Source organism: Ambystoma mexicanum, chromosome 8, assembly GCF_040938575.1.
Source record: "Ambystoma mexicanum isolate Mex_15411 chromosome 8, UKY_AmexF1_1, whole genome shotgun sequence".
NCBI classification, from domain to species: Eukaryota; Metazoa; Chordata; class Amphibia; order Caudata; family Ambystomatidae; genus Ambystoma; species Ambystoma mexicanum.
Genome location: NC_090929.1, coordinates 1,046,492,058 through 1,046,564,146, shown reverse-complemented (window position 1 = coordinate 1,046,564,146; position 72,089 = coordinate 1,046,492,058).

Below are 72,089 nucleotides of genomic sequence, written 5' to 3'. Positions count from 1 at the left end.
GAGGGCTACTTGTTTATCCCCAAAGGGAATCCTATAACTAAAGACACAAACACCAGGGTGTATAACTAAAATCCTTTATTTAGGGTTTATATAAGTGTATTATGTGTAGTGCTTGAGTGTATGATCCATCCAGCCCACCATAAGGCAGGATGGACTGTCCGAAGAGAAAATAAAAAGGACATAACTACCCTGCCCAAGAATGGGCTGGGCAGGGGACAAGAGTCCAGGGACGAAGGTTGAAGAAAAGGAGACCATTCGAAAATATAAGGAGGAGTGAATACGAGCCCCCTAGGTGGGCAGAGCCTCTAGCAAACCCCTCCACCCCCCAGGACCTAAAAACAATTGTTTTGTTAGGCGCGAACGGGCGTCTCTATCATAGGCCCGACGGTTGTATACGAATTGTTCGTTTTACAACTGTTCGAATTACAATTGACCTTTTCACAATTGACCGAATTGTGAAGGTCAATTGTAACATATATGTGGGGGGAAACCCCCCACAACCCCCCACCTAATGCCAAACCCCCCCCCAAAACCCCTATATATATAAATAAATATATATTACCAAACAGATATATATATATATATATATTTATATTTATATATATATATATATATACGGTCAATTGTGAAAAGGTCAATTGTGACCCTTTAAATTCGGTCAATTGTTCATTCGAACAATTGTAAACGAACAATTTGGGTAATACCAGGCCCGACTATGTGCCCAGAGCAGCCTGGGCACTCACAGGGTTGTGGGAGCTGTCGGCCTGACTGTGGACCAGACTTGACAAGCCCAATACGTAAACCTCCACCAGGCCATGTGCATGGGCAAATGAAGAGACACGTCTCTGCCCCATATTGCCCCACCTCATGGCTGGTGAGGTGGGTCCTGCAGAGAAGGAGCGTTGAAGCCCATCCGCCCTGCAGGGTGGAGTGGTGAAGCCAGGAAAGTCCTGGGTTGCCCGTTGGGCAGCCAAGGTGAAGCAACCCAGGTGAAGAAAAGTTCCAGGCTGCCTCAGCGGAGCAGCCCAGGTGAAGGTCATTGGCCTGTCCCCTGTGTCCCCCGACACTTGGAAGAGAGGTGGTGGGGACATCATTGTGCCGCACACGTGGCAGTGATACCAGTGTCTTCCCAATGGAAACGGGGACGCTGCCTGAAGAAAAGAGGATGCTGTGGGTGTGGTGGTGATCGTGGGTTTCCCCAAGGGCCACGGGCTGCCCAAGAAAGTGTAAAGTGCAGCGGGGCTGTGGCAGTGACTGCAGGCAGACCGAAAGGGCACAGGCCACACAAAAGAGACTGATGGACCGTGGTGTCATAGGGGTGACTGTGGCGGACACCCTCACAGACACAGGGGCCACCTAAAAAGACACAGTATGTGTGCTTGCCTCCGTTTGGGGGGCTAGGATGGCCCAATGTGGTAGACAGGACCACCCAAGAAGTTATGAATGAGTCAGCAGCCCACATGTCATGCGGGGCATTGCCACAAGAACAGCACAATAAAGGTACTGAAAATGGGTGTTTGACTGCAGGGTCACCACTGGGTAAAATCATGTTTTAGATTTTTTATTTTGTTGCCTAAATGTATATTTACTGGTATAAATCGAGTTGTTTAGATGGTAAGTTTAGGGCATTGAAGTTAGGTGTACATGGGGAATGTTAAGTGGGGGAAGGTTTATAGAGTTAAGTGGAACGGATAGAGGATGTTCGGACCCTGGCGTGAAACAGGTAAGGAATGTGGCGAACTGCCAGAGACTGCTTAGGGAGTGGGACCACTGACAGAGTCACAGAGGCCATCCGCTAGCATTCCTCTAGAGTTGGCGGTACCAGGTCTCGGGCAGGGGTCTGTTCCTTCAGTTCCACGCCATGGGTCTCCTGGAATGCCTCAAAGCACATGTGGGCTGACGGACGAGATACGTTTTGAAAAAACACACTGCCAGTAGACTTAGACAGGGATCTGTAATTAGACGGATAGGATAGTAGTGGTTAATAATAAAAGTTTACGTCTTTATAAATAAACAGGGGTGCCCATTCGGATCCATAAAAATCCATCTTGGTGTCTGTGTCTCAGTCGTGCAAGGTAAGGGGACTCAGTGTGTAGCCCATCTCCTGTTAACAGCAATTGTATTTTGCATGTGCAGCGTCCCACTCTATCCAGCTGGACTGGTGAGTGGAGATCGGTGGAGGTGACTGGTTCCCATGAGACCATTCCCCTTCTGGAGTAAACGATGTGCACACCCTTGCTCGTGGCAGAGCCGAAGACAGGGGCTACACCTGCATGCACACATGACCTGTGTCAAGGTGGCTGGTGGTGGGTTTACAAGCATTTGTTTACAAGGGTGAATGCAGGAGGAAGGTGCTGCACAATCACTGTGGGCACCGTTGGCAATGCTAAGAATGACTTACTGAAATGTATTGTCTCTGCTGAGCAAGCCCAATGCTAAAAGAAGGTAATTGCAAGCAGCTGCCTTCGGTGCCACCAGCAGAGAGGTGCAAAAGGGACGCCTTTTCGACCCACATATGACCTCAGTGTAAGGGAGAGTGGTGCTTGGGGTAGCCTAAATCCTTGCACGCGCCATGCTGAGCAGGCATGGACTGACTTCTTGGCACTGGTGCTGGGGTCTTGAAATGATCACAGCGTACTAACTTACGTTTCTTTTTAAAATAAAAGTATAGAAACGGTCAAACTTAATTTTTAAAATTAGAGGAGTACCGCTCGCAACCACTCGCGCCCACTTCGAGCACGGCTGCACGGGTGAGAAACAACAGTGGGGGTGCGGCAATCATTTACAAATCGGAGCCACTTCTTTCCAAACTAAAACTAACAGAAAGAGCGAACATGTGGCAGCCATTTTAAGATTCCTTGCGCGCGAGGACCACTAGTTGATACCAGATCCGGCAGGCACTGGTTTAAGTGTCTTGCGGCGCCATAAGAGAGGAAATCCCGAGCTTTGCTTAAATTTAGAACAAATGTTGCTGTCGGACTTAAAAAGCAGGTTTCTGCTTAAGTGCTGTTGTTCTCTTGTAGAATTTCTCTTATGGGTCTCCAAGGGGTTACGCTTGGACGGGAAGGTTGAGTTTGGCGACTTCACTTCGGTAATTTTAAAGATTTTTAAGGAGCCTCTGACATCTTTATGATCAGAGTTTACCATCTTGTCACATGTGGAGCTCTCACCTTACATCAGGGCCCAGCGCCCAGGCCTGCTCATATTTCACAGCTCTCCCAGTGGGTGCCCACTCTACAAACTGCTCAGTTCCTAGGAACCATTTCAGACAAACGCTTTTTTGTTTTATATATATATGCGTTTGCTTTTCCCACCTGCCAAGAGGTTTCCTTGATAACTGCAGCCAAGAAAACCATTACGGAAGACGATTCGATTCAAATAAATTGATTTAGGGGCAGCGGGTGGTCTTCCTTATGTGTGCTGAAGATAGAAAATTGGTTTCCTTGGGACCTGGAATTTATCATGTGAATGAAAGAATGTCCGCTAAGTGAGTTAGGAAAGTGGTTTTCTTACTTGGGGGATAAATTGTCTATTTCAGAGAAGAGTATTGCATTTTCAATCGAAAATGCTCCCTCCGGCCTTCCCTCCTCCAGAGTCCATTTTGCTGCACACCCACTAATCATTAGCCCCTCTCCGCTGACTTCTTCCCTACCACCTCTCACGCTCCGTTCTGATACATCTCTCCTCTTCCCTAGCCTTATATGATTCCAGATGTTGCTGCTCCTAAACGTACTGATCAAGGTTGGAAATGAAAGCGTACCCCATGTTTACACCATGGTTGGGAAATTGCATAGAGGTAGACTGGTCTGCTAGGCAATTGGGAGGCTCCCCAGAAACTGGTAAGGCTGGTAGGGCTGGGATAGGACAGAGTCAGTCACACGTGTCTGCATTTGTTTGCATAGTGATGTGGCTCGCCAGATGTTTAAGACTAGACATCCCATGATTCCTCATCATTTGACTATGTTGCCTAGGGCTGATCGGAGTTGTGGTGCAACATGTCTGATTCAAGGTTTGCCGAACCTCGAGCCATAAGGTAAGCACTTTTGGATGTCTCGTTTTCCAGAACAGTTATGTAGGTTTCGTTCGTTTCAGGTTGCATTTCCAGATTTTTTTATTTAGGGTTCTTATGTGGCACTGGACATGTTGCTTTTCAGTCTCCCCAGAGTGCATCAGACCACTTGGATCGCTTAAGTACATTTATGCCTTATGCAGCCATCAGATAGGGTAAGGGCAAGTCCAATCTGTTACACGGTGGCGGGGGACATGGGGTTGGTGGTAATAGGGTGGTGGGATTTAGACCGGGTTGTGACTCTACTTGTCCAGCTACATCCTGGTCGTTAGTGGGGCCTGGTGTGCTTACTCAGTGGAAAAAAAGGTTGGGTCTTGGTGAGCAGTGTTAGATGGTGGTTTCAGGCACTTTCCTGAAACGCTGGTTGCTCTGTCACTCAGAGGGTGGTTGAGCCCAAATATTTCAGAGATGTGAGTCCTATGACTTGAGGGTTCTTCATCCTTGCTTTTTCCTCTCACTTTTAGAAGGGAGTTTGTAACAATATCAGGCGTCCACATGGCGACTGCAGCAATGGGTGAGTTTATTACTTGTAGTAGGATCCAGCCCTCTTCCGGCCGCCCTCTGAACCGTCGCTCCTCCTGGAACCCTTGAGAAGCTATCTCGAGGCTTCTCTGTGTAAGGTGGCTGCGATGGCGCAGACCCAAGAATGGGACGCAATCTCACTCCCCAAAACATTAGACAATGCGGCAGGGTTTTAAGTAGTCATAATGTCAAACAACAAAATGAACACTTTTATTGAAGGAGCCTGAAGGAGTCAGCAACCCAACACATCAAGAATATACAATCATAAAAATATGCAATCATGACATGTCGTAATCACACAACTTAGACAGCAGTTTCTTGTTCCACCTCAGCCTATGCAAATCAAGGCCATCCACCTTCAGGAAATTATGGCCCCCACAGGCACCTCCACTACAGGAACTCCCAGCTCCACTCCCGGTCTCTGCCTCTCTTGACTAATCGAATCACCAAGTGAGGCAAGGAATAACGGAACCACTTGTCACTCATATTCCTGTTTTTCCCTGGCCTCCTTAGGGGATTAATCGGCCTAATCCCCCACCACTCCTACATTTTCCTAACCTGTCCATATTCCATATAGATCTATCCTCCACTTCACAGCATTACTTTCTTTGGATAAGGGAATTTGGTGTCATCCTTTTCCATGACACAACCCTTCATCACTCTAGGGTACTACATGAGTGGACATTCACAATGGTGAGTGGAGACCCCCTTATCATAATATCTCTTGTACCTCTCCTACACCTGTCACAACCATCCTCATACCTCTTGTTTAGTGACCTCAAGGTTTCACAGCAGCATGCTCACCGAACAGGGATTTAGGCGTGAGTTAAAGTCCCTTCCTCGCTTGAGACGGAAAGGTGACACCTGTGAACGCATTGGGAGCCAATCCCACACTCCAGATCAGATGTGTCACTGCTTTACGCACATTAACATTGTTCCACAATGCTTGCTGTATTGTTGCGACTAACACCCTTTTAAATCTCTCAACAAACCTGTTGGATTTGGGATGGTAATTAGATGTGCACTTCCACTTTATTAATTTCACCTTGGCGTACTCCGCTACCTTCACCCTCTTAAACTGTTAAATGCCTAACCACTTCCAAGCTCCATCAGGGGAGTAGTAGGACACAACTCTTATTTCTGTAATCTGATACTCCTGTTTTGGAATTGTTGCATGACCATTGGCCAGCACTCCCTTACTACACGCTCAACAAATATGCCTGCCACAGGACACCAGTGCCGCTCTCAAGATTTTTGTTTAGTTCCTGTTATCCCAGAGGGTCCCTCATATGCCCTTTGAACTAGCCTGTCTCTGAGCAATGTTGGTGCAAGTAGTTGCTGGCCCTATAGCGACGTCCTCTCCACCACTTACAACTAGTCTTTACTTCCCAATAAGGGGATTCCTTCACACTAATTTCTCCTTTGCTTGACCAGCCAATGCGTGTCCACTTCCTAACCTAGTCTAATATCAGTTCAGCCCTAAGCTAATTAAACAACTCTTTTCTAGTAGCCAAGGCATCTGACAAGTGGCCAAGGGTTGTCACTACACTCGGCACATCTTCTTCCTTCTCATTGCCTGAGCTCTCAATCTCAAGAGGTAACCATAACAGGAGGTATGCTACCCTGCTATGTGGCCCTGGGACATATTCCATATTAAAGTCATGTTCCTATAGCTTAAAACTCAGCCTTCTGATCCTCTGAGTCACTCTAGACTACCCTCGACAGTTAGCGCTTCAAGCAGTGGTCTGTGATCTTTCCGAATGCAGAATGGTCTGCCAAATAGGTACTTCTGAAAATACTCTAGTCCCCAAACACATGGTGACAGCTCCCTCTCCATCACTGTGTATCTAGATTCTGCTTCTAACACAGATCTGGATGCGTGGCATAAAACATTTTCTTCATCCTTCTCCTTCTGTAATAATACAGCACCCATACTTTTCAAGCTAGCTTCTACCATGATGGTGGCTGACATCATAACAACCTATATTCAGGGTTCTGCAGGTCCCTTGCTTTATTGTTTTGACAGCCGCTCCACATTGGGCACCCCTAGAGAACTCAGAAATCTTTTTTAGTAGGCTACAACTTGGATGACTCTGCAAAATGTGTAACTCTTTATTAGTGAGACAGGGCACATCCTTGATGACCCTCACGGTATCCTCCTTAGGCCTGTACCCCTTTCTGCTAATAAATTGGCTTAAGGAGTAAGCTGCAGAGGTAGCTGCAGTCTATGGCAGGATTTTTGCATATCTGTTTTCCATGGCTCCTTTTAGGGAAAATGTCACTTACTGCTAATTTACCTACATATTTTTGCATGTCAGGGTGGTCAAAGAGGGTCCCTTCTATTATGAGCAATTCATGTTGCGAGTGTCATATTGATGACTGGGGTGCAGTAAACTGAGAAAACTGAGCACAGTTTACTTTTTGTTCAGAACTGATACAATATTAGCTTGCATGCGAGCAGAAAGATGAAGTATCAAATCTGGCAAATGTACACATTTATATGTACCTTAATATAAATTCATAGGCAATTCATTAATCTCAATATAAATTCCCTTTTACAATGAATCAGAACATAGTGGTTAGGGCTTCTTGCAAAGTACACTTTTGACTTCTGAACAGGTTTTCAGACACAAAAGGCAGGTAAATGAGTAATCCCAACCTTTTGCTGTCGGCATCTGCAGAAATAGCCTTAAGTTTATGGTCTGATAAGTCTTGTAGATAGTAGATATAATCTTCTGTTCTTTGAGCGCATAACCAAAAGAGTTTGTTTATGCTGGTCAGTAGTAAAACACGGGATAAGCTTAATGCCTAAAACTATTTAGGAGTTTCAATTTTTGCAATAAAGTGGGAGCCTTGTAGATTGGAAAAGTTGCAAGGGAACAGATCTTATCTTGCCCTTTGTATTAAAATCTTTAGAGGGGATTAGTCATTTGTATGGTTTAGTATGTGTCCAGGTCATCAGAGGTTGTATCTAACTGCCCAACTTAGAATGTCTTTTTAAAGGTGCCAGAAGTCTATGGAATGGAGATGGCTATCTATAGTTCAAGGGAAATAATGGTTAAGCAGACCTTCCTCTATTTGCTAAAATAGGTCCGCAATACCATGTGCAAACATAATTTAAGAATAAAGGTTTTAGGCCAGTTACTGCTAGCATTGAATTATGTTTGCAACAGTAATGTTTAAACTATGCACCAATGTCAGGACAACCAATACAAAAATGAGGTGTGTTTTAAAATATGGTCTGAAGATAATAATGCAGATATGCCTTACCAATGAAAATGGACGAATTGGGGAAAGATGGGATTTCTTTGAAAAGATTTTGTCCACTCATATTTGGTGGGCGGAGATTAATAACATTTATCTCAGAGTGTTTTTTTTGTTGTTGCAAAAACGTATACAAACTGCCAACTGATGTTGTATTGTGGAGACTTAGGTTAGGCTGGTCTTGCAACACCATATAACCGCTCCCCGGAGCATTTGTACAATAAACTTGCTTTATGTACAACCGTGTACTTCCTTCTTAAGTGTTGGGCCTGTTTTTGGTTAAGGTGATTAAATATCCACTCCCACATGAACCCCTCCAAATGACCCCCACATGGACCCCCACAGCCTTCAGCTGCACTCCACTGGGCTTGCGCTCATCGTTATGGGGAAAATGACACTTCCTTCAGGCTGTCAGTACTGAGAAATTTTGTTTCTGTTAGTCTTATGACTTTGTTACTTCTTTTGGTAACATTTTATAATTGTGCAAAGTAGGTAACTGCACCGCGCAATGGCGTCCTTGTGTTTTCGTGTCCTAGTCATCCACTAGGGAATTTTTGGTGACTTGATAATGTGCTTAGGAGTGAACTGGTGGAAGCAGAAGCTTTTCATACACTTTTATGACTTTTTAGAGCCATACTGTGCTTACCGCGTTTGACGCATGACTGTGGATAGTGTCCGTTATGGCCATGCCACGAGGTCTTTCGTCTAATCCTTTGTCCATTTTGTCCTTAGGCCTTCCCCCTGGTCTCAGTGACCCGTGAATTCCTTATTTGGGCATGCAGCTGCCCGTGAAAGCCACAACCTTCACGGGCTATTGCAGGTCACGTGTGTAGGTAGCCAGTAAGTGGGCTGGGGCTGTCTTGTCCCAATCCACACTACTGATGCCAAGATGCCTAGTGTGCACTAGTGCATGAGAGCCACAGTGGTCCCTGATTGGGCCACTGCTTCATGTATGAGTGGGGCAGATCTCCTCATTAGCCAGCTTGGTGCGAGTACTCACTGGACTTTTGGATATGAGAAGGGGCCCTGAATGCAGATCTGCAGATCAGCAATAGGTCCAAATCGATCTATAGACAGAACCAAGTATCCAGAAGAGCTGAGCAGACCCAAGGACTATCCGGAACTGCGCAGAAGAAGGTTGGCACCCTGAGCCTGCTCTTGTCCCGGTAGAGCACTGCTTTGCGCTCGATCTCTGAAGATCTGCAAAGTTGCTTCAACCCCTTGTAGTGGTGGGACCAATCACTCTCGACGTCTCTGGGCTGCCCTGCAAAGGAGCCTGTTTGGAAGTGTCCTTGGGCCATCCAGTGGACTGTCCAGATCGAAACTTGGCATCCGTGCAGGAGTATTGTCTTATCAAGTTTTCCCTCGAGCTTTGGAGGAATTCTTCCTTGCACTGCAAAACACCTTCTTACCAAATTTGGTTGACCCAGCTGCTTTGGGCCATGAAAGAGACACATACAACAGACCACAAGAGTTATGTGTCCCTGCGTCACTGTGCGACAGTGATGGTCACTGCTGGTGACTTTCCCACCTTTATTCAAGTGCCTTTAGACGGTTCCATGTAATAATGTCACCACAAAAATCTCGCCATGCAAAAATATCACCGAAAAATGGCAGTTTTTTGTGGCGACATTATCGCATGGAACATGCGGGGGACACCCCCGCAACCCCCAAACTTTTTTTTTTTTCCCTTGTCCCCATATATATGGTCACCCAAATAATATCGCCACAACCTTTTCCCGGCGATATTATTTACGGCGACCATATATATGGGGACAATATTACCTGATACCCTTTAGACCAGTGTTTTCTTTGTCCTGCCACAGAGACGAGAGATACAGTTCCTGGTGTAAACCGGACCCTCATCTGCACCCGCAGTGCCTGAACACTTTGATGGCAAACCAAGGTTGGGAAATCGTACTCCAGTCAACCCTCTCCAGACCTGCCAAATTTGGACCCGGAGGGAGCCAAGCGCGGCGAGAAATCAAACCACTTACCGTTGGCCCTTAGTTCATCCATTGCATTTTTGTAAGCAAAAAGGATGCCTTCTTGTCCTTGCCTTGGCTTGGGTATCCTTCACTTCCTAAAGCCCTCCGAAAGTTGAGAATAGCTTTGTTTTCCACAGCAGATCCTCCCCTGACTCTCGGAACCTTTTTTCTAAATTTCAGAATCCTCTACCTAACCTTGCCACACCCTTTTATATTGTACTTTGTGTCTTTACGCACAACCAAGCGCTTTTACACGTACATCTAACATTGAGCACAAAGCTCTAATCTTCATAGAGCTGGACTTATAAAGTTTGGCTTATCCATCTCTGAGGTTTCCCAATGTGATAAAGTTTGCCTGTCCTTTCTCTGTACAGATTCTGGTGAGATTCTGCACTTTACTACATCGACCAATAGTGACTGTACATATATTTTACATAGTGTGTGTGATATTATTGTGTTTTCCATTATTCACTTGTGTTTGTTCTTGGGCCTAATACATTGTATATTTTCATATACTATTGTCTAAGGGTATTCTTTGGTGTCTTACTGTGTGTGCTCATCAAAGACCTCAGATCAACCCCACTCCTCCTGTGACTTATCCTTGACGGCTCTCCTAGCTTCCTTGAATTGGTCTGTCTATCTTCTATACTACGGAAAATGGGTGACTACATAAAATAACCCATCTGGCGCGGAGCACCGTAGAGTGATTTGCTGAGGTAGCTGCAGTCTATGGCAGCGTTTTTGCATGTATATTTTTCCTGGCTACTACTACGGAGAAGTGACTACATAAAAACACCCATCAGGCGCGGAGCACCGCAGAGTTAGCTGCATAGATAGCTGCAGTCTTTGGCAGTCCTTGGGGGATGTGCAACGCTGCCATGAGTTGAACTGTGTCGGTGAGGAAAAACTCTGAAATATACATACACCTTGTTCACGAGGAGAGGAATTCGCTGACGGGCCCATTGGTCAGCACTCACCCTCTAGAACTTGTAAGACTTGATAGCTGCACCATGTGAGGACAGGGGGTGCATGATTCACTTACTCTGACACGACTCAATAACGAGGACTCAGTAGTTTGGCAAAGGGAAGTCTGTTAATGATACATACATCAAACAGAGAAACAAATGGGAATCAGCTGTACTGCGATCACCGGTCTCGCTCCGACTTCCTCGAACTGCAATTGAACAGAGATTCTTATAGGCAATGTTCGTCATCATTGACGTCTAACTTTACAAAACTCGACATGCAATATAATTTGCTCAGGTGCCCCAGTGGTATTTCTTACGTTTTTACTTCAGGTGCCCCCACGATATTCTTTTACGTTTTTACTTCAGGTGCCCCCCTCATATTCTTTGTTTTTACTTCAGGTGCCCGCCTGATATTCTTTATGTTTTATTTCTTATGCTCAAGTCATTACCCCCCATATATATGCACTCTTCTCTACTTCTAACTATTTTATTGTTTCTCCACCACCCTCCATTACCTTTCCCTTACTGGCTCTAATGCCTACACGACATTTGCCAAAGTAAGGAGTTTTATTGCTTTACTCACCGATCGCATCGTTTCCTCTCTGGAACTACGGGGATCACCGCCCCTTCCTCTTCCTGATTTTAAGGTTTTCATCCGATCCGCTGCCATTGGGAAAGAGAAGGGTTATGCTTGCAAAGGCGGGTTCCTTTAGACCCACTGCAGATTTTTTGAAATTTTACTCTATCATTGTCCACGGGAAGCTTCTCAGTCTACTCAGCCGGAATGGCGAAAAGACTTGTGATCTTACCGAAGGCCCAGAGTTACTTCGTGCCTTCGGTCTAGGGGTGTCTTACACTATATCAATCGATAATCTATAATCGATGGCCGAAACCATCCTCACGCTACCAAGTGTTCATGAGGAGAGGCCTACGCTGACGGGCCCATTGGTCAGCACTCACCCTCTAGCACTTGTAAGACAAGATAGCTGCACCATGTGAGGACAGGGGGTGCAGGATTCACTTACTCCGACACGACTCAATAACAAGGACTCAGTAGTTTGGCAAAGGGAAGTCTGTTTAATGATACATACATCAAACAGGGAAACAAATGGGAATCAGCTGTAGTGCGATCACCGGTCTCGCTCCGACTTCCTCGAACTTCAATTGAACAGAGATTCTTATAGGCAATGTTCGTCATCATTGACATCTAACTTTACAAAACTCGACATGCAATATAATTGGTTAGAAAAGGTAACTTAAGTGTAGGTGTTATATCTGTGTATGATAATAGGGCATACGGATTGGATAACGCTTACCGGGTGGGCGTCTACGCCCATCCCTCTACATCACACGTGATAGACGTAACTACAACTAAGACGTCCTGTTGGTTACAATATCTATAGGACTTAAGATAACTTGGTCCATTGTGATTGGGCAGGTTACACCCCTAGACATACATTTCCACTTTTAATTAGCAGCATGCAGAATGGACACCCCTGTGCCGGGTGTGCCAAGTTTCACCCTGCCTCCCTTCTATCAATCAGTGTTCTAGGGCGACGTGTCAATTAGTTGGCTAAGGATGGCCTCGAAACTGTAGTCTCTTATCGGGAAAAGTTATGGCATCCTTGGGTCCTGGATGACATCAGGCGATGGTACTTCTTCGCTCCTGACTGGTCACGTGTTAGTTCACCATGAATCTGCTTCAGTTTCCAGGTTTTAGTGCATTTAATTCTGTGTCGGCCTAGCCACCTGCATGGGCCCCCCTTATCTTGACCTTCATGAGGCAGGCTGGTATGCTCAGAAGTTGGAGTCTTGTGAGCTGACGCTCTCCTCCCCTTCTCCGGTTGACATCGATTTCCTAGGCATGAGCCTCTCTTTGTTGAGTTTCGATTCGGCTCCTTCTCTTGTCTTTGGCTGGGTTTTGAAACTTGACCTGGCAGGCCTCTGGCCGCCTGGATACCTTTCTGATTTTACAAAATGGAGTCACTCTTGTATAATGTGCCTTACTGAGGCAGATAAACGGTTGGCGCTTGCCGCTCTATCTTCTACTAAGCATTGCAAGCAACATCGATTTCATAGCATCTTGCGTTTCAAGCCTATTTACACACGTTTAACAGGGTGGTTGCTTCCATCTTGTCTCGTAACACTGTTTCCTGGTGTTGTAACATTGTCTTCTCTCTGTGCCTATTCCATTTAATTTCGTAGTTACTCGCACTGGCGTGTTATCTTCGATAGCTGCTCTTGTTCATTCTCGAATCTGTACAGGCCCTTGTGTCATTTCCACTGGCCTTCCATTAAGGCTTTCGGGGTCTCTTCGTGGACCGTGTGTAGGTACTCCTCATTTCGTATCAGCGGCTGGTATGGCTGTCTGATAGGGTACCGTGCTGCTCAGGGTTGTCTGGTTATGGGTGCTTCAACCGGTATGGATCTTCTGATGTATACTGGGCAGAGTCCCACTGCAGCTCTTTGTAGGTTCATTTGCTCTTCATATGTCACATACCTTGGCGAGCGTGTTCCCGGTACCTCGAAATGAGGGGAAGGGGTGCAGGCCATGTCTGAGACTTCCTTTACACTCCCCCCTCTGGTCGGTTCATCAACCGCTTCAGCAACCTCCTTTGCATTCATTTCTTTTGCTTATTCAGTGTCATGCTAATCGTCCTCTGCGTTGGTACATGATGGTGTGAACGTGTGAGCCTTTGGAGTCCATATTTTTATCACTCCCTTCAAACTCCCTGCTGTCTTCACATGTTCGTCTTTATTCCCCATCATTAGCTGACATTGTCCATTTTGGCTGCAGTAGATCCATTTTCCTTCATACCTTCTTCGTTTCTTAGGGTATGTGAACTTTGTTCCCTCTGGCGCAAATTCGCTGGCCTTTACAAAGTCTCTTATTTCTTCATCAGTCAGGTCTCTGGGCTTCCATCCTGGTTTGACATCAACCATTATTTTCATCCCTATGGCTTTCTTCGCAGTTTTCTGCCACTGTGTCATGATTATCTTGATAACACAGAATCCTAGCAATACCATTGCTAGTATAGCTCCCAGAAACTTGAATATATCTGCCATCCATTGTGGGACCCACGAGAATAGGTCTCCAAACCAGCTGTCATCGTCTACTTCATCACTTTCATCGATCATCTGGTTTTTCAGGCTTGTCAGCATGCTTATAGCCTCTGTTAGGGTTCCATTTTCTTCATCGTGTGATGGTTCAAATGTGCAACATGATTCTCCGATTTTTGCACAAACACCTCCATCCATTGCTGTGATCATGTCAAGCACATATCTGTTTTGGAGGGTCATTGTTCTGATTGCTCTCAGCTCTTCTTTGATCGCGTTAAATCCTTTTATAGTGGTATTGATGGTCTGCAATAATTCCCATCTGGTTATCTGTAGACATTTAGCATTCACTCCACCTTGGATGTGGGGCAGGAGTAGTGTTGTGAATACTGTTGAGGTGAGGCTGAACAGCCTATGTTCGTACGGGATTGCATGGAATGCCTCTTCTGATTTGGGAGAAAAGTAATTTTCCCTCTTCATCCTGGATATCAGTTCCTCAGATCTTTGTCTTCTTAGATGAGCATCTGCTTTCGGGAAATTGTCCAACTTCAGGTCATTCTTAGGGATCACTAGTGCAGGAACATGGACGTTCACTAGTGTGCATATGCCTCCCCAGTTTTTCAGGAGCCTTATTTATGCCTTCGGTCAACATTCCCAGTAATGGTCCTTAATAACTGCGGTTCCTTGTGTCATTCCCGGAGCTTCAAAGATTCGTCCGCAGTTTTGATTCTCTCCCATCTTCCTTGTGCCATTGTTTCTGAAGCAGTGGCACTATCTGTAGGGGTCCCCCTCTATCTTCGACCCATGTTAGCACCTTTACTAGCTTTGGCCACAGAGGTTTGCATAACCTCTGCAAATTCTCTATTGCTTCCTTGCATGCTCCAAGGACCATCCACGCTCGGCAGATTACTACTCCATCTTCCCATCTATCTGGGGAGACCACTGACCCCCAGATCTGCATTTGGCCTCTGTTCTTCCAGATTTGAGCCTCCTCTGCAGTTTTTCCTTGAATGTTCAGTCTTGGGTTTATTTCCCATTTTATCCCAGATCCTTTGACGCCAGGGTTCTCGTACCCGATCACATGATTTCTGGTGTGTGCTCGGTTTCTTGTTTTAATGTCCTGGACGTAGCCATCTTCATCTGGGTAATTCTTTTTGTTGGCCCATATCAACGAGGCGTCTCTTCCCATAAATTGTCCTCTGGTGTTGCACATTGCTACATGCGACATACAGTGTGCTGTAGGACATCAATTTCTACAGCCACGAAGATCTTGGACTTTCCCAAGCTGTATGGTAGGAGTGCACAGACAAAGCATTCTCCTTCTGACTGCCTTCGTCCCACTTCACTCATGTGTTGCTACCATATGTTGTTTCCGAGATGGGCTGTGCTGTCCAGGTAATCATTAAGTTCATTGTTATCTTCATGAGGGCCTCTCTTGAATCTCAGCGTTCTTCTGTAGTTTGCTATGACTATGTCTCTGAATGCATCTGTGCTGCTTTTCCACTTTGGGTATCTCGATGGAGCAGGCTGCCTCAACTGCATCGCTGTGGTAGGGGGAGGATTTGTGCTTCCTTTCCTTCCCTTTTGCAGTCTGCCATAAACTTCCCGTAACCACCATTGGTTCATCAACCTCCCAACTTGTGGCTGTGTTGTAGGCCTGCGGCTTGTTCCTTGCGTTGGAGCAGGTGTGCTTGCAGTTATGGTTTCTATAGTTCTGTTTTTCAGCTCCTCGTGTAGTTTCTTTGCTTGGTCTATGAATGGGAACACATACTCTATTAGCATGTGGGTCTTCTCTGTGAGTTCCTTTGTGGCCACTTCTGTTCTTTTGAGGGATTTTGCTATTTCCTCCTTCTTTGGCATTTCACTTGGCTTTTCTTGGTTATCTCCACTAATCTCTGGAATTGAAAGTTCGGCAGGCAGTCTCTCCTTCTCTGCTGCCTTTGTTGGAGGCCTTGTAGCCATTGACACTTGCCCTTGTTTGTGTGCATTCTGTGTGTGGGTGCGTGCCGTGGCCAGTGCTACATTATCATTCATTCCGTGCTGACCCTGCCTCCGGCTTTTTCTCTCATTCATCACCTCATGTATACCTATCACTGCTAATTACATTTCCTATCACTGCTAATTACATTTAAATTTAAGTCATTTGCTTCATCAGTAGCTTTTCTTGGAACTGGAATCACTATATAGGGTCTGGGTGCTTTTGTAGGCCCCAGATGTTCATTATCTGGTGGGTGCACTGATAGGGGGACACTTCGTGCACCAATAAAGAAAGCAGTTCTGATTGTTAATAATAGAAAAACTATTATGATCACTGTACATATGCACATAATCGTTCTGAGCGAAAGTTTGCAGCATTTTCTTCCAGGAAAGCGGGGGCGCCCTTCTGTTGGGGGTAAAACCAAGTTACTGTTCTGGGCCCCCATTTCTATTGAGTTCATAGTCAGTTATTTATTCCTTCTTTTGCTCTGGTCTCGTATTTCGAGAGTTCGTTACTTTCAGAGGGACGAGTGCTTCTCCAATGTCCCCCCTCGCGTGAGTGACATGGGTAGTCTCTGGGTCCTCAGTACATTTCCTGTGCTAGACTAAGTAAAAGAGTTAGGCTAGCAGTTCTGATACATCACATTTATTATGCATATCTATAGTAGGTAAGGTCCCAGTGCACTGCTCAAATTTGTTTTGGTCCTGAGGACATGCTGGAGCCTGTTCAATGCGAAGGAATGAACAGATGGAACTGCAAGAAATCACACAAAAATAAAATGTTGTAAAAATAAAAGCAAAAATAAAAACAAAAGTGAACATGAAAATAAATAAATAAATAATAAAAAATAAAATAAAATAAAAATGAACATGTGGCTAAAATAGGGGAATGAGCTAATCGTACAAAAATAAAGTTGTAAAAATAGGAACAAAAAATTAAAATATGGAAAAATAGAAAACAAATCAAAATCGCAAAAATATGATGTTGTACCAACAGGAACAAAAATAAAAGCAGAAGTCAATATATGAAAAAATAGAAAAAAATGAGAAGGATGCAGAAAAGGAAAAATACGATGGCGAAGTTCTTGTGTCTGCTACTTTCGTCTGGTCTCTCGGCAACAGGTTGAGGAACAGTGTCTTTTCTCTATCTGCTCCATGGTGAAACAATGACGACAAAGTTCTATTTTGGATTTTCTCCTTCTAAGGCTCTCCTAAGTAGTGGGTGTCCATAATTGCTTCTTATTTGCGCTATGATAGCCCTCGGAAGCCGTTTAATTACGTGTTTTTTGCTGGATCTCGGAGGAATGCGGGTATATCAACATTGCTGGGTCTACCCACTAGTTCTGGAAAGTTTTCAATGAGGTGGAAGAAAACACGGTATGCATATTGGCTGTCTTCTGGCGTTAATGACATTTGTTCTGATTCTCTAGCCTCTAGATCTCAGGCCTTCCTTTCAGCGTGAACAGTCTTTGTCTCCTCGATCTGTCCCTCGGCTAAAGGTCTCACTGGAATCTCCTTAGGAACTCTCGCTGGAAGTTGGACAGCTCCACCTGGAGCATTATGCCTTGGAGAAGTGTGCCCATGTGTGGGGTGTTGGCCGGATCTCTAAGAAAGGTGATGACATCAACATCTGCAGGTCTCCCCACCATTTCCGGATAGTCTGTGACTAATCTAAACAGGACATTGTGCGCCAGCCGGGTGTCCTCGGGTGATAGGGACATTTGCCCTGTTTGGTTATGTCCTGATCACAAACTTTTCTTTTGATTCGCACAGTTTTTACACTTTCCTGCTGCGTGTATTGCAACCACATAATTTAATTTGTACCACACTTGGTTCAGGAACTTGTTGTTTCTTGGATCTCTGATGAAGGTTCTGTGGTTCTCCCGAGGAGTCCTGGGCATTCCTCAATGATGCGGAAGAATAGGGTATATGTAAGTTCATCAATAATCACTTGAGGTGGGAGCATCTGTACCCTTATCACCGTACTCTGGTAGTACAATGAAGGTTTCCGTGATGACATTCAGTAATTACCAGATTATTTTCTTGTTGGCTGGATCTTGGATAAAGTCTGTGACACTGGCTTCTAACCCTATGAGTGATGGGTATGACAACACCACGAGTTGAAAGTAGGTTAGCACATCCCACTTGAGATTTCTGCTGGAATGTACCATGGATTCTGTGATCAAAGTCTCGATACTGGTTGCTTTCAGGATACTGTGTTACACTCTCAAAAATATTTTGTTTGTAGTCTGTCGGAGTCTTGATTCTTTGTATCACTTTGGGTATGTCGTGCTTTCAACAGTTCATCTTATCAACGTTGTTGTGGCTTTGGATGTGCTTCTCTTTGACCTGCAACTGGGATGCACAGAGTGTTCAGTTTATGACCTTTATTATCTTTCACTGGTTTGAGAAAATGTCTAGTTCATAAGCCGCAATTCAAATCAGTGTTCCTTTTGCCTTTATTGTGCTGCTCATGCGTCCTTCTTCTTCGCCATGGATCTTGTCTGCACGTGCTGAGGTTCTTCCCCGTTGTCTGTGGTTTCTTTGCAGTTGGATGCAGCAGGAGGGCTCTCTCCTATGTAGGGTTTAATGTCATTTATGAAGATCCATGCCCTTCTGCCCTGGAGCTTGGCGGCGGAGGGGGTGCAGTCTTCTACAACGAAAGGGCCATTAAATCTTGGCTCGTCCCACCTTTTCCTGGTAAAGTTCTTCACCAAAACGCTGTCACCAGGGAAGACGAGGGGCGCATGTACACCTTGTTCGGTGTCTGCTTCAGCATTTCCTGCTGCGCCCTGTGCTGCGCCACCTCCTTTTCGCCGTCGCTGCAGTTGGCCTGAAATGACAGAGGTACTGGATGTCAAACAGTTCAGGTACTTTTGCATCTTTGTTCCCAGAATCTCCCTAGTTGGCTGGGCATCACAACTAGTTCTATCTCTGGGGGTTAGAGGTGTCCTCATCCTTCTGCCTGTAACTATCTCGTGCAGCGTGAGGTGATGGTCGGAGCCTGGTTGGTTCCGAAGTGCATTGAATGCCAATGGTAGACAGTGCAGCCATCCCTTCTTTAATGTGAGCTTCAACTTGGCTATCCTCTCTTTAAGCAAGCCGTTGATCCGTTCACATATCCCATTCCCCTCTGGATGATACACCGACGAGAACTTGCGCTTTATACAAAGCAATGAACTAATCTGTTCGAAAACTGAATTTACAAAGTGGGCCCCATTATCTAATCTCATTACCTCGCACACCCCCCATCTAGGAAACACTTCCCTCACCAGGAACTTAGCAGCACAGCCAGCATCGGGATGTGTACAGGGGCCTGCTTCTATCCATCTAGAGAAGGGACACACCACCACAATTAAATACCTGTACCCGTTGCACACTTGAATCATGTCGACGTAGTCGATATGTAAGTGCTGGAATGGTCCATTTGGTCTGGGAATGATTCCTCTCACTACTTTTAATGTGTGCCCAGCGGTGAATTGCTGGCAGGTAATGCAGTTCACCATAAAAAATGCAACATGCTCCGCTAAATGTGGCGTGAACCAGTCTTCTGTGAGCGTTGTGGCAAGACTTTCTTTTGTCATGTGGATGGGGTAGTGCAATTGTTCTAATGCTACCTTCAGGAGGGTGATAGGCATTACTGGTTTACCAGTGCTGTCTTGCCTCAACAGCGCGTCAGAGGGGTTTAAAGAACACCCTCGACGCTTCCATAAATTCTTCTCTTCTTGTGGTGCCTCCCCTTGGAGCTCCATTAGCTGGGTCTGCCCCATATTGCTATAGGCCTCCGGTGTGGCTCGCGCTACCATCATTTGTTCATGGGTACGTGCCACCTCCACGTCCATGATTGTTTCAGTTTTGGATGCCATGCACTTGGCTTCCGTGTCCGCTTCATGATTTTCGTGTGACACGAAATATGTCCCCTTGGTATGAGCGGCGCATTTCATGACCGCTATGCCCACTGGGTGCTGTAGTGCTTTTATCAGCCTGTCCAATAAGGCTGCATGTTGCACTGGTGTGCCATCTACTCGGAGCTAGCACCTCCTTTTCCAGCGTGCTAAGCCTGCATGCACTGTGGATGTCACATAGGCGGAGTCACTGTACACCGTCACTTCCTGGTCTGCATGATTCTCAATGGTGAATATCAATGCCAACAGCTCTGCAGCTTGTGCCGAATAATGAGATGGTATCCGTGCACTAACGAGTACTCAAAACTCCCCATTCGCTAGGTGTTTTATCACGGCAACGCCTGTATATCTTTGTCCCTCTTCTTGGTCGATTCTTGAAGACCAGTCAATAAAGACGATCTCCCCACTCGCCAGATCATTCTCTTTTACCCTGGGGATCTCATCATAGAATTCCTCATAGTTCGCACAGTCGTGTATAGGTTCTCCCTCTGTGACTGGTTCAGCTATGAATGTAGCAGGGTTCACAGTTTTACATCGCACTATTTTGATCGATGGGTTGGAGATAATCACCTCATAGGCGGATGTTCTTTGAGATGTCAGTGTGCCCTTTGGCTTCTCTAGTATGGCAAACAGTGAGTGCTCAACATACAATGTCATGGAGCATCCCATCAAAATGGACAATGCCTTTTCGATAGCGAATGTGGCAGCAGCTAGGTGTTGTTCGCATGAGAAGTGGCCCTTCATGACTCTCTGGACATGGGCTATTGTCGCACTCGTGGTAAAATTGCTCCTGGTTTCAGTTTGATTTTCACTTCACCCGCCCCTTTCAGGAGACCTACATAATAGGGCCCTGTAGTCCATACTGCGGCAGGCACTTGGGCCATGTCGTCCTCAAAGTATTCTGGGCGTACCAGTGCCAACATCATTCTCTGTGACACCTCTCGTTTGATCATTTTGACCCAAAATTTGAGACTCACCTCTACCCTTGTCTCTTCTAGGTCAGGGTGTTCTTCGAACAGATCGTCATCGGTGACGTCAGTCACTCGATACCCTTCTTCAATGGCAATAATCGCACACCAGTGTCTGCCTTCATCGTCATATCCTTCAACCAATACCACTTTTCCTCGCACTGCGGCAGATTGTATTACCAGGGGAAATACTTGTCCCTCCTCTTCGTGCATGGGTATTCTTGGCCTGAATAGAAACTCATCAGGTGTCCTCATAGATTTATCTGCGAGGCCTGGCAGTCCCGCCATAAGCACCCGCACGCCATATGCGAAGACTTCTGGTTCTAACGGTATAGCTCTCATAGCTATACATCCTGAGTATGCTCTGATCATTTTGCACACGTTTGAATAATGCATTCCTGGAGTGGAGCATACTATACCATCCTCGGTAAACGAGATGGTCATGTTTAGTTTAGTCATCAGGTCCCGACCCAGAATATTTACTGTGGTCTGGCGTGAATATCATAGAGGTACATTCATTTCGCGCTCTCCCACTGAGACTGGGAGTGCATCTGTAAAGGGAACTCTACTATGAGCTCCAGTGAAACTCTGGGTATCTATGGCCTCGCCGGACAAGGAAAATTTGCCTTCTCATATGCACGAACGCGTTGCACCCGTGTCAACTAGGAAGGAATATTCTTTACCCCCTATGGTGACATTCACCCTAGGTTCCCTAATAGGGTCTGGTGTCACTGATAGGATAGAACACATCAGGGTCTCCCATGAGCTGTCCTATTTTATATATAGGTTCGGTCCACTGTATGCTTTTGGATTTCCCCCATTTCCAGGGTTAATTCCCCCTCTGGGATTATTGCCCTGAGCCATCTGCGGCGGTACCTGCTGGGGTTGTCCTTGTGTTATATTCCCCATGTTCGGTGGTTGAACCACTTGCTGTGCACCTTACTGCAAGCCTGCCACCTGCTGCTGCGCTGTGTAATTTTGGGCACCGCCCTGTAGCGAGATGACAGGTTGATTCGCCATGCCTGCCCCCATCCCTTGGTTATTTTGCCACATGCCATGACTTCTGCACATGCGCGCCACATGTCCAGTCATTCCACACAACCAACATACTGGTGGTGGGCGGGCCATCTGTCCATCTGGTATAGTTGGATTGCCCATCTGTGTGTTCTGGAAGCCATCTTGAACATTCTGAAACCCTCCTTGGTTACCTCGAAACCCTCCCTGATTACTCTGCCATCCTCTATTTCCAAACCCTCTTCCCCTCGGGTAAAATCCTGTGCTACCTTGATTATTCTGTGAGGGGTTAGTCGCTTGCTGTATGCTTGGTTCGGCCGGGCTGTTGAGCATTGCTCCCTCGAGAGCATACTTCCAGAGCTTCCTTTGCACCAGCTTTGCCTCCTCCCCCTTACGCGTTGCCTCTTTTTCAGATTCTTTTCCTGTAGCAATCTACAATAGTGCGTGATTGTCAATTGTATTTCGGCCCACAGTTTAGCTTCTATTCCCACCAATTTCTTGAGCTGTTTTTGCACCGGTTCTGGTAACCCTTGGCACAAAATATGATAAAATACAGGGATGGATTTCGTCCAAGATTCATGCGTTTCGAGCACCCACACGTCTTGAAAATTCTGGATATAAAGCAACGGATCCTCTGACTCTCTCATTTTTCGAGTCATTATAGCTCCCATATCAGACGTGTCTGGATATAGCGTATGCAGCGCTTTCCACACTGCTGCTCTACAGTTATTAAATGGTGCTCCATAATGGGAGGTGTCAGTTAGGGTTACCCTAGGGTAGCCTGCCCGTTTCCATACATCATCGGCTCTTTCACCGAGTATGGCGATTAGGAGGCCCTTTATGTCTCCTATAGCTAAGGTGACACCCCCCGTCATTTTCTCTAACTCATGTGTCTACTTTCCAGTTCCCGATGTCAGCATTGGAAGCTTATTTTTAATATTTTCTCGGTCCATTTGTGGCCATGGAATATATTGTGGTCTTGCTCCCCCTTTTTCTAGTAATGGGAATTGGAATGCACATTCCACTTTCTCTTTCCCCATAGTTCTCGGGTCTATCGTAGGGGTTGTGTTCCCGCCTTGCCGTCTACCTGCCAATGCCCTTAACCTGTCCGCATAGGCAGGCGCCGACGCCCCCCTCTGACCGTGGGGTGTTTCTTCATGTCGGCTGGATTGTCCAGCGGACTTCGGTGCCCTACTTGTGGACCCTCTAGCATCCGACCATCGTACCTCTCGATACCTTGGGCGCCGTTTTCCGCACTGTCTCCCTTCGTCATGTGCCACTTCCTCTGTTTCCTCACCGGAGTCAGACTCTGAATACTCCCAGTTTACACAACTTCTTGCATCTTTTTCGTTCTGCCCAATCTCTAGCCTGTCTAGGGACAGCCCCCTGATCCCACTACTTCGGGTGACATCCTCAGTGTCATATAGCTGAGTGCTCTCTAAGCGCTCATTCTCCCTTCCCCCTTGGGAAATTAGTTCCAGTCCCATCTCATCATAGATTTTGCCAATCGTTTCCCCGATGCTTCTGGTTTCAAAGTCATCTTCAATAGTTTGTCCCGCTTGTATCTGGTACCGCATCGCTTGCAGGAAAGAATTCTTCTATGTCTTCCCATTCTACAAAAGGATTGGGTTTTTTAACTTCCCGTTGCAAATATTCTAGATCTTGTGCCCTCTGTCTGTACTTACGTTCTGCTTCCCCATCTATTTCCTTTCGCTTCTTTGCTTCTTCTCTAGCCTTATCTACTTCCCTCATCCGTTCATTTCTACATTCCTTTGCCCTTCTACTTTCCTCATCCTCTTGCTTCTTTACTTTCCTTTCTTGCACTCTCCTTTCTTCCTCTAACTTTAGCATGTTCTGCCTGTACCTTTCGTAGGCTGCGTATTGTGTGCGACTGAGCGGTATTCCTTGCTCTTCGCGATATAGTTGTTCTCACCTCAACCTATCCTTCTTTCTTACCCTCTCGTCTCTCATGTCCTTTCCTTTCTCTTTTTCCTTTCTCTGCGCCTCATCGGACCGTTCACTCGGCCTTACGTCATCACTTCCTTTTCCATCTAATTTCAGTACTATCTGTCCTCCCATCCATTCGTCCTTTGCGAATGTTAACTCATTGTCCCCTTTCCGCTTTTTTCCCTCTCTCTCTTTCTCGAGAGATGTTCTATTCTGTATCTGATCCTTTCCTTCATCGCTGCGTCTCTCCTTGTCCCTCGGGACTACGGAGGCAAGATTACTTTCCTGCTCCTTTTCTCTGATGTCGTCACTACTGAATGTAGGCGATTCATATGCCGGGTTGCTGTACCCCGTGGCTGCCTTAAGTTCTCTTAGCGGGTAAAGACCCTCTGACTTACTCCCTTCGATCACTGGCTCGGGCGGGGCAGGTGGCGCGGTAGGCGTATTCACCCCCCTCTGTACATACATTTAATATCCAATCTGAGGTGGTTCTTCCTCTTTCGTCTGCTCGAACATTTTCCAAAGTTCGAGGATGGCAAGGCGTTCTCTAGCTTTTTGCCGGTGTATGTGGCATGTAGGAAGGTGGTCATGTAATGTAAAACAGCCTTAGAGAGTGACCCGTTCTGGAGCCACGGCATAAACATCTTATTTGCGGTGCCCTTAACCCACTCCTTGCTATATTTCTTCAGCTTTGTTGCATGCTTGGGCAGTTGCTTGCATAAATGCGCAAGCGGGGTAACTTCCTCCATTCTTAATTCCGTCACCAACAATAATTATACAGCTCTTTCAATCTTTCAATAGTATGAGCAAGCACCAAATACGCTTGCTCCAATCCAATTTCTCCCACCAAATTGTATACAAACAATTTACTCAAAACTCATCAATTCAGTGGCGATTCCCTCTCAGTTACAGAATCGCATAAATCCAAAATGCATTTTAAACAATCACCAATACAATTATTTTACATTCGACATACAACAGAACATATATGACAGACGTTTGACAGACTAGACAGACACCAGCTGGTCATACGTATACCTGCCTTCTAATTAATACCCTGTCATGGGATTTGAACTAACCCCCTTTATGACGTCTTTAAACGTGATCGTAGCCTAAATTGTCCCCCCACTGTGGGCTCTGGGTTCACGTTCCTTCTGACCACTCTTTAAAGCGCAGGAACAAGGCGAATCTTTACGTTTTTGCTCAGGTGCCCCCGTGGTATTTCTTACGTTTTTACTTCAGGTGCCCCCACAATATTCTTTTACGTTTTTACTTCAGGTGCCCCCCTCATATTCTTTACGTTTTTACTTCAGGTGCCCGCCTGATATTCTTTATGTTTTATTTCTTATGCTCGAGTCATTACCCCCCATATATATGCATTCTTCTCTACTTCTAACTATTTTACTGTTTCTCCACCACCCTCCATTACCTTTCCCTTACTGGCTCTAATGCCTACATGACATTTGGCAAAGTAAGGAGTTTTATTGCTTTACTCACCGATCGCATCGTTTCCTCTCCGGAACTTCGGGATCACTGCCCCTTCCTCTTCCTGCTGTTAAGGTTTTCATCCGATCCGCTGCCATTGGGAATGAGAAGGGTTATGCTTGCAAAGGCGGGTTCCTTCAGACCCCCTGCAGATTTTTTGAAATTTTACTCTATCATTGTCCACGGGAAGCTTCTCAGTCTACTCAGCCGGAATGGCGAAAGGACTTTTGATCTTACCGAAGGCCCAGAGTTACTTCGTGCCTTCGGTCTAGGGGTGTCTTACACTATATCAATCGATAATCTATAATCGATGGCCGAAACCATCCTCATGCTGCCAATTGTTCACGAGGAGAGGACTTTGCTGATGGGCCCATTGGTCAGCACTCACCCTCTAGCACTTGTAAGACAAGATAGCTGCACCATGTGAGGACAGGGGGTGCAGGATTCACTTACTCCGACACGACTCAATAACAAGGACTCAGTAGTTTGGCAAAGGGAAGTCCGTTTAATGATACATACATCAAACAGGGAAACAAATGGGAATCAGCTGTAGTGCGATCACCGGTCTCGCTCCGACTTCCTCGAACTTCAATTGAACAGAGATTCTTATAGGCAATATTCATCATCATTGACGTCTAACTTCACAAAACTCGACATGCAATATAATTGGTTAGGAAAGGTAACTTAAGTGTAGGTGTTATATCTGTATATGATAATAAGGCATACGGATTGGATAACGCTTATCGGGTGGGCGTCTACGCCCATCCCTTTACATCACGCGTGATAGACGTCACTACAACTACGACGTCCTGTTGGTTACAATATCTATAGGACTTAAGATAACTTGGTCCATTTTGATTGGGCAGGTTACACCCCTAGACATATATTTCCACTTTTAATTAGCAGCATGCAGAATGGACACCCCTGTGCCTGGTGTCCCAAGTTTCACCCTGCCTCCCTTCCATCAATCAGTGTTTTAGGGCGACGTGTCAATTAGTTGGCTAAGGATGGCCTCGAAACTGTAGTCTCTTATCGGGAAAAGTTATGGCATCCTCGGGTCCTGGATGACATCAGGCGATGGTACTTCTTCGCGCCTGGCTGGTCACGTGTTAGTTCACCATGAATCTGCTTCAGTTTCCAGCTTTTAGTGCATTTAATTCTGTGTCGGCCTATCCATCTGTATGGGCCCCCCTTATCTTGACCTTCATGAGGCAGGCTGGTATGCTCTGAAGTTGGAGTCTTGTGAGCTGACGCTCTCCTCCCCTTCTCCGGTTGACCTCGATTTCCTAGGCATGAGCCTCTCTTTGTTGAGTTTCGATTCGGCTCCTTCTCTTGTCTTTGGCTGGGTTTCGAAACTTGACCAGGCAGGCCTCTGGCCGCCTGGGTACTTTTCTGCTTTTACAAAATGGAGTCGCACTTGTATAATGTGCCTTATTGAGGTAGATATACGGTTGGCGCTTGCCGCTCTATCTTCTACTAAGCATTGCAATTAATATCGATTTCTTAGCATCTTGAGTTTCAAGCCTATTTACACACATTTAACAGGACAGTTGCTTCCATCTTGTCTCGTAACACTGTTTCCTGGCGCTGTAACATTGTCTCCTCTCTGTGCCTATTCCATTCAATTTCGTAGTTACTCGCACTGGCATGTTATCTTCGATAGCTGCTCTTGTTCATTCTCAAATCTGTACAGGCCCTTGTGTCATTTCCACTGGCCTTCCATAAAGGCTTTCGGGGTCTCTTCGTGGACCGTGTGTAGGTACTCCTCATTTCGTATCAGCGGCTGGTGGCTGTCTGATAGGGTACTGTGCTGCCCAGGGTTGTCTGGTTATGGGTGCTTCAACCGGTATGGATGCAATGTTATCAGCATATAACAGTAGAACCAACGACAATAGAAAGCTTGCCATTTTTCTTTTGGCAAGGATTTGCCAGAGGATGTCCCTACAGGCTCCAGTGAAGGCCATGTTAAGGTCTACGAATATGGCAAAGAGTGTGGTTCTTTTCAAGATGACATATTTCTAAACCAAAACAACGAGTCGAAAGCATTTATCAATGATTCTTCTGCCTTTCTGGAACGCTTTCTGTAGGGGGTGGACAATTTCCTGTTCATCCAACCACTCTTGGATGTATTTTAAGAGGGCTTTGGCAAAAATCTTTCCTGTGCTATCAACCAAAGAAATCGGGTGATAATTGCCTGGAAGATTTCTCTCGACTTTTTTAAACATCAGTACTATTGTTGTCCTATGCCACGATTCCAGGATTAAATCTGTATTCATGCAGGCTAAAAATAGCTTCCATAAAAGGGGCACCCATATTGCCAGGTTGTCCTTGAACATAACAGCTGGAATTCTGTCATGTCCCGGCGACTTGCCCCATCTCTGCGACCTTATCGCCATGGCCACATTATCTATCCCCAAGTCAGGCATACCACCGCCCGACAGTGCTTCGTGATTTGGCCCTATCGAATGGGGCTCCACTACGCCCCCACCCTACAGGGTCGAGAAATGCTCAACCCACTCATATGGGGTTATATTACAAGTTAGTTCCTGACCTGTGTCTATTTCGGCGCCAGAGACAAGTTTCCAAAATGTCATGCTATCCCTATAAGCATCGCAAAGCGCTTCCACTCATGTTTAAGGAACCCTGTCTTCTTGCTTTTAATTAGCCTTTTATAGAGGGATCTATGTACCTGTAGCTCAACCCTATTTAATGCCAGCCGTGCTGACAAACAGGCTAATACGGCATTCTTCACCTCAACACATTCTTGGTCATACCATGAGTTTCAGCGCAAAGCACTCCTTTTAACTATTCATTTGGAGGTGGTACTAAAGGGAAGCATGTCATCTATTAAAGTCTTAAATTCGCTGATTATTTCAATGTCAGTGGCTCCTTGTCTACAGATAAATAAAATGTGTGGGAGTATGGCATTATAAAGTCCTAATTTCTTTTCAGGTTCCACTATATTGGATGATTTGACAACTATATGGGCATAGCATGGCCCACCACCGAAATTGTTTGACTTTCATATGTAATAACTTAATAATGAGGGTGCTATGTCCAAGGAAATTGAGACACATTCAGGCCTTTTTAATTTGTATGTGGATGACATTTGGGAGACTTTGGAAAAAAAGTTTCCTTTGTCCCTTCATGAGTGGGCGAGATTAAGCTGACATGGCTCGTGTATGCTGACCATTTTATTATTTTCGATATATAGTGCTACAAGGCCTGATAAGGACTTTCGGGTGCTAACAAATTGAAAATGAATCCCCAAAAAACAAAAGTATTTGAATTTTGTTGCAAAAATAAGAGGTGTGCATTTGCTTGTTACATAAATGTGGTCCGCTTAGAAACCATAACAAACCTTGTTTATCTGGGTCTTCCTGTGTTAGCACACCCATGTCGCAACCTTTTAAAAAAGAAGGCCACTCTTTTAGTGGTGCAAATGAAGATTAGTGGCAGAAAATATGGGACATTTTCCTCATAGCCTTTGATAAAGTTTTATTATGGTAAAGTTGTCCCCAAGTTGCTCTAAGGGCTGGAGGTGCTCCCCCATCTGGCTGATGACCGAACTGGAAGAGTATGAAACTATATTATAGAGGAGGGTTTTGTATTTTGTGTCAAAGTGTATCCCGCTGGTGGCTTTACGCAGGGAATTAGGATTCCAATCTCTTTTTCGCAAATTGTAATATTCAACTCCTGGCATGTATTCTTGTATTGGTAATCGAGCTATGTCCTCTATGGGTTCTCCGGTAAGTGAGTTCTCTGAATGTTGTGTAAAGCAGCTATCTACCCTGTATTTGTCTAAGGAAGTCCTGGTCTTTAATCATGCTAAAGTAAAACTGGTAGTACGCGTGCGAGACTGCATGAAGAGTGAAGAGTTGAAGAGATTCAAATTGTACAACCATTCGTGTCCACTACAGAAGAGAGTGGGGGTTGCAGAACCTTACATATTAAAATTCCCGGATACATCGCAGCAAAATGATTTTATGCGGTTTTGTTTTAATTTATTAGAAACAAACTAGATTATTGGCATATGCAGCGGCTTACTTAAGTAGTTCACTTTTTGTAGCTAGTAGTGTTAGAACCTAGAATAAAAACAGAACATTTGAAACACCTAATGTTAGTATGCCCAGTCTTTTTACCTCAGAGAACTACAATAAATGTGTACACCATTTAGCCTGTAATGATGTTGAGAATCTTTGGTTAACTATGCTAGGAGTGAGTGCTGTCTCATTGATACTCGCTGTTATTAGGTTTTTAAAGTCTGTGGCCCTCATTACGACCCTGGTGGAAATTGCGGTGCTAAATGCACCGCGGAGCACGGCGGAAAGCTGCCGATAGCGCCATGGGGGTTGGCGGATTTTCCGCCCCATGCCGACCTTGGCGGGGCGGTAAATCCCCATTCCCCATTTTACCCTTCCCCATTCCCATTTTTGCCCCATAGGGTATAATGGGAGTGGGGAAGGCGTTAATTGCGCCACCGTAAAATACGGTGGCGTAATTAACAACAAGGTCCCGTAGCGCCATGGATTTCTCCGCCCGGCAAAACCAGGCGGAAAACGCTCCATGGCGCTACGGGAACTCGTAGTAGGGCGGACGGGTCCGCCGCGAATAACGCTGGCGTAAACCCACTCCGCCAGGGTCGTAATGAGGGCCTGTGTCTTACATTAAGGAGGCATGCTCTTAATTCCTTCTAAAGTATTTATACATTTTAGAGTTATAATTTTAGAATGCATTGTACTTGCTCTTCTTTTAATAAATGTAATGTTGAGAATTTGTATATGAACTATGTTAGGAGGGAGATCTGTCTCACTGATACTCGCTGTTATTAGGTTTTTAAAGTTGTGTGTCTTATGTTAAGTAGGGATGCTCTTGATAAGAATTTGTTTCTAAAACTATTTATACATTTTAAAGTTATAATTATAGGATCCCTCGTACTTGCTCTTCTTTTAATGATGCTAATTTTATTGACTTTCTTAAAAACGTGGTTTTATTGAGTGTTGCATTGTAAAGGTGTGCTTTAGACCTAATACAATAAAGAATGATTGATTGATTGATTGATTGATAACTTGGCCTAAGTATTCTACTCCAAATGCTCTGAATCAGCTCTATTGTCAAATCCTTATCTCTCAACCTGTCTGACACCACACACAAACATTGATCATGCTCCTCGCTGCCTTTCTCCCAGATCAAAATATCGTCCTGGTACATTAGGGTCCCTGGCACTCCAATAAGCATGTGACTCATTACTCTCTGAAACACTGCTGCTGCTAGTCTGAAGGGAATTCTCCAGTACTGGTATAGCCAAACGGTGCAATGAAGTCTGTCATCTGCTTGCGCTTCTTGGTCAAGGCAGTTTGATGTTAAGTAGCTTATAGGCCAAGCGTAGTGAGCAAGTAAGTGTTGTGGATGCAGTTCAACATTTCTGCAGTCACTGGAATCAGGTATTTATTTACCATGCTCTTGTTAACCTTCGTAATATCCCTCACACTCAGATGTTGCCATTTATTTTTTGTGCCACCACAATGGGGCTCATCCACTCAGAAGACTCAATGGATCTGACACATTCTTCCTGTACTAGCCACTCTAGTTCTCTTTCCACTTCCTCCATTAATCCAAGAGGAATATTCCTGACCTTGTGAGTAGAGGGCATGTCTCCTGGTTTTACAACAATCTTGTGTATATACCCCTTCAGATATCCTATCTTCTTGTTGAAAAACTGTGGGCCTTCCTCATCGTATGCTGGTTGTTTTGCAATAAACAAAACTGAATCTTTCTAATTGGGATCTAACTTGATCCCAAATGCTGCTTGGTCCTATCATCGAAGAACCTACACTCCGTTCTTTGCTACTTATACCCTTACCATGGCCATCATGTCTTAAACTCAATGAGGGCCTGAAACATTCCTATTTTGTTGTTTTGAGTATCCTCAAAGCCACACAGGCCTCTTATGTCCAGTTTCTTAATACACTCCGTAAGGCCATTTTTCACCATGCTGTCCCACTTGTGTTTGGATTCGATGATGTATGGGGAACAACTGTGAACCATTATTTGTAGCGGGATTCCTTCAGTTCTCACTGTACAGTTAGAGCATTTCATTTCAGTTCGAGCCTGAAAGCGTGGAAAGCTTGCCATCCTGCGTGATTTGTTTGAGCTTTCTTCATTTTGTACGCATGCTACCTTCTTCATCTGTGGCACATGGCTGTGAAGTGTCCCCTTACTCCACATATGGCACACTCTTGTCCCGTAATGTGACAGCTCTGTTAGTTGGCTAATTTCCCTTGCTTTCTGCACCTGAAGCACTTCGCTTCTTTGTCTCCTTCTGTTTCTCTAATTCGAAGTCTCGCTTTTCCACATTGTCTATTTTCTTCTTCACCATGTTCACTTATGTAGTGTCCGATGTGCCTGAAGCTCCTGCATTCTTGGATAGTCTTTTTTTTCTCATAGTTTTAGAACATAACATGGTGTGCTCTACTTTCTTTGCAATCACGACCATCTCCTTCAGTGTGGGATTGCTGCACATCGATAACCGTTTCTATGTAGTTGCATTGTTCGTATGTATATTCATTTGATCTCTTATCAAATCACCCATGCGATGCGTTTACCAAAACTGCATAATATCCTCAAATTGTGGATAACTAATACATATTCTTCCACACTCTAATTTAGTTTCTGTTCTCTTGTGGAAAAAATAAATCAGTGTATTGCTATGTTTGTTTTGGGCGGTTGTATTCATTCAATTGTTTTAGAGCCCTCTGATACATGTTCATATATCCCCTGTCCCCTGTTCTGCTGTAAGAGGGGGAATTTCACAGAACGTTCTTTGACCCTGCGGTCCTAGGACTTGGAGGAGTAACAATCACTTCTTTTCTGCTGTGAATCTATCATGCTCTACTGCACTCAAGTCATCTCCCCAGTACTCTCTTTCCATTCCTCCAAGGAAAATTCTGGTGCCCCAGGCATTGGCAGATGGCTCTATGGTGGGTATACATTTATCAGCATTTTTCATTATGTTTGTACCCCAAGGGGCAGATATGTCTTGGCTTCAACAATTATGTGTAACAGTGAATACACAAAATGGACTGAAAGTGTCTCTCCCTCTGTGTGCAGAACTAGGACAATTGTATTAATATCCTTATAACTCCTTCTAGGTTTTCCACTTTTCATTAGTAATGTTTCTTTTTCATTAGTCTCTTCGTGGCCAACTGGTGCTCTTGCGCTGCAACGTCATATAGATGTTTTCTGTTTTGGTGGGTGCTTTCCTCTAGCATGGCAGTGACATCCGACTGCTCCTTGAGTGCTGCAACAATTTAGGGACATACCTGTTGCCATATGTAGGTTTATTTAATCAATTACTATTAGCCTCTCTTCTCAGTATGCCCTGTGTATCCACCGCTAGTGCGCCACTCTACCAAACATGTCTGTCTCGGAACTTGCCCTTTAATTCCAAGTCAATCCACAGGGCTCTGTAAGCTTCGGTTCAATGTCTTCCTCGACAGTAGTTGTGCAACAAGAACAGGTATTCAAATGGTGACTGTTGCAATGGTAAGTTTATTACCTGTAGTAGGACCCCCACCATGCCAGCCACCCTCTCAATAGTCCTTCTTCTCCGAACCCTAAAATGCTATCTTGAGGTTCCCCCATGGAACATTACCCACATGCGCAAGCATGGGACGCAATATCACAGTTTTGCCCGATCTGATAACACTAGTGTGGCAGTGTTGTGGTACCCATATGCATAGGTATTTCTGGCATTTTACCCAGAAGCAACTATTTAAGGCACATATAGGTTTGAACACTATTCTTTGTTTTGCACATTACCACTATTTAGGACCTTCAGAGCAACAGTCTCTGACTCTTAAGGTTGAGGCAGAACTTGGTCACATGATTATGATTGCTTTATAATAAAAGTTTGTTCATATTTGGTAACTCTGTTCAGGAAGGGAGGAATTCACTGACGGGCCCATAGGTCAGCGCTCACCCTCTAGAACATGTAAGACAAGATAGCTGCACCATGTGAGGACTCACTTACTTCAGGATTCACTTACTTCAACAAGACTCAATAACGAGGACTCAGTAAGTTGGCAAAGGGAAGTCCGTTTAATGACAAGTACATCAAACAGAGAAACAAATGGAAATCAGCAGCATTGCGATCACCTTTCTTGCTCCGACTTCCTCGAACTTCAGTCGAACATTCATTGTTATAGGCAAAACTCGTCATCACTGATGTCTAATTCTATAAAAAATCATCATGCAATATAATTGGTTAGTAAAGGTAACTTAAGTATAGGTGTCATATCTGTATATGATAATAGGGCATGCGGACTGGATAACTCTTATCGGGTGGGCATCTACGCCCATCCCTACACATCACGCGTTATGGACGTCACTACAACTACGACGTCCTATTGGTTACAGTATCTATAGGACCCTAGATTACATGGTCCATTGTGATTGGGCAAGTTACGCCCCTGGACATAAATCCCTGTTTTAATTAGCAGCATGCAGAATGGACACCCATGTGCCTGGTGTCCCAAGTTTCACCCTGCCTCCCTTCCATCAATCAGTGTTTTAGGGCGACGTGCCAATTAGTTGGGTAAGGATAGCCTCGAAACTGTAGTCTCTTATCGGGAAAAGTTATGGCATCCTCGGGTCCTTGATGACATCAGGCGGTGGTACTTCTTCGCGCCTGGCTGGTCACGTGTTAGTTCACCATGAATCTGCTTCAGTTTCCAGCTTTTAGTGCATTTTAATTCTCTTTCAGCCTCGCCACCTGCATGGGCCCCCCTTATATTGACCTTCATGAGGCAGGCTGGTATGCTCTGAAGTTTGAGTCTTGTTAGCTGATGCTCTCCTCCCTTTCTCTGGTTGACCTTGATTTCCTAGGCATGAGCCGCTCTTTGTTGAGTTTCGATTCCGCTCTGTCCCCTGGCTTGGGTTTGGATATGAAACCCGACCAGTTAGGCCTTGGCCGCCTAGGTATATTTCTGCTTTTACAAAATGGATCCGCACTTGTATAATGTGCCTTATTGAGGTAGATATATGGCTGGCGCTTGCCGGTCTATCTTCTACTAAGCATTGCAAGCAGTATCGATTTCTTAGCATCCTGCGTTTCAAACCTATTTACACACGTTTAACAGGTCGGTTGCTTCCATCTTGTCTCATAGCAACGTTTCCTCACGTTTTAACATTGTCTCTTCTCTGTGCCCATTATATTTATTTTCGTAGTTACTCGGACTGGCGTGTTATCTTCGATAGCTGCTTTTGTTCATTCACGAGTCTGTTCAGGCCCTTGAGTCATTTCCTCTGGCCTTCCATTAGGGCTCTTTGGTTCTCTTTATGGACCGTCTGTAGGTACTCTTCATTTCGTATCAGCGGCTGGTACGGCTGTCTGATAGGGTACCGTGCTGCCCAGGGTTGTCTGGTTATGGGTGCTTCAACAGGTATGGATCTTCTGATGTATACTGGGCAGAGTCCCAGTGCAGCTCTTTGTAGGTTCATTTACTCCTCATACGTCACATACCTTGGCGAGTACGCTCCTGGTACCTCGAAATGATGGAAAGGGTTGCAGGCCATGTCTGGGACCTCCTCTACACTCCCCCCTCTGGTCGGTTCATCGACCACTTCTGCAACCTCCTTTGCATTTATTTCTTTTGATTCTTCAGTGTCATGTTCATCGTCTTCAGGGTTTGTACATGATGCTGTGAATATGTGAAACTTTGGAGCCCATATTTTTATCACTCCCTTCAAACTCCCTGCTGTTTTCACATGTTCATCTTTGTTCCATGTCATTAGCTGGCATTGTCCATTTGGGCTGCAGTAGATCCATTTCCCCTCACACCTTCTTCGTTTCTTAGGGAATGTGAATCTTGTTCCTTCTGGCGCAAATTTGCTGGCCTTCACAAAGTCTCTTATTTCTTCATCAGTCAGGTCTCTGGGCTTCCACCCTGGCTCGACAACAACCATTATTTTCATCCCTATGGTTTTCTTCGCAGTCTTCTGGCACTGTGTAATGATTATCTTGATAACACAGAATTCTAGCAATAACATTGCTATTAGAGCTCCCAGAAACTTGAATATATCTGCCATCCATTGTGGGACCCATGAGAAAAGGTCTCCAAACCAGCTGTCATCGTCCACTTCATCACTTTCATCGATCATCTGGTTTTTCAGGTTTGTCAACATGCTTATGGCCTCTGTTAGGGTTCCGTTTTCTTCATCGTGTGATGGTTCAAATGTGCAACATGATTCTCCGATTTTTGCACAAACACCTCCATCCATTGCAGTGATCATTTCAAGCACATATCTGTTTTGGAGGGTCATCAGTCTGATTGCTCTCAGCTCTTCTTTGAACGCGTTGAATCCTTTTATAGTGGTATTGATGGTCTGCAATAACTCCCATCTGGTTATCTGCAACCATTTAGCATTCACTCCAACTTGGATGTGGGGCAGGAGTAGTGTTGTGAATACTGTTGAGGTGAGGCTGAACAGCCTGTGTTCGTACCGGATTGCATGGAATGCCTCTTCTGATTTGGGAGAAAAGTAATTTTCCCTCTTCGTCCTGGATACCAGTTCCACAGATCTCCTTCTTCTTAGATGAGCATCTGCTTTCGAGAAACTGTCCAACTTCAGGTAATTCTTAGGGATCACTAGCGCGGGAACGTGGACGTTCACTAGTGTGCATATGCCTCCCCATTTTTTCGACAGCCTTATGTATGCCTTGGATCCACACGCCCATTAATGATCCATAATAACTGAGGTTCCTTGTGTCATTCCTGGAGCTTCAAAGATTCGTCCGCAGTTTTGATTCTCTCCCATCTTCCTTGTGCCATTGTTTCTGAAACATAGTTTCGGGCTCTCCGGTGCCACTATCTGCAGGGGTCCCCCTCTATCTTCGACCCATGTTAGTAACTTTACTAGGTTTGGCCAAAGTGGTTTGCACAGTTTTTGAGAGTTTTCTATTGCTTCTTTGCAGGCTCCAAGGACTATCCAAGCTTGGCAGATCACTACTCCTTCTTCCCATTCATTTGGGGAAACCACTATTCCCCAGATCTGCATTTGGCCTCTGTTCTTCCAGATTTGTGACTCTTCTGCAGTTTTTCCACAAATGTTCAGTCTTGGGTTTGTCACCCATCGTGTCCCTGATACTTTGACATCAGGATTCTCGTATCGGATCATGTGATTCCTGGTGTGCGCCCTGTTTCTTGTTCTAATGTCCTGGATGTAGCCATCTTCGTCTGGGTAGTCCTTGTTCGGTGCCCCATATCAGTGAAGCATCTCTTCCCATAAATTGTCTTCTGGTGTTGCACATTGCTACGTGTGACAGACAGTGTGCTGTAGGGACATCAATTTCTACAGCCACAAAGATCTTGGATTTTCCCATGCTGTATGGTAGGAGAGCACCGACGAAGCATTCTCCTTCCGATTGCCTTCGTCCTACTTCCTTCATGTGCTGGTACCATATGTTGTTTCCGAGATGGGCTGTGCTGTCCAGGTAATCATTAAGTTCATTGGTATCTTCGTGTGGGCTTCTCTTGATTCTCAGCGTTCTTCTGTAGTTTGCTATGACTATGTCTCTAAATGCGTCTGTGCTGCTTTTCCTCTCTGGGTGTCTAAGTGGAGCAGGCTGCCTCGACTGCATCACTGTGGTAGGAGAAGGGTTTGTGTTTCCTACCCTTCCCTTTTGTATGTTGTCATAGACTTTCTCTAACCGCCATTGGCTCCCCAACCTCCCAACGCGTGGTCTTGTTGTAGGCCTGAGGCTTGTTCCTTGCATTGGAGCAGGTGTGCTTGCTGTTATAGTCTCTATAATTCTGCCTTTCAGCTCATCGTGCAGTTTCTTTGCTCTGACTATGAAGGGGAACAAATAGTCTATCAGCGTTTGTGTTTTCTCTGTGAATTCCTTTGTGGCTACTTCTGTTCTTTTGAGGGATTTTGCTATGCCCTCTCTCTCTAGTGTTTCACTTGGCTCCTCTTGGGTACATCCACTGTTTTCTGGAACTGATTGTTCAGCAAGCAGTCTCTGCTGCCTTCGTTGGAAGCCCTGTAGCTATTGACACTTGCCCTTGTCTGTGTGCATCCTGTGTGTGGGTGCGTGCAATGGTCAGTGCAGCATTTTCATTCATTCCGTGCTGACCCTGTCTCCAGCTTTTCTCTCCATTCATCACCTCAAGTGTGTATGTATCACTGCTAATTACATTTAGCTTTAGTTTGTTTTATCATCAGCCTTTCTGAGAACTGGAATCACTATATATGGTCTGGGTGCTTTCATAGGCCCCAGACGTTCATTATCTGGTGGGTGCACTGAGATTGGGATACTTCGTGCACCAATAAAGAAAGCAGTTCTTATTGTTAATGACAGAAAAACAATAATAATAACTATACATATACACATAATCGTTGGGAACGACAATTTGCAGCATTTTCTTCCAGGGAAGTAGGGGCGCCCTTCTGTTGGGGGTAAAACCAAGTTACAGTTCTGGGCCTCCATTTCGAATGAGTTCATAGTCAGTTATTTATTCCTTCTCTTGCTCTGGTCTCGTAGTTCGAGAGTTCATTGCTATTAAAGTGACGAGTGCTTCTCCAAATGTCCCCCCTCATGTGAGTGACGACGGTAGTCTCTGGGTACTCAGTACAGTTCCTGTGCTAGACTATGGAAAAGGGTTAGGCTAGCAACTCTGGTACATCACATACATTATGCATGTCTATAATAGGTGGTCCCAGTGCACTCCTCAAACTTGCTGTGGTGCTGAGGACATGCTGGAACTTGCTCAATGCGAAGGAATGAAGAGATGGAACTGCTAAAAATCACACAAAAATAAAATTTTGTAAAAATATAAACAAATAAAAATAAAAGTGCACATATGAAAAAATAGGATAAATGAGAAAAATGAAGAAAAAGGAAAATAAGATGGTGAAGTTCTTGGGTACGCTCCTTTCACTCGGTCTCTCTGCGACAAGTTGGAGAACAGTGTCTCTCTCCTCGTTCTGCTCCATGGTGAAAAGATGATGAAAAAGGATAATAAGAAAAATAGAAGGAAAAATAAAAATAAACTAGGAACAAGATGTCGTAATCCTCGTTTCTGCTCTTCTCGATCTGTCCTCGGCAGAAAGTCTTACTGGAATCTCCTCAGAAGTCGATGGGCATTAGTGTTTTTAATCTGAGCTATAATGGCATGCAAGAGAATGTTTAGCTGGGTACTCTTCACTGGATCTCCGAGAAATGTGAGTACGTCAACATTGGTCGGTCTACCCACTAGTTCTGGAAAGTTCTCAATGAGGTGAAAGAAGACATGGGGCCTCATCCGAGTATGGCGGTAAGGGATACCGGTCACCGTTAACGAGACCGGTGCCGGTAATCCCTTACCGCCACATTCTGAGTTCCCTTTGCGCCCTCGTCCTTAACGCCTGCTTTTAGCAGGCATTAGGGACGAGGGCGCAAAGGGGCTTTTTAGCCAATAACGGTGACCGTAAACTACGGTCACCGTTATTTGCAATTACCCCATTCCCACTGAGTCCTATGGGGGCTCATTTGGGAATGGGGAAGAGCCCTGGGGAATGGGAAATTACCGCCCTGGTCAACTCGGAATAGGGCGGTAATTTCCCATTCCACCAGGGCGGTGCCGGTACGGGTCCGGTGCCGACCAAGGCGCTACTACCGCCATTGGTTAGCGCCGGACTCGGAATGAGGCCCATGGTATGCATATCTGCTGTCTTCTGGTGACAACGACATTCATCCTAATTTTCTGGTCTCTAGTTCATAGGCCATTCTTGTGACGTGAACAGTTTTTACACTTTCCTGATGCGTGGATTGCGACCACGTAATTTAGCTTGATCCATACTTGGTTCAGGTAGTCATTGTTTCTTGGATCTCTGATGAATGTTAGGGTATCCGTGGTTCTCCCTAGGTGTAGTGGGCATTCCTCTATGATGCGAAAGAAAAGCGTGTATGTCAGCGCATCAATGATCACTTGTGGTGGAAGCATCCGTGCCCTTATCACCGTACTCGGGCAGTACAATGAAGGCTTCCGCGATGACAGTCAGTAGTTGCCAGATTATTTTCTTGTTGGCTGAATCTTGGACAAAGTCTGTGATACTGGTAACTGTCCCTACAAGTGATGGGTATGATAACACCACGAGTTGAAAATAGGTTAGCACATCCCACTTGAGACTTCTGCTGGAATGTACCATAAATTCTGTGAACAAAGTCTCAATACTGGTCGCATCAGGATACCGTGTTACACTTCTCAGAGAATATTTTGTTTACAGTCTTTCAGAGTCTTGATTTTTTGTACTACTTGGGCATGACGCGCTTTCAAAAGTTTGCTTTGTATTTATGGTTTAATGTAATTTATGAAGATCCATGCCCTTCTGCCCTGGAGCTTGACGGCGGAGAGGGTGCAGTCCTCTACGATGAAAGGGCCATTAAATCTTGGCTCGTCCCACCTCTTCCTGATAACGTTCTTTACGAGCACTTTGTCACCAGGGAAGACGAGGGGCGCTTGTAGACCTTGTGCGAGGTCAGCTTCAGCACTTCCTGATGTGTTTTGTGCTGCACTGTCCCCTTTTCGCCGTCGCTGCAGCTGGCCTGAAATGACAGAGCACTGGATGTTATACAGTTAAGGTACTCCTGCATCTCTTTTCCAAGAACCTCTCTGGTTGGCTGGGCATCAGACCTAGCTCTATCTCGGTGGATAAGAGATGTCCTCATCCTTCTGCCTGTAACTATCTTGTGCGGCGTAAGATGATGGTCGGAGTCGGGTTGGTTCAAAAGTGCATACAATGCCAGTGGTAGACAGTGCAGCCATCCCTTTCTTAATGTGAGCTTCAGCTTGGCTATCCTCTCCTTTAACAGGCCGTTGAGATGCTCACATATCCCATTCACCTCTGGGTGATACGTCAAGGAGAACTTGTGCTTTATACCAAGCAACAAGCTGATCTATTTGAACACTGCATTAACAAAGTGAGCCCCGTTATCTGATCTCATTACTTCGCACACCCCCCATCTAGGGAACACTTCCCTCACTAGGAATTTGGCAGCACGGGTAGTGTCTGGGTGTGTACAGGGACCTGCTTCTATTCATCTAGAGAATGGACACACCACCACAATTAAATACTTGTACCGTTGCACACTTGAATCATGTCGACATAGTCGATATGCAAGTGCTGGAACGGCCCATTCAGCCGGGGGATTAACTCCTCTCACTACTTTTAATGTGTGCCCCGCGGTGAACTGTTGGCAGATAATGCAGTTCACTATGAAAAATGCAACATGCTCTGCTAAGTTCGGTGTGAACCAGTCTTCTGCGAGCGTTGCAGCAAGATTTTCTTTTGACATATGGATGGGGTAGTGTAGTTGTTCTAATGCTACCTTTAGCAGGGCGACAGGCATCACTGGTTTACCAGTGCTGTCTTGCCTCCACAACCCGTCAGAGGGGTTTAAAGAACACCCTTGACCCTTCCGCAAATTTTTCTCTTCCTGAGGTACCTCCCCTTGGAGTTCCATTAGCTGAGTTTGCCCCATGTTACTATAGGCCTCAGGTGTGGCTCGCTCTACCAGCATCCTTTCATGGGTACGTGCCACCACCACGTCCATGATTGTTTCAGTTTTGGATGCCATGCGCTTGGCTTCCGTGTCCGCTTCATGGTTTCCACGTGATACGAAATCTGTCCCTTTGGTGTGGGCGGCGCATTTCACGACCGCTATGCCCACTGGGAGCTGCAGTGCTTTTATCAACCTGTCCAATAAGGCTGCGTGTTGCACTGGTGTGCCGTCCGCTCGGAGGTAGCCCCTCCTTTTCCAGCGCACTAGACCTGCATGCACTGTGGACGTCACATAGGCTGAGTCACTGTACACAGTTACTTCCTGGTCAGCATGATTCTCAATGGCGAGTATCAGCGCCAACAGTTCTGCAGCTTGCGCAGAATAGTGAGAGGGTATTCGCGCACTGATGAGTACTTGGAACTCTCCCTTCGCTAGGTGTTTTACCACGGCCACACCTGTATATCTTTGTCTGTCTTCTTGGTCGATTCTCGAAGACCCGTCAATAAAGACGATCTCTCCACTTGCCAGGGCATTTTCCTTTACCCTGGGGATGTCATCATAGAATTCCTCATAGTTCTATCTGCGAGGCCTGCCATGAGCACCCGTACCCCATATGTAAAGACTTCTGGCTCTAATGGTATAGCTCTCATGGCTATACGTCCGGAGTATGCTCTGATCATTTCGCACACGTTTGAATAATGCATTCCTGGAGTGGAGCACACTATACCGTTCTCGGTAAATGAGATTGTCATATTCAACTTAGTCATTAAGTCCCGACCCTGGATGTTTACTGGGGTCTGATGTGAGTATAATAAGGGTACATTCATTTCGCCCTCTCCCACAGAGACTGGGAGTGCGTCTGTAAAGGGAAATCTACTGTGAGCTCCCGTGAAACTCTGAGTACTATGGCCTCGCCAGACAAGGAAAACTTGCCTTCTTGTATGCACGAGCGCATCGCACCCGTGTCAACTAAGAAGGAATATTCTTTACCCCCTATGATGACATTCAACCTAGGTTCCCTATTAGGGTCTGGTGTCACTGATAGGATAGAACACATCAGAGTCCCCCGTGAGCTGTCCTGTTTCATATATAAGTTCGGCCCACTCTACGCTTGTTGATTTCCCCCAGCCCCAGGGTTGACTACCCCTCCGGAGCTAGTGCCCTGTGACATTTGCGGTGGTGCCTGTTGGGTTGTTCCCTGTGGTACGTTCCCCATGTGCGGGGGTGAACCACTTGCTGTGCACCTTGCTGTAGGCCTGGCGCCTGCTGCTGTACTGTGTGATTTTGTTGCAGTGCCCTGCTGTGGGACGGCAGGCTGGTTCACCATGCCTGCCCCCATCCCTTGGCTATTTTGCCACATGCCTTGGCTTCTGCACACACACGCTACATGTCCTATCATTCCACACAGCCAACACACTGGCGGTGGTCGGGCCATCTGTCCATCTGGCATAGCTGGACCGCCCATCTGCGCATTCTGAAAGCCATTTTGATTATTCTGAAACCCTCCCTGATTACTCTGCCATCCTCTTCCTCCAAAACCCCTTCCCCTCGGGGAAAATCCTGCGTTACCCTGATTGTTCTGCGATGGGTTAGTTGCTTGCTGTGCACTTGGGTCAGCTGGGCTTTGTCAGCATGGCTCCCTCGAGAGCATACTTTAAGAGTTTCTTTTGCACCAGCTTTGCCTCCTCACCATTACGGGTAGCTTCCTTTTTCTGATTCTTTTCTTGCATTGCAATTGTCAACTGTATTTCGGCCCATGGTTTTGCTTCTACTCCTACCAATTTTTTTAGCTGCTTCTGCACCGTTTCAAGCAACCCCTGGCATAATATGTGGTAGAATGCAGGGATAAATTTCGTCCAAGACTCATGGGTTTCGAGCACCCATGCGTCTTGAAAATTCTGGATATAAATCAACGGATCCTCTGACTCTTTCATTTTCAGAGTCATTATAGCCCCCATATCGGACGTGTCTGGATATATCGTTCGCAGCTCTTTCCACACTGCTGCTCTACAGTTATTAAATGGCGCTCCGTCATGGGAGGTGTTAGTTAGGGTTACCCTAGGGTAGCCTGCCCGTTTCCATACATCATCTGCTCTATCACCAAGTATGGCAATTAGGAGACCCTTAAAGTCCCCTATAGGTAGGGTAAAACCCCCCGTAATTTTTTCTAACTCATGTAGCCGCTTTCCAGCTCCCGATGTCAGCATTGGAAGCTTATTTTTAAGGTTCTCTCGGTCCATGTGTGGCCATGGAATATATTGTGGTCTTGCTCCCCCCTTTTCTAGCAACAGGAATTGGAATGCGCAGTCTTCCTTTTCCTTCCTCATAGCTCCTCTATCTACCTCTGGGGTGGCATTCCCGCCTTGCCGTCTTCCTGGTAATGCCCTTAATCTGTCTGCATTAGTAGGTGATGCCGCCCCCCTTTGACCGTGGGGTGTTCCTTCTTGTCGGCCAGACTGCACGGCAGACTTCGGTGCCTTACTTGTGGACCCGCTAGCGTCTGACCATCGTGCCCCTAGGTCGCCTGGAAGCCGTTTTTCACACTGTCTCCCTTCTTCATGTGCCAGATCCTCCGTTTCCCTACCGTAGTCAGATCCTGAATACTCCCAGTTTACACAACTCCTTGCATCTTCTTCGTTCTGCCCAATCCCCAGCCTGTCTAGGGACAATCCCCTGCTCCCACTACTTCGGGTGACATTCTCAGTGTCATATAGCTGAGTGCTCTCTAAGCGCTCATCTTCCCTCCCCCCCATCGGGTATCTGCTCTAGCCCCATCTCATCGTATATTTTATCAATCGTTTCCCCGATGCTTCTGGTGTCGAAATCATCTTCAATATTTGTCCTGCTTGTACCTGGTACCGCATCGCTTGCAGGAAAGAATTCTTCTATGTCTTCCCATTCTACTGTAGGATTGGGTTTAATGACTTCCTGCTCCAAATATTCAAGATCCTGTGCCCTCTGTCTGCACTTACGTTCCATTTCCTCATTTACTACCTTGCGCTTCCTTGCTTCTTCTCTAGCCTTATCTACTTCCCTCATTCGTTCATTTCTACGTTCCTTTACCCTTCTTATTTCCTCATCTTCCCGCTTTTTTACTTTCCTTTCGTGCACTCTCCTTTCTTCCTCTAACTTTAACATGTTCTGCCTGTATTTTTCACAGGCTGCGTACTGTGTGCGACTGCGCAGTACTCCTTGCTCTTCGCGATATAGTTGTGCTCGCCTCAGCCTATCTTTCTTTCTTGTCCTTTCAACCCTTACTTCCATCTGTTTCTCTCTCTCTCTCCTTTGCGTCTCATCAGACCTCTCCCTTTGCCTGAAATCATCATTTCCTTTTCCATCCAACTTCAGTAATATCTGACCTTCCATCCGTTTGTCTTTCGCGAATGCTATCTCATCACCTCTACCTTCATTTCCTTTAGATTTGTTTCCCTTTTTCTCCTTATCTGGAGGTGCACAACTACGTGCCCAATCTTTCCCTTCATCTTCGCATCTCTCTTTGTCCCTTGAGACCGCGGAGGCGATATTGTTTTCCTGTTCTTTTCCCTTATTATCGTCACTACTGTACGTAGGCGTCTCATATGCGGGGTTGCTATACCCCGTGGCTGCCTTAAGTTCTCTTAGTGGGTAAAGCCCCTGTTTTACTCCCTTCAATGACTGGCTCAGGCGGGGCTGGTGGCGCGGTAGGTGTCTCACCCCCCTCCGTACATACATTTAGGATCCAGTCTGTGGGTGGTTCTTCCACCTTTATTTCTTCAAACATCTTCCACAATTCTAGAACAGCAAGCCGTTTCTCTAGCTTCTTGCTTGTATATGTGGCGTGTAGGAAGGTCGTCATATGCTGTAAAACAGCCTTAGAAAGGGACCCATTCTGTGGCCAAGGCATGAACATTTTGTGGGCGGTACCCTTAACCCACTCTGTGCTATACCTCTTAAGTTTTGGTGCATGCTTAGGTAGTTGCATGCACAAATGCGCAAGCGGGGTAACTTCCTCCATTTTTTTTTTTTTTTAAATGTGTTTATTTATAGCAAGGCAGTATAGGTTACAAACAGTATCGGGTGGCAGTATAACATTGCAAAGAAAAGATTCTGGCTTTGTGTCCCTTTCCCCCATCATTCCGGTTTTCCCGGGCCAGAGATTCAGTCTATCACCCCCGCCTGGTGTGTACTCTCCAGGTCCCCCAGGGCCCAACGGGCGTTGATTGGCTTGAACGTCATTGCAGGAAATCGCTGATCATAGTCCAGCACTGGAGCCCATACATTCTGGAAGCGGTGCAGAGTCCCCGCTCTCGCAGCGGTGACCTTTTCCGCTATTAAAATGTCCCACAATTTTCCCCACCAGTGGGCCAGGCAAGGGCCGTCTTGCGACTTCCAGAAACGGGCCAGAACTGTCTTGCCCGCCAAGAGGCATTGTGTGAGGAGCTTAGCCCTGTTGCCGGAGCGGGGGTAGATTCCGGGGACCGGGATCCCCAGTAGGACTGTCTCAGGGTCCAGTGGGAGGGCGGAGCCGGTGACTTGTTCGATGACTAAGAGACACCTGGTCCAGAATTGCTGGATCTTGGGGCATGTCCACCACATGTGGAAGTAAGAGCCTGGTTGACTGCAGCCTCTCCAGCAGGCGGGGTCCATTTGCGGATTCATGTGGTGGAGTCTGAGAGGGGGGTAATACCAGCGCAAGGTAAGTTTATATGCACATTCTTTGTTGGTGACGCAGGTGGAGGAGGAGTGGGTGCGGGACCATATGTCTACCCAGGTTTGGTCATCGAACGGATGGCCTAGGTCCGCCTCCCACTGAGCCATAGATCGAGTTTTTGCCGCCAGAAAGTCCCCCGAGAAGCATCTATATATGGCTGAAGTTCTTCCTCTAGCCGGCAGATCCGCGAGGGTTAGCTCCAGTGGAGTCGGGGGGCGGGTTGCCGCCTGGAGGGTCTGGGGGTGTGAACACCAGTGGCGGAGCTGGCAGTATGTGAACCTGTCCCTCTCTTGAAGCCGAAAAGTTTCCTTGCACTGTTCGAAGGTCCGGGGTCCGTTTTCGGAGTACATCTGCCCCAGGGTTTCAAGGCCCCCGTCTATCCAATTCTGGAAGTTGCGGGGGAGAGATCCCGGGGAGAAGTCGGGATTGTGAAAGATCGGTGAAAGGGGGCCTCGGCCCCTCGGGATTCCCTTCTGCTTTAGAGCCCAGTCCCAGGAGCTTAGGGTCTGCTTTGTTGTCAGTAGGATGTCCTTCCAGCGCGCCCTGAGAGGGGGTTGGATGTGAGGGAGGAACCGGAGGGGGAGCGGGAGCTGGGCTTGCTCCAGTTCCACCCATCTGGGGCGGGCTGTGCTCGACTGCCAGGCGTGTAGGTGTGACAGTTGCGCCGCTGCCCTATAGGCCTGCAGGTCCGGGACCCCCAGGCCTCCCAGCCTGGCGTTACCAATCAGGGTCTTGTGGGGGATCCTGGCCTTTTTGCCTTTCCATATGAATTTCGATATCTTCCTCTGTAGGTCGTGGAGGGTCTGGGTCGGGAAGGGCACCGATAGGGATGAGCAGGCATAGAGAAACCTAGGGAGCAAGTTCATTTTGACAGCTGTGATCCGGCCCATTAGTGAGATCTCCTGCGTGGTCCAACGCTTCAGGTCTCCCTCCAGCTCCTTGATCAGTTTGGGAAAGTTCGCTTGATAGGTCTCCTTTGGGTTTGCTGGGATGAAAACTCCTAGATAGGGGATCGAGTGGTCCCGCCATTCAATCGGGCACAGCCCCGTTAACGCCTCCTTTTCCTCTGGGCGGAGGCCGATTCCTAGGGCCACTGATTTGGCGAAGTTGACAGTAAAGCCGGTGACCTCCCCCAATTCCTTTATTTCGGCCAGGGCGTGTTTCGCTGAGGTACTGGCTTCCGTGAGTGTCAATAGTACATCGTCCGCGTAAAGAGCGATTTTGTGGTGGGACGGGCCCACCTGAAGTCCCTCAATGGATTCATTCCGCCTGATCTTCTGGGCGAAGGGCTCCATTGTGAGGGCGAAGAGTAGGGGTGACAGCGGGCAGCCCTGCTTTGTCCCACAAGACAGAGGTATCGGGGCTGAGTGGGCGCCATTGATCCTGAGGATAGTTTTAGGCTGCTTGTAGTTCGCCAGGATCATGGCTCGGGCTGTGGGGCCGAACCCAAATGCTTCCAGGGTGCATTCCAAGTAGGACCAATCGACTCTGTCAAAAGCTTTGGTTGCGTCCAGGGCCATTAAGGCAAGGCCCTGGGAGTCGCGGTGGGCGATGTTCACTAGGTTCAGGGTCCGCCGAATGTTGTCCCCTGCTGCTCGGTGAAGGATGAAGCCTGTTTGGTCAGGGTGGATTATTTCCGGGAGGATAAGTGCCAGGCGGTTAGCCAAAATCTTCGAGTACAAGTTGGCGTCGATGTTCAATAAGGCGATGGGTCTGTATGACGCCGGATCTCTCGGGTCTTTCCCCGGCTTAGGAAGGAGGACCGTCACCGACTCTTGCATTGTGGGGGTTACAGATCCCGAGACCTGGAAGGAGTTGAAAAGGGCCACCATGTGGGGGATAAGCTGGAGCTTAAATATCTTATAGAACCTCGGGGAGAATCCGTCTGGGCCCGGGGCCCGCGATTTGAGGGCCTTGATGGCTCCGTCAACTTCTTCATCTGTTATTGGGGCTTCCAACTGCTCTCGTGTGGAGTCCGGGAGACGCGTTAGGGCTGCGTTCCGCAGGTATGCCTCCTGCTTCGACCGATCTCGGGGGGGTGCTGTCATGACCTGGGTTAAGTGGTCCGAGGCTAGTTGTAGTTTCGTCTGTTCGGAGTGATGTATCACCCCCTGTGGGTCCCGGAGCCCTATGATCGTGTTGGTCCGTCTTGTTTTAGCCAGCTTGGCCACCAGCAATTTGTTGGCCTTGTTACTTTTAGCATAGTAGAATTGTTTGGTCTTCGCCAAAAGTTGCGCAGTGTGTTCTGCATAGTGGGCCTCCAGTTTCTTCCTGGCCGAGCGAAGCGCTCTCTGTATCTTAGGAGACCAGCCCCTCTTTTTCTGGGCTTCCTCAGCTGCTCGCAAGTCCTCTTCCAGGGATAGCCGGACTTGTTTCCGGTTTCGATGGTAAGCTACGCCTTGAGCTATCAAGGATCCCCTAACTACAGCTTTCATTGTATCCCAGTTATTGGCTAGGGAGGTGTCTGCGGCTGGGTTCTCCTCAAAGAAGTTCTTGATGGTGGTGGTTATATTGTCTCTGATTGACATATCATTGAGGATTGGGTCATAGAGCGCCCATCTGCGTGCCGCCTTGGCGTGGGTGTTCTGAATGCTTAGTTCCATTATTATCGGAGCATGGTCCGATAAAATTCGCTGGCCTATCGACACCTCATTAGCGAGGGCGAGAGTTTGGGGGGAAGATAGAAGGAGGTCGATTCTGGAATAAGTTCTGTGAACGCCCGAGAAGAAAGAGTAGTCTTTCTCGGTGGGGTGAAGCACCCGCCATGTGTCCACCACCTCCAGGGTTCTGAAGAGCCGCAGCAGACTGAGGGCCTGACCGAACTCGCCAAGGGCAGGGGGGTTGGATTTGTCCTTAGTGGGGTCTGGAACCCCATTGAAGTCCCCTCCGATTATTGTCTGACCTTCCGCAAAACTTAAGAGGGAGGAGCCCAGGGAATCATAGAAAGTTGCCTGTCCCGAGTTGGGTGCATATGCCGATACCAAGGTATAGAGGTCCCCCAGCAGGAGGCACTTGATGGCCACGAAGCGGCCCTCCGGGCACATCATGGAGTCCAAAATCTGGGGGCGCAGGTCCTTCCAAAACAAAATTGCTGTGCCCCCCCTTTTGGAGTTCCCTGAGGCGAAGAACTGGCGTGGATACATGCTAGAACGGAGCCGGCCAAAGTCTGCCGGGAGGAGATGAGTCTCTTGAAGGAACACCACACCGGCCTCCTCATCTTGTAGCTTCTGGAGAATCGATTTGCGCTTGGGGGGAGAGTTGAGTCCGTTAACATTCCAGGAAAGGCATCTCAGCGTCTGATGTTCCGGGATCGGGGAGCCAGAGATCCCTTGCTTGGGGTATGGAGGGGGGACTCCAGGTTGTCCATTAGCTGCCATCGTGAAGAGGGTGTAGAAGTGATCTGTACCGCACTTGCAATTTTAACAGGGGCCCCCAACGGGAGGCCAACTTTTTAACTAGAGGGGTGGGAAACATTGTGGGTGTAACCCCACCCCAGGCCAACAGGGCCAATTGTGACTGGCAAAGTAACATTTGCATCCAAGGACTCTAAAATGAAACAGACCTTGGAGGGGGGCATAGGCCGTGAAGGAAGCCCGCCGCGCCGGGCGAACGTAGGACTGTGTTGGGCCGGAGTTAATGTTTCTGAATTTAGCTGAAAGAGCGTTGGGCGTCCGGGACGCCGGAGGAGCGGAGGACATCTATGGCCGCTCGGGTTATCTTCTCCTGTTTCGGGAGGCCTTGGACCATGGAGGACGCCCGGGTTGGGGAGGGAGGGCCGACGTAGGGCTCCCCGAGGCTTCCAAGTCTGGGGCGATAGTTCCCTCCGGGGCGGAGGATGTCTGCATGATTTTAGCGGCATCATCCAAATGGGATATTCTCCGGAGGGAGCCATTATAAGAAAATTGCAGCGCTGTGGGGAAGAGCCATCTGTATTTGACTTTCCGCTCTTGGAGGAAGAGGGTTAAAGGTCGGAGAGCCCTTCTCTTCTGAAGGGTTGAGAGGGAGAGGTCCTGATAAATTTGAAGAGGGTGACCTTGAAAGGAGAGATCATCTCCGGACCGACTGATAGCAGAGATAGCTTCTTTTGTGGAGAAATAGTGAACTCTTGTTATGACATCCGGGGGCTGGTCGGAATCTACTCCCCGACGCGGACGCAGTCTGTGAGTCCGATCCAGCAGCAGTTGGGATTTATCTAGTTGTGGGAGGAGGATTTGGAAGAGGTCTCCTATGTAGCCTGCAAGATTTTGGTCGGGGACTGAGGACGGAACTCCCCGGATTCGGAGGTTATTCCGACGAGCTCTGTTTTCCAGGTCCTCTTGTTTGTATTCGAGGATCTCGCACCTGTCTTGGAGGGCTCTCACTGTTTGCTGAATATCTCCCATGGCAGCTGTTTGGTCTTGGGAGCGGTCCTCGATCTCACTCAGTCTTTGCTCCACCTCGGTCACCCTGTGGTCCGTTTGTTCCAATTTGGAGGTGAGTTCCGACATGCAGGACCGAAACTCGGCTTTAATGTCTGCCATAAACGCCAGTAGATCACCTCTGGTAGCTGGGGTGTCACCCCCTTCCTGGGAGATCATTGGGGTGGGAGTAACTGAGTCCGGTTTTTTTCCCCTGTCGGGAGCGGTGAGCATGGTAGCAATGTCCACGTTTTTAATAGCTTTCGACTGTCTCGACATGTTGGCGAATCGTGGGTGGGGAGATGGATTGGAAGGCCCACCCTGTGGATGGGCGTCAAGGCTTCTGGCTGAGGAAAGGGAATGCTGATTCCAAGCTAGGCCGGTGCACAGTGGCTTGAGATAAAGGGGTGAGCTCTCCAAATCTTGGTGGTAGGCAAATGTGTGGGGCGTAGGTCCCAGTGGGCAGGTGGACTGATGTGCTGAAGGACTAGACCAGAGAGAGCAGAGCGGGTGATGCAATGGGCCGGGGCGCCCCAGGAGACACGCCGTCGGGTCGCTTCTGAGGCCAAAGGGGGCCAGGGGGCCAGGGGTAGCCCGGGATGGAAATGCGGGCAGCGCTGATCAGGCTCTTCTCCGAGCTCGTAGCTGTGGGTCACTCACCGTGGCCCGGCCTGGACCGCTCCTCCTCCCTGGACCCAGGCTTGGATTCCCTGGTGGGGATGGTAGTGGGAGGGGACCTCCAGGTCACGGGCCTGAGCGGCGGCCCCAGATGATGATATGGGCCGGGGCGCCCCAGGAGTGCGGCGTATGGTGTCCGGAGCTCCGAGTCCTGGGCAGCGAGGGGCGGAGGCAGGAGCCCGCCGGAGGGCAAAGGAGGGGGGGTAGTGATGGCGCGGCCCCCACCCCAGGCGCCGCGGCAGGTCCGGAGGGCTTCTCCCGTGTGGCCCGGGTCCTCACCCCCAGCAGCCCCTACCTGATGGGCACCGCCCGCGCCGTCCCTCGTCAGGCGGTCGCGTGCAGGTCCAGATCGGCAGTGCGGGAAGCGGGGGCCCCCCGTGGGCGGCGCAGCGGCGCCAGGGTTGCCCCGGGGAGACCACCGAAGGAGAAGTCCGGGGGTCTGGTGTCGCTCCGCCCGGGCGCTCAAAGAGCTGAGCCGCGTCTGGATGCGGCCTCAGGAAGCACTCCCCGCCCTCCCGGGCCGAGAGACGAGCACGGCCGCCATCTTGGGAAGTCGTCGCTAAGGAAGGCCCGGGGGGCCGGAGCGGATATCTTCGTCCCCGTCGGGCGTCACGGGCCCAGCTTCAGCCTGCATGGGCCCCAGGTCCTCCGACGTCCTTGGGATCAGCTGGGCTCCGGTACCGAGGTGTGAAGCCGCATTAGGGGCCCAGAAGCGGCGGGCTTCGCACGGCGGGCCTCAGGGGAGCAGCCACATCGCTGGCGCTCCAAGCCACGCCCCCAACTTCCTCCATTTTTAATTTCGTCACTAACAGTGTTTATACAGTTCTTTAATCTTCCAATAGTATGAGCGAGCACCACATACGCAAGCTCCAATCCAATCTTTTCCCGCCAAAATGTATACCAACAATTTACTCAAAACCCATCAATTCAATGGTGATTCTCTCTTAGTTACAGAATCACGTAAAGCCAAAATGCATTTCAAACAATCATTAATACAATTTTTTTTACATTTGACATACAACAAGACATGTATTACAGACACTTGACAGACTAGACGAACACCAGCTGGTCATACGTATACCTGCCTTCTAATCAATACCCCATCATGGGATTTAAACAAACTCCCTTGATGACGTCTTTAAACGTTATTGTAGCCTAATCGTCCCCCCACTGTGGGCTTTGAGTTCACGTTTCTTCTGACCGCTGTATTAAAGCACAGGAATAAGGCAAATCCTTACATTTTTATCTCAGGTGCCCCCCTGGTAATCCATACGTTTTTATCTCAGGTGCCCCCCTGGTAATCCTTACGTTTTTATCTCAGGTGCCCCCCTGGTAATCCTTACGTTTTTTCTTGGGTGTCCCCCCGGTACCCATTGTTTTTCTCTCGGGTGTTCCCCTGGTATCCACTCTTTATTTCTTATGCTCGAGTCATTACCCCCTATATATATACAGTCTTCTCTACTTCTGACTATTTTAATTTTTTTTCTCCGCCACCCACCGTTACCTTTCCCTTATTGGCTGTAATGCCTACATGACATTTGCCAAAGTAACGAGTTTGTTGTTTCACTCACCGATCGCATCTTTTCCTCTCTGGAACTTCGGGATCACTGCCCCTTCCTCTTCCAGCCTTTTAAGGTTTTCGCCCGATTGGCTGCCCGTGGGAATGAGAAGGGTTATGCTTGGAAAGGCGGGTTCCTTCAGACCCACTGCAGATTTTTTGGTTCCATGTAATAATGTCGCCACAAAAATCTCGCCATGCAAAAATATCGACGAAAAAAGGCCGTTGTTTGTGGTGACATTATTGCATGCCCCTGTCCCCATATAAGTGGTCACCCATGTAATATTGCCACAACCTTTTCCCGGCGATATTATTTACGGCGACCATATATATGGGGATAATATTACCTGATACCGATTTTTTATGGACTTACTCTATCATTGTCCACGGGGAGCTTCTCAGTCTACTCAGCCGGAATGGCGAAATGACTCGTGATCTTGCCGAAGGCCCGGAGTTACTTCGTGCTGTCAGTCTAAGGTGTCTTAGTATTATATAATCAATAATTAATGGTCGTAACCATCCTCATGCTACCAAGTGTTCAGGAAGGGAGGAATTCACTGACGAGCCCATAGGTCAGTGCTCACCCTCTAGAACTTGTAAGACAAGATAGCTGCACCATGTGAGGACAGGGGGTGCAGGATTCACTTACTCCAACACGACTCAATCATGAGGACTCAGTAAGTTGGCAAAGGGAAGTCTGTTTAATGACAAGTACATCAAACAGAGAAACAAATGGAAATCAGCAGCATTGCGATCACCTGTCTTGCTCCGACTTCCTCGAACTTCAGTCGAACAGTCATTGTTATAGGCAAAACTTGTCATCACGGACGTCTAATTCTATAGAAAATCATCATGCAATATAATTGGTTAGGAAAGGTAACTTAAGTATAGGTGTTATATCTGTATATAATAATAGGGCATGCGGATTGGATAACTCTTATCGGGTGGGCATCTACGCCCATCCCTCCACATCACACCGGATGGACGTCACTACAACTACGACATCCTATTGGTTACAGTATCTATAGGACCCTAGATTACATGGTCCATTGTGATTGGGCAAGTTATGCCCCTGGACATAAATCCCCGTTTTAATTAGCGGCATGCAGAATGGACACCCATGTGTCTGGTGTCCCAAGTTTCACCCTGCCTCCCTTCCATCAATCAGTGTTTTAGGGCGACGTGTCAATTAGTTGGCTAAGGATGGCCTCGAAACTGTAGTCTCTTATCGGGAAAAGTTAGGGCATCCTCGGGCCTTGATGACATCAGGCGGTGGTACTTCTTCGCGCCTGGCTGGTCACGTGTTAGTTCAACATTAATCTGCTTCAGTTTCCAGCTTTTAGTGCATTTTAATTCTGTTTTAGCCTCGCCACCTGCATGGGCCTCCCCTTATCTTGACCTTCATGAGGCAGGCTGGTATGCTCTGAAGTTTGAGTCTTGTTAGCTGACGCTCTCCTCCCTTTCTCTGGTTGACCTCGATTTCCTAGGCATGAGCCGCTCTTTGTTGAGTTTCGATTCCGCTCTGTCCCCTGGCTTGGGTTTGGATATGAAACCCGACCAGTTAGGCCTTTGGCCGCCTAGGTATATTTCTGCTTTTACAAAATGGATCCGCACTTGTATAACGTGCCTTATTGAGGTAGATATATGGTTGGCGCTTGCCGCTCTGTCTTCTACTAAGCATTGCAAGCAGTATCGATTTCTTAGCATCTCGCGTTTCAAGCCTGTTTACACACGTTTAACAGGTCTGTTGCTTCCATCTTGTCTCATAGCAACGTTCCTCACGTTTTAACATTGTCTCTTCTCTGTGTCCATTATATTTATTTTCGTAGTTACTCGCACTGGCATGTTATCTTCGATAGCTGCTTTTGTTCATTCACGAGTCTGTTCAGGCCCTTGAATCATTTCTCTGGCCTTCCATTAGGGCTCTTTGGTTCTCTTCATGGACCATCTGTAGGTACTCTTTGTTTCGTTTCAGCGGCTGGTACAGCTGTATGATAGGGTACCGTGCTGCCCAGGGTTGTCTGGTTATGGGTGCTTCAACAGGTATGGATCTTCTGATGTATACTGGGCAGCATCCCAGTGCAGCTCTTTGTAGGTTCATTTGCTCCTCATACGTCACATACCCTGGCGAGTACACTCCTGGTACCTCGAAATGAGGGGAAGGGGTGCAGGCCATGTCTGGGACCTCCTCTACAACTCTATGGTGAGAATACGGTGGTAGTCGAAGCTTTGGGTGTGGGAGGGAACGACCAATGGAGTTCCACGCAGTTGTTCCTTTGAACTGTGGTGAATTGTCCTTTATAGGGCCAGTTGTTAGCATGTGCCCTTTGCCACCATGTCCACTTTAAGGGGCTGGGGGGATAGAATGGATTCAAAAGAACTCTTACCCTCTTTACTTTTGGTGATGGCATTGGGAATTTAGTAAATGTTTGAAGCCAATTGAAAGGTAGTAGATAATTTGGTCTTCCTCCACTTCAGAGGGAAACATCTTTAATACAAAAGTAAAGATACATTTACTGTTGGTAAGATAGTTCAGCGTTTTGAGCACTTGCTGCTGCAATTTGTGTGTGATATGCAGGTCGCATGTTCGAATCCTGGCAAAGCTAATTCATCCTTTCATCCTTTCCAGGTTGATAAATTAGTACCAACTTCGTTTGGGTGATATTGTATGTATATATGTTCTGTGTAAAGCGCTTAGATGTAAACACTAGATAAATAGCACATCATTAGAACTTTGGCCCTGCAGCTACCATGCTTGCCACTGAATGATGCATGCAGCACACACCTGTTGGGAAAAGATAGTCCATATCAATGTAATCCCATATTCTCAGTGTGTGCCATATGCATGGTCCCTCAGGAAGCGCTATATGCATATAATTCAATGCTGTATTATGATTTGCAATTGGATCGAAATGTTAAAATTATTGTGATCAATCAAACCAAAGCGCTTATAGATAGAAGACGTCACTGATATATGTTTCATATCTTTCCTTGCACTTGTTCAAGGCTATTCAGTATGTTTATCCATTCATACCACACTTGTAATATGATCCGTTTAACTACAATTCACCCGCCCTTTCCGAATATCTTTTGCGTATAAGATTTACACCAGAATAGTAACTGGGGTATGTTGCCGTCTAGGTATGCTTTGACTGAGAGTATGAATACTATGCAAAGGTCCCCCTCCCAGCAATGTTGGTTGTACATTTGATAAGGGGCAGTTTAGACGTGTGATGGGGTCTGTACATATTGAAATGGAACGTCTCTTCAGCAGTCAACAACCTTGCCACACAGGTTTATATGGGGTTTGCAGTTATGAAGTGGGATGTCATCATCATGTGTTGACGTCATAGATATGTTGTACTTCCTGATCTTTACTGCTCACATCGTAGGAGATGACAGGATCCAGTGTATTGTCAAACTTGTGGGTGGGTGAGTCCACGAGTTAAATAAACCCCTGCAAGAGCCCGTTATCCATGAGTTCTGATACACACCTGTTCTATCGTCTACTCACAGCGGAAAGATCCCAATGAATGGTACTCTTTTTGGCTATATTTTTAAGATGGTGGGCTATTTTGAGCAATTCTTCAAAGAAGTAGGGATTTGGGCCTTCTCTTTGCTGCTTATCAGACAGTGTTGCATAAAGTGCTCAAAGGATATGATGATAGGTTTATTAGGATCGAGCAAGGGAGGTCTTTGGTATGGATGGTGGATAATCTTCTGCCTCTGACCTTACCTATGTTTTTTTAACATAATCTTTTAATTTGGGGATAGCAGCTTGTTAAAGATGAAGGTGGACCTGTGAGGGAACCACTTTTCTATATGACATTAGTGGTGATAGGGGTGGGATACAATAAAGTCAAGACAAGTGATAGGGCATTGATTCGTTTAATTTTCATGTTTGAATTTAGAGGGTCAATACAGGAGTCTCAGTGATTTGGGGTTGTCAGGAGGCCAATGTGGGCAGATATGTGAATTAGCAGCTGATGTCTCCCTAGAATTCAGTATGCTGGATCTAAATTTGGGTTTTGCTGCTGACCCCTTGTGCACAGTTTGAAGTACTGCACCTGACAAAAGATGAATATGGGATTGTGTAAATGGGGAATTCCAGTGTGATCCTGTGAGCTGTCAGGAAAGGTAATATTCATATTGCCCTTACCAGATCTATGGCTCCTTGGCATGCCATACTGATGCTCTTGAGTTGGGCTTCATTTTGGGGTCAGTCGTTTCAATGAATCTTTATGCACACGGCTCCTGACCGATAAAATGCATTCTCTAACGGAAATATCTCTGTCAAATCTATTTTATGGTAGATACATGGTTCAGTTGTTGTAATGTCACAAGTAGGCATCTAATCAGATGAAACGGAGGTTGTTGTTTAGAAAGGCATTTTGTGAATTTGGTCATTGGGGGACATGTTGGGCTGGAGGATAGCTCAGGGACAACACGTTTGTCTTGGAATAAATACAATGCAGAGCAGCACAGTTTTGAATCCTAGTCCCGCACTTAGAGAATGGTCTCCGGTATTAATGGCTCTATAAAAGATTCATTATTTATTGATCTGTGAGCAATCATACAATGTATATTCAAATTGTTGTCAGCTAGTCCCACTTGTGTTAGCATAATGTCATAATGTATTGAAGGGCTTGAGAGAAGTTGGTTAGTGGTCAACATTGGGTCCACTAGTGGTGAAACTGGATGTAGGAAACTCTAAATGTTGAGGACCAAGCATTTGTGGTCTTTGGGACTGGTGTGGGTGTGGGGGGGGATCATGCTTTCAATTTCGATTGGTTTGATTTCTATCACTCGGTTCACGTTGACACTTTTGTTTATTTATAATGTTGGGCGTGTAAAGAGTGCTATCTCTTAATACATGATTGTTTCAAGGTACTGGAGAGAAGAAGGAAATCAGGCGAATGACATAGCTAAATCCAAGCACTGCATTGCAGATTCTGACATAGAGTGAAGGGTAGTGATGTGCAGGAGCAGAAGGAAAGAAGGTCAGGGACTTTCACAGCTAAGGCCCGAGACTGCATTCCAGATCCTGATGTAGGGAGAAGACTTTTGCCAGGGAGTGTGTATGCCACAAATAGTGTGGGGTGTAGTGGGTGAGCATCTGTGGTTGTTCTGAGACTTGTGGTTCGCTTCTGATCCTTTATGAGTTGAAAGGGGGCCGATGGAAGATTTGTCTATCTGGATTTCAGCGCACAAAGTTTGTTAAATTGATCCAAACCACTCCAGGTTTTGCCCGTTGACTTGATCGATGAATATGCCTGTTTCTATTATGATTTAGAAAGTAAGGTAGGACGGGGCATTGTGGAGAGCAACTGCATGTGAGCTTGGACCCGTCCAACACTTTTTAATGGAGTAATTTGAACAAATCGGATGACTGTGTCCCACCACTGCTTTACATCTCGATACAGTACAGATGATCAATTATGTTTCCCAATCTCCAGTTATAGGAATAGCCTACAAATACCGTTTCAGGATTGTCATGTATGATGCTGTTTTTCACTTCCTCTTTGGGTTTTTGGAAATTGTGGTGCTATGGTATCGGTGTTCAATTTAAATGTTGCTGTTTATGCGTCGAGTTGATGGTGGCGTTGTGATACATTGTTCACTTACTCTATGTGACATTTAAAGGCGCAATGTCCCAAAGAATGACTTTAGTCTTTTCAGGTCTAGGGGTTATATTGATCCAGATAGTGAACGAATGAGATAACGCCTCCCAGATCCATGCATACATGTTCCATTTACCATGCGTTCCTTCATGCAGCACAGTATTTTTACCTTTCAGTGCCCACCGGTTTCGAGGTTTCATATAGTGGTGAACAGGTTTGCTGTTTCTTTTTGTGTGAATGTTACAGTTTTGCATTAGAGTCATCATGTATTTATTTAATATTTAGTAATTTGTATGTTGCTGAATGCTATTTAACAACTGTGAGCTGTGTATTAAATATTGTGGGCTTTGGAAGCCGTTTTGACATGGGTTATGTAAAACAGAAAACTGCGAACATGTCTTGCTTTAGAAATTCTGATCTTGCAACATAGAATGCCCATGTATCGATTCTGCTTCTCACTTGTGCTTGCAAAGCAAGCTTAGTGTGTTATATATAGCCACGGAACAGCTGCGAGAGAGAGTAAGTAGACGCCCCGGCCTGAGTTCAGATTTAGCCCAGGGTCAAATACCTTTGAACTGGGTACCCGAGCTCATTTGGTGAGTAGCAATTACCCTGGAGATGAATGGGGATGCAGATTTTATTCATACATCAATAAGCAAAACTACTCAGGTAATTTGGTAAAAAGGAAAGCTGTTTTAATGTCAATTATCTAAAACAGGGAGTACAACGAACACCAGCACTCACTCGATCCTCTTACTCAACGCATCTTAGTAGAAACTGAAGTTATATTTAGAAAAATCGGCATCAGTGACGTATTGACCTGCGTCATTACCAACGTCATCCTCCGTGGCAAACTACAAAAACCTATTGAAGGAAGTGATAGGCTCTAAGTGAATATTTAAGTATAAGTTCCATATCAGTATAGAACAGTGAATGAAAGTGATAGGGTACTTAACATCAGGTGGGGAAACTAAGCCCTCCCCTCAAATAGGCCACTATGAACGTCACTAAATACATGATGTCCCATTGGCTACACAAAATATAGGACCCTTAATTGCGCGGTCCTCTACAATTGGTTGGCTTCTAAACCCCATCAATGCCTCTCCACCTACGTCTAGCAGCAGGTAGGCTGAACATCCAGGTGCTGGTGAGCTCACCTTAACACTTGCTTCCCACCAATTTGCAAATCAATCCATCATCACCTCATGGTCTTGTGTCAATTAGGGCTTTGAAGCTCGGCCTTGAGTTTGCACTGTGCTGTGAGAATTATTAAGGAGTGTGGGCACACTCTGCCCTTGTGCGTAGGTGTGACCACCTTATTTGTCCAACTTCATTCTTTCACGTGAGCGGAGACCATGGAATCAAGCCTTTTAGTGTATTAAAATACTATTTTATAATAGTCCTCTGACGTCTTTTGTTTTGATCATGCCTTCTGAACAGGAGTTTTGTTCTTTCACACGATTTGTATCCAATGTCAGCTCACTCCAGTTTGATAAGACCTTGGCTTCTTTGGCATATCCAACTTTGTCTGCTGAGATTCATTTAGTAATTCAATTCTGCTTTTTGACCTGCGACACACTAGAAATTAGGCCTTCTTGCTAATGTCCAACACTGCTATAATGCGTTGTGGACACATCCACAGTTCACTCACGCCTGTATATGTATACGTTGGCACTTGCCGTAATCTATTCACTAAAAAGCCAACCTCAATGTTTTCTTTGTCTGCTTGCATTCCTGTTGCATCTGTACAAGTTTAAACTAGCTCAATATCTTCATCTGTTTCTATGGCATACATTTTGTCATCTTGATCCCAAGATGTCACTTATCCTTGATACTTTCTTGATGCCTTATAGAACATCTGCATTCTCTGGTCTCTGCATCTCTTCTGTGTTCGTCAGCTCGATTCTGTGTGACGTCACCATTCGTCTTTGCCATTTATCTGCTCTGCTTCTTCAGGAATCTCATTCAAATGGCCATCATATTTTCTTGTATGCAGGTAAAGTTTTCTCAATGGTTAACTTGCCTCCCAGATTTTCTTAGGTATTGGTACTTTCACTGGCACTGCACAGAGTCCATACTCTGCTCTTTGTCTTTTCAACTGCTGCGTGTATGTCTCATACTCTGGTTTCCAACAGACAGGTAATAGGAGCAGGAAGGTTTAGGTAGGGGTACTATGCTCCTTCTCTACACCTTTGTAAGACTACACTAACTGTAAAATGTAAAAAATGCTCTCCCTGTGAATGGGGGCGAGCATACACAGAGAGATAATGAGAGAGGCAAGGTGGTTCACATGGTAGATTGTACGACCATGTGGAGTTTGATGCAGCAGAAAATATAAACCTGTGTCTCTGATATTTAAACAAAATCTGTTCTAGTGTTTCATTTGCTAAAGTTGTATTCTGAACAAAGGTGGCAATACCAAAAAGTATTTTCTTACAATTGGCACCACCAGATGGGACCTCATTGCAGTTAGGATCCAGTTGGACTAAGCAGCCATGGTCGGAAAGCAGGCAAAGGCGGGACTAGGTTGTGGGGCGCACTGCTGTGTGTGATTGCGACAAGAGGTTTTCCTTGCAGACACACCTTCACTCACCAGCTGACCTCTTCGACACGATTGATCCCTGCAAGGGGATTTACATTCCTGGTGAAGCACTGGCACAGAATACTGCAGAAAATTAAGTGAGACCATTCCAGAATAATATTTACTGGTTTGATATGTTGTATTTCCTGTGGGAACATATTGTTAATGAACCATAGAGAAAAACACTTGAATATGTAATGGTGTGTTCCCTGTGGAAAGCATAATGTTAATAATCCATAGGGAAATGCGCTTAGACATGTAATGATGTTTCTATGGATGCTTACTGCTAAAATTAACCATAAAGAAAATACACTCAGGGTACACAGATGAAAGCATGGGATGGAGGAATCATGAAATGAGTATGTAGACTGCACTGATTGTGGCCACACTGCATTTAAAGTGGGGCATTATCAAAGCATCTTTTGTGATCACAAAAGAAAAGGGGAAACAAAGTAATTGATTAAAGAGATGGGATTAAAATATTGTAAGAGTCAACAGCAATTAGAAAAGCATGTGTCTACTCTACTGGAAGGAACACTAGGGTGGGAGTTAATGATTAAGAGAGTCTTGGGGCAGTGTTAATTTTGTAAAATGGCATGACTTCACTGCAAACAACCCTGATTTGCAATTCACACTGTATGGGTCTTTTGACCTAGAAAGAATAGGATATAACTGCCATGGGCCCCCCCCCCCCCCAGTGCCAAGGCCTTTTCTTTTTTGGTGATTTCGGTATTTCACCATTCAAAGCCTTCTAACATTTTCTCCTTCATTAACCCCTTATGTGCCAAGGACGAGCTATCTCGTTCTTGACACTGGGGAGGTAATCCCAAGGACGAGATACCTCGTCTTTGGCACTTAAGGGGTGGGGAAGTGTTAACTGCTAAAGGTGTTAAGGCTATCAGCCCCCTACAATGGGAAGTCTGCAAGCAATGGGAAGATTTTTCTACACAAAAATCTATGAAGGAAGCACAGATTAAAAAACGTAAACCACAATCTGAAAGAGATAAACTGGGCGCATTTGATGATGAGAAAATAATTAAGGATTACGAAGAGGGAGACTGAAGATTTAATAAGAATGAAGGGTGTGTATGTAGCCAGGGCTTACCCCTCAGCCCCGACACCCAAATCAAAACAGACCTTAGAGCATGGGACAGATCCATTGTTAAAATGTTTAATGGTAAAAAGGTCTTCTCCACCCACCATCCGGTACCTGGTGATGAGGTGATCTACTCGCCACCTCATGCCTGCAGGATTATAGCCCACGGCACAGAAACTGCAGAAAAGGTAGGGGTAGCATGTATAAAAAATGGGCCACTAGGAGTGGAACAGGCTAAAAAGTGTGCATGCACCAGCAACAAGATACACTTATATTTGCAATAGTGCAAAGGCTGGCCAAACACATGTGGGAGCTGCATAAAAGGTTAAACATTAATGACTAAAGGGATCCCCTGCCAAATAATTATGAGGTCATAGACCAAGCAATTAAGGAGTATAAACTTGAGACAAAATTCTGTCTTGCAATAGTGTCAAAATGTTTATTATGATTCATACATACCCCATCAAAGTCTATGGTGACTCAAGCATTTCCAATGAGCGGGGTGCCTGGGTTTGATACTGAGAACCCGACTCACCAGGTACATGTCCCTTCGAACTGTATGGAATTACTGTCTTCTACCAAAGATTATCCAGATATCAGACAAAATCCAGAACAGTGGTGTACCCAGACAGAATGGATACTTAAAGCAGGTCCACTCACATAGGGAGATATAGATCATTTGTTTGCATTTATTCTGCCAGCAGATATATGGCGCAAATGCAGAATGCAAGATAGTTTACATCCCACCAAAAATGGGATGAGTTGACAGAGGCAGCAAAAGAAAGAGGCAAGAGTGGAGAATTGTCAAAGGAAATAATAGCTCTTCCAGCACTATTGATAGCAAATATCCAACAAATCGTTCCCTGCAAACAAATGAATTGGGTTAAACTGCCTGCTTGCAGACAGGAAGAAGGGGAGTCAGTTGAAAGATAGTTTGCACAAAAAGAAGAAGTATTTACCTCATTTAGTAGAATGGACATGGCTATGCAGGAGGGACAGAAAGCCTTTTGTTCACATTTTGTAGAAGGATTGTTGCCTCCCCTAAAGAATGATATACAAACCTATGAGTCTACATGGCCAACTCAAACTGCTGCCCAGATTCTGACTATGGCTAGATACTATGCAAAGCACCATGCTAAAGATAAAGGGGAGAAGGAGATGAAAATTAAGGCATTGGAAAACAGAACACTAATGCAACAGGCTTTTGCAGGAAAGAGGCAGAAGCATATGTAAAGGGGAAGAATAATGTATAGAGAAGGAAGAGGTGCTAGTGCCCGCCAAATCATGGAGCAGGTATGATCGACACTGGGTGTCATTTCTGAAAGGGAGAAGACCATTGGATAAGGGAGTGCCCATTGTGCCGGAGAGGGCGAGGAGGTTCTTTTGGGTGAGGAATGACAAGGGGACCTTTTGTAAGAACTGAGGCTAGGAGCAGTATAATAACACATGCTGGGACATCAGCAGAGACTAATGTGCAACAGTATAATTATTTTGATCCTAGGCAATGCCAGCAATATTCAGCTAGGGAATATTTCGAAGATGATTACAGTGCAATGAATTACACAGCATAGAGCTGCCCTGGACAGGGAAAAAAGGTGCATAAGTATTCCTGCATATTCAAAGCGGCCATTTGTAAAGGCTATAGTGCTAGGCAAACGGCAACATTTCCTCCTTGATACAGGTGCGTCCAATACATAAATTTCCCGCAAACTAGTGCCCCATATTCCCCTCTCTGGGAAAGTAAATACTAGAGTGGGATTCTCCAATAATCCAGTTCAAAGTCCAATATTGATTGATTTGATTCATTTATTTATATAGCGCTTTATACCAAGGCGCTGTAATCTTGTACAGTTCAGCATAGGCCCAATATCTTGCAAGGCTCAGTGTGTTGTCACTGATAAATGGGCTTTAAACCTGTTGGGAATGTATTTGCTGAAACATTTACATGCCACTATAGAATGCTCACCCGATGGAGTGTACCTAACATGTAATGCTGAGTCTTTTTAAAAATGTTTTGTCACTGTTACTAATGACTAGCCACTTGAACTTAAGGGAATTGACCCTGTGATATGGGCTAAGGGATCCATGATGTAGGTAGGATGCATGATTGTTGACCCAGTGAAAATAAGGATAAGGGTTAAGCCAGGTGCAGTATTTCCATTAATTCCTCAGTTAAAAATACCCATGGAAGGATAGCAAGTAATTAAGCCGATAATACAGTATTGTTTAGGCAAAGGGATTCTAAAAGAAATTGGGGGGAGTCCCTGCAACAGCCCAATTCTTTGTGTGCAAAAAAACGAATCGATGGGAAGTCTTGTGTTCCAGCACAATGGAGACTAATTATTGATCTCCAAGCAATAAATCAAATTGTGGAACAACAGTCTCCGGTGGTACCAGACATGACTTCCCTGTTTACCATGATACCACCTTCAGCCTAATATTTCACTGTTATAGATCTTAATAATGCTTTTTTTGCATTCCGATCCATGAAGACAGTCAGTATCTAGATGCCTTTAATGTGGAAGGGTGGTCCTACACTTTCCGTAGGGCCCCCCCAAGATTACACTGAAAGTCCAAGTATTTACAGACAAGCATTGAAAACACAGCTAGACATATTTATACCAACTGCAAATACCATACTGCTCCAATACTTTGATGATCTATTGATAGCTGCAGACACCCAAAAGCAATGCATAGATTGCACTGTATGGCTGTTAACATTTTTAGCATCACTGGGAAATAAAGTGTCTCTAACAAAGTTACAGTTTTGCAAAAAACAGGTTACCTATTTAGGACATTGATTGTCAAAAGGAGAGCATAGATTGCACCCTCAGCGCATAGAAGCTATAATGAAAATACCTGTCCCTATCACACAGAAGGAGTTTATGGGATTTGTATGAACAATTTCATTGAGCAGACAGTGGATTCCAAATATTTCGCTTATAGCAAAGCCATTGCTAGAACTAATACTGAGCAGCACCCCAGTTCCCTTGCATTGTACTAGTGCTCAGCATGAACGTTTTGATGTTCTAAAATCTGCATTATGTAACTCACTTGCTTTGGGCACACCCGATTATACTAAAATGTTTACATTGTTTGTGCATGAAAAGCAAGGCTGTGCATTATCTGTACTAACTCAACAGCAAGTGGGAAAAAAACAGACTGCGTGCATGTTTTTCTTCTACAATAGAGCCAGTTGCAAAAGCAGTTCCAAATTGTTTATGGAGTGTAGCGGTTGCAGCCCTTTCGATGAAACAGGCCGATGCCATAATACTGGGACACCAAGTTAAATTGTCTGTGAGACATGCAATTGATATTTCGTTGAATCAAACAAAAATGCAGGACCTGCCAAATGCCAGTTTAACAAGATATGACATGACGTTATTAGCCCCAAACATTACCATACAGCGTTGTAATACTCTAAATCCTGCCACTTTGTTACCCCTTCCATCAGAAGAAGTAAAAGTAATGCATGATTGAACATTAATAACGGATAATTAAACAAAGGGACGGGTCGATTTGATGGATCCTCCAATTGATAAAACCTGATGGTACATTATTTGTACATGGGTCATGTTTTAAATTGCAAAATGGTACTACTACGGCAGCATATGCGATTACAGCATTGAAAACTGTTGTTGAGGCTTGCAGGATATCTCAGCATTCAGCACAGGCAGCTAAAATCATTGCCCTTACCAGAGCTTGTGAGTTAAGCTCCAGTCTCATTGTTAATATTTGTTCTGATAGCCATTATGCCTTTGGAGTAGCTCACAACTTCGGCTGCTTATGGGCTGAGAGAGGGTTTTTAACTTCAAATGGGACAAAAATACAGCATGGTACATTAATTTAAAATGTATTGTATGCATTGACTTTGCCAAAGAAATTGGCCATCATAAAATGTGACGCCCATAAGGCTTTTGTAAATGACGTAGGTAAAGGTAACTCTTTTGCTGACCAAATTGCAAAGGCAACCACGCAGTCCCCTGTATCACCTAGGTATATCACATATTTGATGCAGCCTGTAAATATCATATTTGATAATACCCTTGAAACAGTGTGAACTATACAGGCTGAGGCCACTGAACAAGAGCTTCAGGATTGGAAATTACATGGGAAATGCATAGGTGGTTGTTGGGTGAATTCACAGATTGAAGTTGCCAAACAAATACATATCTATTCTCATGTCCATGGTCCATCTCACGTATGAGCAGATGGCATGTTTAGTTTGCTAACTACAGTATGAAGCAATGCTAAATTAAGGCAAGCATCAGTTGCACATTAGAGAAGCTGTCATATACGTGCTGTTCATAATATTAGCAAACGAGAAGGTGCACCAAAAGAGCATTTTAGACATCCAGAGTTCTCTTTTGCATCCCAAAAATGCACTTCATTGAATTGCCTCCATGTCAAACAAAGAAATATGTATTAGTAATAGTATGTACGTTCAGCAAATGGGTAGAGGCATTCGCATTAAAAGCTAATACTGCTTTAAGCACAGATAAGGTGTTAGTTAAAGAATATTTGCTCTGAGTTGGCTTCCCACACACAGTTTGCAGTGATAACAGTGTTCATTTTGTTAATACTACAATTAATTCAGTATGCAAAGCATTAGGCATCAGACAGAAATGTTATGCTATTACCATCCCCAAGCCGCTGGATCAGTGTAAAGAATACATTCTAACTTAAAGAATAAATTGGCAAGAATATGTGCCTGTTACGCCTTAGGATGGGTAGATGCACTCCCACTAGCGTTATTCTCAATGACAAATATTTTGCATTTAGGTTTTGGATTGTCTCCTTATGAAGTGGTGAGGGGCTGCCCATCTTATGTGTGGGATATGCCAGATCCTAAACGCTTGAGTACTGTACCTTTTCCTCTGTTGATAGATTCTTGTAAGGAGCTGACTAAACCTTATATGTTCTCCACAAACAGGTCACTGATAAATTGCCAAAACCACTGGAAGGGCCAGAACACAGCATCCAACCAGGTGACTGGATCTTCATGAAGAATTTCCAGCAAACATCTGGGTTGCAGGCAAGGTGGAAGGGATCAGTGCAGGTGCTGCTAACCACTCAGACTGCTGTGAAGTGCAGTGGCCACAAAAGCTGGATCTACTCCAGTCACATGAAGTGTGTACCTTCCCCCTTTTTTCCTGCATTTGTGGATAGTACATTGCCTGGTAAGGAGATAAAAAAGCCTCCTGGTGGTGATACTAGTGAACTTTGCTAAACCAGTAAGCCCAAAGACATTGTTCGACCAACAGAAGAACCACGCTCCAATCTGAGACCCAGGAGGCTGTAAGCGGATCAGCAAACAAAGAAAAGGAATCCCTTTCTGTGAAGGACAACGACCAGGTGGGCAAAACCACCAACTCTAATGGACTATCTAAAGGGGTGAAATTGTAAAAAAAAGACACTCCATAAAATACAGTGGGATTACAACCTGTGCATTTGCTTTACCTGTTACTGTTTGAGAAATATAATATGCCACGGTAAGAGCATATAGTTTTATCACTACAAAGCAATTCATCCACTGAAGACAAAAAGACTAGATATTGATAATATTATTGATATTTTATTTCTATTGCGCTTGCACACAAGTGTTTCAGATTGCGGCAAGGGAGGGGAACAGGGGAGAACAAAACAGCGATCTTTCTAGGCCCAATGACATTGAGAACGCACAAGTTCATGGGCGAGGGGGAGGGGAAAAGTGCATGCAAGGGGGGAGAAATGGAAAGTGCGAAGCAGAGGAGAAACAGATAAATAATAATGAATAAAGAAATAATAAAGGCAACAAACAGTGGTAGTGCACTCCGCAATTTGCAAGTGCTAGGTTTAAGGCAGCAGACAGGGTAGGTCTGATAAGTGCAGGAAGAAAAAGGGGGGTCTGTATGGGTACAGTGCAAGGCTGTGCGGGAGGGTGGCAGGGTGAGCAGGTACCTGGGCTTGGAGGACAGAGGGTGGCCAGGTGCACGGTACCAAGAGAGAACAGATCAGCAGGGGAGAGGGGGAGCGAAGGCAGAAGAAAAGAGGAAGGTCTTGAGGTGCTTCCGGAACCGGAGATGGTGCTCCTCAAGTTTTAGAGTGGCAGGGAGGCTGTTCCAGAGGGAGGCCCCCGCCGAAGACAGAGATCTACCCCCAGCTTGTTTCTTTAAAAAACGACTGACCCTGAGGGAGTTAGAGGTAGAGGAGCAAAGAGTTTGAGAGGGGTGGTATTTGCAGAGGGATAGCTGAAGGTATTTTGTACCCAGGCCCCAGAAAGCAGGACAATGCAGAGGGTTTTGAAACTAATCCTTGCATCCACTGGGAGCCATTGGAGAGATTTCAGAGCTGTAGAGATACGATCACAGGGCTTGAGGCCAAGGACAAGTCTGGCAGTCCTGTTCTGGATTAGTTGCAAAAGGCTGTTACAATAGTCCTACCAAGAGAGAACCAGAGCTTGGGATACCATGAGCTTCTGGAGGAATTAGAGGAAAGGCAGAGTACCTCTGAGGAGGTTCAGTAGGAAGTTTGACTTTTTAGAGACCTCAGAGATGTGGGCAGAGAAGGAAAGGGTGGAGTCGAAGATGACCCTGATGTTCTTAGCCTCGCAGGTGGGGGTAAGAGGAGGGCTAAGGGAATCCGGCCAGAGATTGAGGGGAAAGGATGGTGAAGGTGTGCCGATGAGGAGGATCTCTGTCTTGCTGGCATTCAGACAAAGATCATTGGTGGCACACCAATCTTGAATGGCAATTAAGCAATCAGAGATGAGAGAGGGAGAGGAGGTGGCCGAGGGCAGCCTGAAAATGAGTTGAGTGTCGTCAGCGTAGCACTGGAAATTTGAGCAGAAAATAGCAATGCAGTGGGCGAGAGTTGCCAGGTATTGGATGAAAAGCCAGGGTGAGAGGTTAGACCCCTGTGGAACACCACAGGTAGAGAGTAAGATAGATGATAGGAAGGACCCAAGTTGGGCCTGAGAGGGTCGATCAGAGAGGAAAGAGGTCAGCCAGGCTAGAGCCTGATCAGTGATACCCAGGTTTTCACGGAGACGGTTGAGCAGGATGGTATGGTTGACCGTGTCGAAGGCAGAAGAGAGATTGAGCAGGATGAGGACAGAGGGAATGTTAGAGTCAAGTTTGGAGAGCAGATCTTTAGAGATGTGCAGGAGAGCAGTTTCTGTGCTTCTGGCAGCTCTGAAGCCAGACTGGTGGTCATGGACACAGCCAACAGAATTGGAATGAAGGTTAAGCTGAGAGATGGCCAACTTTTCCAGGAGTTTGCCCAGAAAGGGAGTAATGGAAATTGGGCAAAAGTTAACTGGACAAGAAGGATCAGCTGTGGGTTTCTTGAGAAGAGAATGCACAAGGGATATGATATGATATGATAGGTTATTTATAACACACTTAATACTCAGAGGTTTCTAAGCATGGACCCGTGGATCAAACCTGTGTTGCTCCGTGTCGTCTTGCTTCCAAGGCAAGCACGTTGCCACTGAGCTATCCGCCCTTCAGGGAGTGCTTCAGAGGGGAGGGGAAGGATCCTGAGGCAAAGGAGTGGTTGCAAAAATCAGCAAGGGTTGGAGCGAGGGTGTCAATGTGGTCCTTGATGGTTTTAGATGAACAGGGATGAACCTGTTTTAATGAGGCTTTCATAGATCGGACTTGTCTAGCGACCTCGTCAGGGGAGAAGAGAGGAAAGGACGAGAAGGATGGTGGGGGGTGGCGAAAGGAGGGTCAGCAAGCACAGATGGAGAGGGGAGAGGAGGGGTGGGGGTGGAGAGGGTGGACAGGATGTCCTGGGTTTTTTAAATGAGGTAAGAGGCAAGGGCATTGCAAAGAGCATGGGGGGCAATAGGAGGGGTAGAGACTGCAGCAGATTTTAAAGAGTTAGGCCGAGTTGTTAGATGCCGCAGAGACACGAGCTTGAATGTGGACTCTCTTCTTGATGAGGACAGAGAGTCGGTGTTGCCTTTGTAGCAGGCAACAGACCAGTTTGTCAGAGGATGAACAGGAAGCCCTCCATTTCCTCTCAGCCACCCTACACTTACATTTAAGTGTAGCTAGGTCAGAGTCATACCAGGAATTGCACTTGGCTTTGGACTTCAAATGGATTCTCATGAGAGGAGCAAGGGCATCAAGAGTATCAGAAATTTAAGAGTAAAGCAGAGACAGGGCTGTGCCAGGATGTGAGACAGCCAGAGGTGGAGGGGGGAGAGAAAGTGGCAGCAAAAGCCTCAACTGACACACGCTTCATGGGCCGGATGTCTGAGAAGGTAGGTGGCAGTGTTGGGGCAGGCTTGGCTTGGGGGGAAGAGAGGGAGAGATGAGAGGAAAGGAGGGAGTGATCGCTCCAGGAGAGAGGAGTGATCAAAGGGATGGAGAAGGGGAGGTCAGAGGAGATCAAGACATTGAGTGTGTGCCCTGCAGAGTGAGTCCGGTCAGAGGGGAGGATGGACAGGGAGAGGGAGTCGCAGAGGTCACGGAAGAGTACAGAGGAGGAACAAGGAGAGTCTAAATGTATATTGAGGTCACCGAGGAAGAGGAGTTGAGTAGTAGAGGCCAGGAGAGAGGAGGAGAGGTCCGCCCACTCAGAGAGAAATGAGGTGATTTGACCAGGAGGCTGGTAGATGGTAGCCACAGTAAGAGAATGGGTAGGCGAGAGAGAAAGCCTACAGACAAGGCATTCAAAAGAGGAGTAGGTCTGAGTGGGAATGATAGAGGCAGGAATCCACCCAGGAAAAATCAGGGCTACCCCCCCACCGGACCGGGAGGATCTGGGTACGGAGACGATCTTGTAGCCATCAGGGAGGAGAGTGTCAAAGCTCATGACAGAGCTGGCCGTGAACCATGTCTCAGTAAGACCAAGGACATCAAGGTCTAGTTTTTCAAGGAGGTGGTAGATGTCAGAGGAGTGTTTAACAGCACAGCGAGAGTTGAGAGTGGCAATATGAAGAAGGTTACTAGCCTTAAAGACCTTCCGGGGAGGGGTACAGATCAGAGGTATGCCCTGCGGAGGAGAAAGAGCCCTTGGAGGTGCAGAGGAGGAGTAGGAGAGAGAGGGCATGGTAGCCAAGGGGGTAGAGGAGGGGACAGCAGGAGATGAAAGGAAAATGATGAGGTGCGGGAAGCGCCTATCAAAGAGGAGGAGATTGGCCTGAGGGCCTTGGATCATGACAGTGCCATTTAGGTAGACATTAATGATGACTTCAGAGGAGTCGAAGGAAGCCATGAGAACTTCCCAGCAAGTGCCACCATTAATGGGAGAGGAGGAGATAGGACACACCATAGATAGATGGTACACCAAAGGAAACTTTTAAAGGAAGCTAGTAGAGAAAAACGCACCCTTGCAGACTAAAACATTTAGAACCAAAAATACAATGCAAGAATGGTTTTCTAAAGAACTACTCGAGCTTAAAGGGGACAAAAGAAAAATAGAAAACAACTGAAAATAAAAACACCACCTGAAAACAGGGAAAAATTGAAAAATATAGAAACAAAATACAAGAAAGAAATAACAGAGGCTAAGAAACAGTATTTCAACAAACAAATTTTGGCAGCAGAAAATGCCTCAAGCAAACTTTTTAACATCTTGAAATCCCTAGACAAACCCTCAGTTATATCGCCACCTTTTCTACCATACCAACAGGAATGCGACAATACCCAAAAAGCTTTCTTTGAGAAATTAGAAAAGGCTAGAGATAAAATCACAAAAGCACAACTAAATAAATCTATCATGATTAAAATGCCAGCGGAAGAACCACTTGAAAACATAGAACCCTTCCATTTTTCATCTATCACCACAGAAGAGATGAAAAGAACACTCGTCTCCATGAAACCTACCTCGTGCGCGGAGAACATCCTACCCGCCAAAATAATCTTAGAAAACCCAGACATCTTTGCCCCTACACTTGCTAAGATCATCAACACTTCCTTTAGGGACCAACTAGTCCCCAGGCCATAAAAAAAGTCACAGTTACCCCACTAATAAAAAAAACGGGCCTGGATCCAAGAGACCCATGCAACCTTAGGCCAATAACCAACTGTAACTTCCTGCTAAAGATTATGGACAAAGTAGCCACGGCACAACTACAGGCACACATTGAGGCCTCTAATGCGCTACACCCACATCAATCAGGGTTCAGACCATCTCATAGCACAGAATCAGCCATGCTCGACTTACAGACAAAGATGCTTAGCATCTTAGACAAGGGGAAAACGGGACTTCTCATCCTATTAGACCTCAGTGCTGCCTTTGATCTCTTGGATCCTAATCTGCTCGAAACTGCCTTAGGCAAAACAGCAAACTGCTCACAGGAGGCAAAAACATGGATAATGTCCTTTTTAAAAGGCAGAACATCCCGAGTTCATTGGGGAGACAAATTCTCAATGGAAATGAAGATCCTCTGCGGGGTTCCCCAGGGAGCCAGCATGTCCCCATTGCTGTTCAACCTCTACATTAGATACTTATGCTACATCTTAGACCATGCTGATATATTCTTTACCAACTATGCGGACGATACGCAGCTGGTACTGGAACTCAGCGGGGACCATAAAACTGACAACAACAATCTAAGCAGTATCTATAACATCATAGAACAATGGATGGATTCCAACTGGATGTGTTTGAACACCAGCAAAACCGAGCTGATGATCTTCGGATCTACCCAAGCCAGAAACTCACTGCCCCACGACTACGCAAATTTCAAGATCAAGGATGCTACCATCAAAGTACTTGAGAAAGTAAAAACTCTGGGTATGATGATGGAAGCGTCTTTAGGAGCA